Source organism: Triticum aestivum, chromosome 3A (assembly GCF_018294505.1).
Source record: "Triticum aestivum cultivar Chinese Spring chromosome 3A, IWGSC CS RefSeq v2.1, whole genome shotgun sequence".
NCBI classification, from domain to species: domain Eukaryota; kingdom Viridiplantae; phylum Streptophyta; class Magnoliopsida; order Poales; family Poaceae; genus Triticum; species Triticum aestivum.
In genome coordinates this window covers 224,581,290-224,653,378 of record NC_057800.1, presented here as the reverse complement: position 1 = coordinate 224,653,378, position 72,089 = coordinate 224,581,290, and the positions used below count along the sequence as shown (strand labels likewise).

The window sequence follows — 72,089 nt, the reverse complement described above, 5'->3', positions numbered from 1 at the left end:
ACAAGTCTGAGACCTTTGAAAAGTTTAAGGAATTTCAGAGTGAGGTTGAGAATCAACGTGACAGGAAAATCAAGTTCCTACGATCAGATCGTGAAGGAGAATACTTGAGTCACGAATTTGGCACACACTTAAGAAAATGTGGAATAGTTTCACAACTCACGCCACCTGGAACACCTCAGCGTAATGGTGTGTCCGAACGTCGTAATCGCACTCTATTAGATATGGTGTGATCTATGATGTCTCTTACCAATTTACCGCTATCTTTTTGGGGCTATGCTTTAGAGACTGCCGCATTCACTTTAAATAGGGCTCCGTCGAAATCCGTTGAGACGACACCGTATGAATTATGGTTTGGGAAGAAACCTAAGCTGTCGTTTCTAAAAGTTTGGGGATGCGATGCTTATGTCAAGAAACTTCAACCTGAAAAGCTCGAACCCAAGTCAGAAAAATGCGTCTTCATAGGATACCCTAAAGAAACTATTGGGTACACCTTCTACCTCAGATCCGAAGGCAAGATCTTTGTTGCCAAGAATGGATCCTTTCTAGAGAAGGAGTTTCTCTCGAAAGAAGTAAGTGGGAGGAAAGTAGAACTTGATGAAGTATTACCTCTTGAACCGGAAAATGGCGCAACTCAAGAAAATGTTCCTGAGGTGCCTGCACCGACTAGAGAGGAAGTTAATGATGATGATCATGAAACTTCAGATCAAGTTGCTACTGAACTTCGTAGGTCCACAAGGACACGTTCCGCACCAGAGTGGTACGGCAACCCTGTCTTGGAAATCATGTTGTTAGACAACGGTGAACCTTCGAACTATGAAGAAGCGATGGCGGGCCCGGATTCCGACAAATGGCTAGAAGCCATGAAATCCGAGATAGGATCCATGTATGAAAACGAAGTATGGACTTTGACTGACTTGCCTGTTGAGCAGCGAGCCATAGAAAATAAATGGATCTTTAAGAAGAAGACAGACGCGGATGGTAATGTGACCATCTATAAAGCTCGGCTTGTCGCTAAGGGTTATCGACAAGTTCAAGGGGTTGACTACGATGAGACTTTCTCACTGGTAGCGAAGCTAAAGTCCGTCCGAATCATGTTAGCAATTGCCGCATTCTATGATTATGAGATATGGCAAATGGACGTCAAAACGGCATTCCTTAATGGTTTCCTTAAGGAAGAATTGTATATGATGCACCCGGAAGGTTTTGTCGATCCTAAGAATGCTGACAAGGTGTGCAAGCTCCAACGCTCGATTTATGGGCTGGTGCAAGCATCTCGGAGTTGGAACATTCGCTTTGATGAGATGATCAAAGCGTTTGGGTTTACGCAGACTTATGGAGAAGCCTGTGTTTACAAGAAAGTGAGTGGGAGCTCTGTAGCATTTCTCATATTATATGTAGATGACATACTTTTGATGGGAAATGATATAGAACTCTTGGACAGCATTAAGGCCTACTTGAATAAGAGTTTTTCAATGAAGGACCTTGGAGAAGTTGCATATATATTAGGCATCAAGATCTATAGAGATAGATCAAGACGCCTCATAGGTCTTTCACAAAGCACATACCTTGATAAGATATTGAAGAAATTCAATATGGATCAGTCTAAGGAGGGGTTCTTGCCTGTGTTACAAGGTGTGAAATTGAGCTCAGCTCAATGTCCGACCACGGCAGAAGATATAGAAGAGATGAGTGTCATCCCCTATGCCTCAGCCATAGGTTCTATTATGTATGCCATGCTGTGTACCAGACCTGATGTAAACCTTGCCGTAAGTTTGGTAGGAAGGTACCAAAGTAATCCCGGCAAGGAACACTGGACAGCGGTCAAGAATATCCTGAAGTACCTGAAAAGGACTAAGGAAATGTTTCTCGTTTATGGAGGTGACGAAGAGCTCGTCGTAAAAGGTTACGTCGACGCTAGCTTCGACACAGATCTGGATGACTCCAAGTCACAAACCGGATACGTGTATATTTTGAATGGTGGGGCAGTAAGCTGGTGCAGTTGCAAGCAGAGCGTCGTGGCGGGATCTACATATGAAGCGGAGTACATGGCAGCCTCGGAGGCAGCGCATGAAGCAATTTGGGTGAAGGAGTTCATCACCGACCTAGGAGTCATACCCAATGCGTCGGGGCCAATCAAACTCTTCTGTGACAACACTGGAGCTATTGCACTTGCCAAGGAGCCCAGGTTTCACAAGAAGACCAGGCACATCAAGCGTCGCTTCAACTCCATTCGTGAAAATGTTCAAGATGGAGACATAGATATTTGTAAAGTACATACGGACCTGAATGTAGCAGATCCGTTGACTAAACCTCTCCCTAGAGCAAAACATGATCAACACCAGAATTCCATGGGTGTTCGATTCATCACAATGTAACTAGATTATTGACTCTAGTGCAAGTGGGAGACTGTTGGAAATATGCCCTAGAGGCAATAATAAAAGCATTATTATTATATTTCCTTGTTCATGATAATTGTCTTTATTCATGCTATAATTGTGTTATCCGGAAATCGTAATACATGTGTGAATAATAGACACCAACATGTCCCTAGTAAGCCTCTAGTTGACTAGCTCGTTGATCAACAGATAGTCATGGTTTCCTGACTATGGACATTGGATGTCATTGATAACGAGATCACATCATTAGGAGAATGATGTGATGGACAAGACCCAATCCTAAACATAGCATAAGATCGTATAGTTCGTTTGCTAGAGTTTTTCCAATGTCAAGTATCCTTTCCTTAGACCATGAGATCGTGTAACTCCCGGATACCGTAGGAGTGCTTTGGGTGTACCAAACGTCACAACGTAACTGGGTGACTATAAAGGTATACTACAGGTATCTCCGAAAGTGTCTGTTGGGTTGACACGGATCAAGACTGGGATTTGTCACTCTGTGTGACGGAGAGGTATCACTGGGCCCACTCGGTAATGCATCATCATTATGAGCTCAAAGTGACCAAGTGTCTGGTCACGGGATCATGCATTACAGTACGAGTAAAGTGACTTGCCGGTAACGAGATTGAACAAGGTATTGGGATACCGACGATCGAATATCGGGCAAGTAGTATACCGATTGATAAAGGGAATAGTATACGGGGTTGCTTGAATCCTCGACATCGTGGTTCATCCGATGAGATCATCGAGGAGCATGTGGGAGCCAACATGGGTATCCAGATCTCGCTGTTGGTTATTGACCGGAGAGCGATCTCGGTCATGTCTACATGTCTCCCGAACCCGTAGGGTCTACACACTTAAGGTTCGGTGACGCTAGGGTTGTAGGGATATGTATATGCAGTAACCCGAATGTTGTTCGGAGTCCCGGATGAGATCCCGGACGTCACGAGGAGTTCCGGAATGGTCCGGAGGTAAAGAATTATATATAGGAAGTGCTATTTCGGCCGTCGGGACAAGTTTCGGGGTCACCGGTATTGTACCGGGACCACCGGAAGGGTCCCGGGGGTCCACCGGGTGGGGACACCTATCCCGGAGGGCCCCATGGGCTGAAGTGGGAAGGGATCCAGCCCAAAGTGGGCTGGGGCGCCACTTCCCCTAGGGCCCATGCGCCTAGGGTGGGGAAACCCTAAAGGAGGGGCGCCCCCTTGCTTGGGGGGCAAGCCCCCCACCCCTTGGCCGCCGCCCCCCTAGGAGATTGCATCTCCTAGGGCCGGCGCCCCCCCTAGGCCCCCCTATATATAGTGGGGGGGATGGAGGACCTCTTAACTTTGCCTTTGGTGCCTCCCTCTCCCTCTCCAACACATCCTCCTCCTCCATAGAGCTTGGCGAAGCCCTGCCGGAGTACTGCAGCTCCATCACCACCACGCCGTCGTGCTGCTGCTGGAGCCATCTTCCTTAACCTCTCCTTGCCCCTTGCTAGATCAAGAAGAAGGAGACGTCACGCTGACCGTACGTGTGTTGAACGCGGAGGTGCCGTCCGTTCGGCGCTAGGATCTCCGGTGATTTGGATCACGTCGAGTACGACTCCCTCATCTCCGTTCTTTGAACACTTCCGCTCGCGATCTACAAAGGTATGTAGATGCATCCGATCACTCGTTGTTAGATGAACTCATAGATGGATCTTGGTGAAACCGTAGGAAATTTTTTGTTTTTTGCAACGTTCCCCAACAGTGTGCGGTGCCCCCTCCACCATAATCCACCTCGATCATATCGTAGCGGTGCTTAGGCGAAGCCCTGCGTCGGTAGCGTCACCACCACCATCACCACGCCGTCGTGATTACGAAACTCTCCCGTGAAGCTTTGCTGGATCGGAGCTCGCGGGACGTCATCGAGTTGAACGTGTGCAGAACTCGGAGGTGCCGTGCGTTCGGTACTTGGATCGGTCGGATCGTGAAGACATACGACTACATCAACCGCGTTGTGCTAACGCTTCCGCTTTCGGTCTACGAGGGTACGTGGACACACTCTCCCCTCTCGTTGCTATGCATCACCATGATCCTGTGTGTGCGTTGGAATTTTTTTGAAATTACTACGTTCCCCAACAACTTCTGGTCTATCATCGAGCATATTTCAGCTCATGATGACCAGTTTGAAGTAGGTGTAGAACGTGAGTGTCATGACTCATGAATAGCATAGTATTAGGCTAGTGGTAGAACATGAATCGCCTTCACTTGTCCAGTTACTCATCATTCGTGCAAGACATATATAGGTAAACAACCCATGATGCTAGGATTGAACCTCAACGAATTGCAAGGTTAACAAACATTTTTTTACAAACAATGAATATACTGAAAATCCAATAAATTCATTGAGGCACAACCATCGTTGATAAGTAAGGATGGCAACTTCTTCAGGAGGAACTCCTAAGAATAAGACTATAAGAGTGACTATGGCAAATGAAAAAGAATAACTTATGAAAGGATGGGTAATGAGATGATCATCTCTCCAATCAACAAACATATTATGTGCAATAGAAAAACAGAAATGAAGTTACCTTGCACAAACAATTATGTCCACCCGCAAAAAAACTAAGGATCAATAGTCAAGGAGATGAGCAATGACCCAAACAATTTATTGGCATGAACGAATAACATGCCTCTTTCATCACTCGAAGGGTTCTCTGTACACAATGTTCTCGACTTCTCGGTGCTTTGTCCAGTGTGGTATATATCAAGTTATTGGCATGGTCATCGCAGTTGATAGTAGAACCAAATGATAGAAGAGAAAAGTGTAATAGCTCTCAGGTGCCCCTACACCCTCATGAGCAGTAAATTCGTACAAAAATGAGGAAGCAATTTGTGGCGGAGGAGGAAAGGAGAAATATCGGATGCGAACCCTAAATCGCGTCCGCTTCGGTATATATAGCGAAAACGTGGGCAGTTTACGGTATTTGGACGGGCCGTTTTTTCCCACATCCTATATATCCGCCTGAATTAACGGGGCCATGAGCTTTTAAGGGTGTGTTTGGTAGCATGTATGAGCCTAGCATAGTTGTTCTCCCCTGATACATGCTGAGTATAGACATACTGAGTCCAGGCATTCGCTATTGTTTGACAGCGGTGTATGCATTGAGACATGCTGAGGTGAGACTTTGTTTGGCAGCCTGCATGTGTTTAGACATGCCGAACAATTTTGAATTCCAAATAATTTTTTAAATGGTGAACAAAATTGAAAAAATGTGAACAAAAATTTAAACATATTTTAGAATTTTGAACTTTTATTGAAACTTTGAACAAAATTTAAAAAATGAAATATTTTATAAAATTTAAATAAAATTTGAGATTCTGAGCAATTTTTGAAAATTTGAACATATTTTTAAAATTTGAATTTTTTCTGAAAATTTAAACAAAATTTGAGATTTTGAACATTTTTTGAAAATTTAAACAGATTTTTAGATTCGGAACATTTTTGAGAAATTTAAACAAAATGTCAAAATTTAAACAAAGTTTTGAAATTCTAAACATTTTTTATAATTTAAACAAAATTTGAAATTCTGATTTTTTTTTAAATTGAAACAAAATTTGAAATTCTGAACATTTTTGAAAATTTAAACAATTTTTGAAATTCTGAACATCTTCGAAAATTTAAACAAAATTTTAAATTCTGAACTTTTTCAAAAATTTATATAATTTTTGAAATTCTGAATATTTTTTGAAAATTCAAACAAAATTTGAAATTATGAACATTTTTTAAAAAGTAAACATACCTGGACCGCTGGACTGGACGTGGTCTGGTGAGTGAGGACGAGGGTCACGGCGAGCATGGCTGTCTCCATGCACCCTCTTTGGGTTGCATGAAGATGGGCATGACCGCGGCCCCTTTTTTACATCAGATAGGTATAGCCCAGGTGAAGCCATGCACCCTACCAAACAAGCAAAAGTGAGTCAAATTGAAAAAACTTTTATCATCATACATCTACATCTATATCTATATCTATACCAATATAAAAAAATTTAAATGGACAGATCCAATTAATCTCGGTCATCAAATCATGTCAATCGAACGACCTAGACTGCTTCAATGTGGAGCGTTCAACACATTTAGCGTGCAATTAGTTTCATACCAAATATAGTACTAATCACATAATAACACGTAAATAATATACTACTTAATATCCGCATGCATTTAATATACTTTCAAATTAACGTTCGCACATTGACTAGTCCTACCGAACCTTAAGAGATCTGCTAGAAGAGACGCTATCCGGGAGTAATTTAAACAGCATGCGGAATGTGATGCAATCTGAACAAGCAAATACCATACAAACCAAAATATTCCCTTTATACGCAAGTAACGCAACCACGGTGCAGGGCTACCAAACGCCTACCGAGTTTTTAGCTGAGCAGGCAGCTCCCACGCAAAGTCTTTTTTACCGGTGGCGGGATGTACCGCCACAGCATCCATCACACAGTGCCTTTAAGATCCGCGCAGTTTTGGTCCTACTCCATAAGTATAGCTATGTATTGTTCAACCTCATCTTTGTATCTCAGCACTTAACTCAAATCAATGGTCCCTTCCATCCCATCCACGCATGCATGCACATATTATCTCTCCTCCGCAGCATGCATGACACGGGCACAATTGCTCTCATCTCTCCCTCACTAAATTCATGTCCTTTTATTTCTCTTTACATAATTTCAATCATTCATATATTTTAAGCTACAATTTTTTTTAAACTTTTTATATATTTGAATTCCTAGCGACGAGACCTTTCGAACAAGACCATTTTCAATGCATTTAAACTAGTTTCAATTTTGCCGTTTCAAACAAATTTATGTTGTCAGAACTATGTTAAAAATCCGTGTATTGAAATAAGTGAAATTATTTCAGAATTCAGTGAAATCCAGTTTTTAAACGAGTGAAATTGTTAAAAATGATAGTTATTTTGAAATAAGTGAAATAACCTTTCTATAACAAGTGAAATTATTTTCTTGAAATGAGTGAAATCTTTTTTTCATACACATGATAGATATTCGAGTGTGAAATACGTGAAACTTGTTATTTCAAAGTTTTGAAACTATTTATTTGATACAAGTGAAATATGTGTTTTTAAATGGACAAACTCACTTTTCCAAAATATGTTTTTTCTGAGTGAAATCTGTATTTTGAAACGGCTAAAACTTGTTTTCTTAATTGTGTGAATTTTTTCCCTAAATTGAGTGAAATCGGTTATTTCAAATAAGTGAAATCAGTTTATTTAAGATACATGAACCAATTGTTTTTGTAATGAGTGAAACCTTTTTTTAACTCATGAAAAATAAATTTCTCAAAGGAGTGAAATGTGCCTTTTCAAATTAGTGAAATACATTTTTTCTGAATTAAGTGAAATAGGTTTTTCGAATTGAGTGAAACCAATTTTATGAAATAACTGAAATCATTGTTTGAATGATTGAAATTGTTTCTTGAAATGAGTGAATATAATTTTTGAAATGAGCAAAATCTATTTTATGAAGTGAGCGAATTTGTTTTTTCAATTGAGTGAAATCGGTTTATTTAAAGAACTGCAATGAGTTATTCAAAACGAGTGAAATCAAATGAGTGAAGTTAGTTTGTAAGTTCCGTATTCCAGTTTGTGAATTTCTTTGAAACCATATATAACACTTATATGAAATAGTGAAACCTTTTGATGTTTTATGAAACTGATTTCGCAGATAATTGAAATATATACAAAAAATATAGTTCAAATATATCCAAAATCGATCTTATTCTCAAGGTCTTCACACCACGAGTTCAAATATATAAAAAGTTTTAATAATGAACTTTTGGTTCAAAAGATATGAATAGTTAAAGATCTGAGAATGAAAATAAAATGCATGTTCAGTGTATGTGGAGATATAATATTTTAACATGCATGCAATGATGAAAAGCGGTGCTTCGCTTAACACGTCATCTCTCTCCTGACAAAAATTGGAAAGACATACAAAGGGCCCACATATATTCTTTTTGTATTGCATTAACTTGTTCTATACCTCAAATAGCTGCACGAATCCCTAAAATTACATGGATGGCTGATTCTCCACCGGTACATCCCGTCACCGGTAAAAAAACTTATTCGGCAGCTCCCAGCCGTGCGCCGTCTCAACTCTCAAGCGCCGCTCGCCAGCGAAACCCGATCCAAGACAACAATACCCACTCCCAACCTTCTGTGGCGATGGCAGCACTGGCGAGGAGGGCGGGAGGATCCCCTGCGGCGGCGCTGTGGGCCGCGGCCAGGGGATTCGCGTCGGTCGGCTCCGACATCGTCTCCGCGGCGCCCGGCGTGTCGCTGCAGAAGGCGCGGTCCTGGGACGAGGGGGTCGCCACCAAGTTCTCCACCACCCCTCTCAAGGACATCTTCCATGTACCACGCTCCCTATACTCCCGCCTCTGTTTCCTCCCACCGCGCCCTGTCGTCTGATCCCTTCCTGTTTCTTTGTGTCTGCTTGCTTGCAGGGGAAGAAAGTCGTCATCTTCGGGTTGCCGGTAAGCTCTCTCTAGCTCACTGCCCTCGCCTAGCTTCGGTTCCTGTATACTCGGCCGTTTCGAAACCCTAATGAGTCTCAGCGGGGATTTTTTTCACACTAGTTGGTACTAGTCCAGAATTAGCATCAGGCGGTTATGGATTGAGTTCTTGCATGCTCCATTCGCAGTAGGGGCCAGTTCTTTTGGCAAATTAAAATATAAGCCGCTTCCTCCCCAGCTTATCCCATAAACAGCATCTCTTATTAATTGGGGCTTTTAAACTAGTTACGGGATAACTAATTCAGAAGTCTCAACAAAATTTATGAGCGGCTTATTTTTTTAAGCTGGGAAGAGACAACTTATTTTTTAAGCCGCCCAAAAGAACTGGCCCTAGAAGTATGAGAAACTGTGAATAGGTAGGCAGGCCATTGGCTAGATCAGGAAAAATGAATGCTGAAACATTATTGTTGGACTGCGAATTAGTGTGCTTGCGCTTTGTGCTGAATGGCATTTTAGTGCCAATCGTTCAAATTCATTGATAACTCTGTATCCCTAAACGATGATTTCTGGCTGCATCCACTAGGATTGTATGCTTGCTCCATGATGGTTCCGTGTTCCGCCTTTTCCTTGATAACTATATTGTAGACTCACTCTCTCCTGGTATGATTAATTGCTCATATAGTTGACAGCTATCTTTGTGATATATTTCAGGGTGCATACACAGGAGTATGTTCGCAGTCCCACGTTCCTAGTTACAAGAACAACATTGATAAGTTGAAAGCAAAAGGGATCGACTCTGTTATCTGTGTAGCTGTAAATGATCCCTATGTGCTGAATGGATGGGCAGAAAAATTACAGGCAAAAGATGCAGTGAGTAACTACTCTCAATTTTGTTTATGGAATACAATTTTGATTTAGCACAGAATAACGGAATGGCATACAGGCATTGTAGTGTGCATAACTGCATATCGAAGTATTGTCAACTGAGTCATGAGATAGGACTATATTCCTTCAAGTTTGGCAGTCCTGTTTTGGTTTTCCTCCATAACGCATTCTTCATGTTACCATACGCCCTCCCTACTACCTGTCAGTCATAGTAAATGATCCATAACAGTCGTGCACAAAATCATTTGCGAGCCACTTTATGAGTGCAAATTCAACTCACATGTTTTTTTTTAGTCTAACTTTCATATGTTCTGCTGAATGATTTCAATCTGTATTTTATGGTAATGAGGGTCAGAAATGTGTTAGAATTGTATGGATACCAGCCTAGATAGTTATTGCACATAGATGTTCTGAGATTTCTAGCCCATGCGGTTGGATGCTATGTTAGACATTTTCAAGAATCAAGATCATGCGAACATTTATTTTAACCATCTGCCATGATTCTGGAATACTATTATCAGATTGAGTTTTATGGTGACCTTGACGGGAGCTTCCACAAAAGCTTGGATTTGGAAATAGATCTCTCTGCTGCTTTGCTTGGTCGACGCTCCCACAGGTAATTATACTTCTGCCGACTCTTCTAATATTCTTTAAAATCAATTAAGCCATGATGTAAATGATGTCAGCTACTTAGAACTCTTCTTTAGTTTATGTGGCGTGCAGTGCAACCTCTCTTACTGCTGAGCTTTAGGTTAGTGGTTCTGTAGTTTTGTAAGTTATGCCTTTGTTTACAGAATTGGATATATTGGTGCTTGATATCATGGGATTAAATTTAGAACTATACATGCTGCGAAAGGATTTTAAGCTATTTCTGGGAGATATTTTTCAGTATTTGGTAGCTTGTCTTAAGTCAGGTAGCATCGACTGTCATTTTTTTTCTTGTTTTTGTTAGTGTCGATGGCATTAGTGAATTAGTGAGCACCCATCTAGCGATGGGAGATGCTGGATTTTGAATGGTTTGATGATAGGATAGCCTCAGCATGACATTGAGAATTGTTAATTTACTCTTGTCCAGCACTGTTGAACTGTCATGACTAGAAAATCCAACAATTAAAATTTGCATGGCTGCCAATCCCAACAAATAACTACTCGCGAATTAGGACACCCTTAGGTGAATCACTTCCACACCTTTTTGGAGCATAACTTGCTATAGCTATATTATCTTTCCTACTTTTGTAGTGATGGGGTTGGAGTTGGTGATGAGTACATATGTGGGACCACACAAAGAAACAAATGCAATTCTATCCACATATGGGACTAGCAACCTTCCAAGAGACATAAATAAACAAATGTTACTTTTACTTTGTGTACCTGTCCCAAATAAAAAAAATACACTGCTACCCTAATATGAAAATAACACTTTTGCAGAAATGCAAATTATAAATATAAGTATGTGACTCCAACTCAAAATCATGGACTTTATTTTAGTTTCTCTTCCCAACCAATTCTTCCAGTTCTAATCTCATAGCGGAAGAGAGCGAACAAATTGCAATGTCAACTTGGCGATAGATGTTGCCCTCCTACCTAATCCACACTCTTGTGTATTCAACTTACTTCTCGTTATCTATTACCTCCGTTCATAAATAAGTGGCGTGGTTTTAATTCAATTTATGAACGGAGGGAGTATTTGTTTGGTTCTTGCAAACTAGAACATGCTTCAGCATGCCCACAAAAGAAAAGAAATGGAACATGCTTTAGCAGCATCCAGCTGTTTGACCTCTTTGTAGTGAGAATTTTGTTGAAGTGCTGATCCACCATGCGGTGAGATGTTATGTTTCTCTTCGTTGCTAAAGAGTGCTACATATCCATTCTTGAGCATCACATCACTGATCGGATCACTTCCTCTCATGAGTAGAATGGTGGTGGAAGTACTTACTGTTCATGATGATATAAACTGGTGTATTGGTAACTGATTGAAAGATGTTTTTTTGACCTGTACCATTTTAGGTGGTCGGCCTTTGTCGATGATGGGAAGATCAAGGCATTCAACGTTGAGAAAGCCCCTTCTGACTTCAAGGTTTCTGGTGCTGAGGTGATCTTGGATCAAATCTGAGCTGATCGGTAATCGGTGCTCTGTTTTGCTTTTGTGATGCAAATAAGTGACAGCTCGAGAATCTGTGTGAAGATGTTGCTGTCTGTCGTGCTAGTTCCAGGACAGTCATTTTGCTGCTGCAAATCTTTATTTCTTTTGTTCCAGAACAGTCATCGAATTAGTCACCGGTTCGTGTATGCGACAGTTTCTGTTATTTGGCGTTTGATGAAGAGCTGTGCTCGCGTGCAGGTAATCTGAGAACGAGCGGGTGTTTATTTTGTCCTCTTGTTGTCGCATTGGCTGAACCGGCCTTGGACCATATAACATACGTAGACCAAACACTAGTAATTTGCTGGTTAGTCTGTTCAAACGCAAGATGAGACATTTAGTGTAGCGGATTTGTATATTCATATGTTAGGCAGCTTCCATGAGCCTTCCATGTGAAGGCAAGATATTTTCTGGGTTGTTCGGTGCTGGGAGGCTCAGCTAAGAGTTGGTGCACATGGCAAAGTATTTTTCTAATACGAAGGAGTTTGACCTACTGAATGAAGGTTTAATCAAAACGAGAACATGATCTGAGAACGGCCCGTGTGTCAAGGGAAGTTGTTGAGGAAGCCAAGGAGGTCATTCCAATGCCGTCCTCAAATCGCTCGTAAACGTCGAGACACGTTGAGCGGTTCAACGCCGTCCTCAAATGTTAATGGAGCAATCCACACATCCGGATTTCATCAAACTGGAAGTAAAGCTGGCATTTGAGAGAGTCCAGACAGCCGCCCTGTAGAACACCGAACACCTGTCCCACACAAAACCCCATCTCGGAGCTCTTTTCCTCCACTCAGGCTGTGTTTGGTTGAGCTGCAGATTCTAAAAAAGCTGCTGTGAAAAAGCTGCTGTGGAAAAGCTGCTGTGAAAAAGCTGGAAGCTGAAAAGTTGGGGTACCTCCAGCTTTGAAATTTACACTAGGAAGAAGCTACAGATTCTCAAAAGCTGCTTTGAACATTTACCCATTTGGTTAGCTTTTGGCTTTTCAAAGCAGAAGTTGGTAAAAAAAGCTGAACCAAACACAGCCTCAGTCCCTTCCCCCCCTTGATCTACTTTGGCCGCCGCCCAGTTCTAGTCGGACCACCGCTGCTCCACCTAGGTGCCTTGTACTTTGCCATCTTTGCATCCCCTTACCCGTTCGTGTCCAGGTATTGTGCGCCCCCTTCCGACGCTGTTCATGGCGGACACCACACCTGACAAGTGTTCGGTCAAATGCTATTGAGATTTTTTTGACTTTCTCCTTGTTTAACATGGAGTAAGCATGATGTCGGGGTTACTCTGTGAGGGAGGACGCATTGTTGTGCGACGCGTGGTTGGCCACAAGCGCGGGGTTTGTAGGCATGAAGAAAACAGGTACCAAAATTTGACAACATGTGCATTTTTGGTTTCATGAGTACAAGCACCCCGCGACATTTGGATGTGATAAACGATCGCAGTGCGAAGTTGCTACTCCATCGGTTGCATACCATTTCAAACTCCATCATAAAGTTTTGAAGTGCGATTGTACAAGTGGAGACAAGGTAGCCACTAGAAGCGTCAATCATGGAGATCGTAAGTTTTGCTTCTTATTTCTCCAGGTGTTGGTCAATTTATTTATTCACTCAATGTTGCAACTTGATGATCACGTCATTGTATAGCCCGGACGTGCAACCACGATGTACTATAGAATGGAGAGCAAGCCCTTCACATTGATTCATTGTTAGATGAAGTTCGAGGCGCATCCCAATTGGGAGAACATGTGGCGATAAAGAAGGTTAAGCTCAAGGAGGGAAGGAAGCTGAAGCCTGCAAGAAAGCACTCCAGGAAGCGTAGAGCTGAAGAATCTTGCGAATGCAGATTCAGATTGATTCTTAAATTCTTGCCCATGCCATTGATCATGACATTTGTTGATTCTTACGATGTTATCTTTCTTTTGAGAATATTTTTTCAAATTTCTCATATTTTAAAGTCTCGTATTGCCCATAGCCTGTTATAATTTTGCCAAGTTCGTTCCCCACCAGTCCTCCATGAAATCTAATCATGCATACTTTTTGTGCTCCCTTCCTAGAGCCAGTTTGTCTATGGTGTGCGGTGGATACACATGTGCAAGGTTGTTTGGATTTTTTTGCTCTTTTTAATAGAAAATTAGATTCATCATTACCTTGCATTCTTTGATGTGAGAAAACTTTAAATCTCACTAAGGCCTATGCTTTTTTTCACCAAGGACTATGGTTCATCCCAACGACAAAACACTAGGATGATCTTGAGTTTCAGCGTATCCACGCTCTGAAACTTAGCCAAATATATATTTCCAACTTTTCTCTGGTGCTCCCTATGGTGCCGATCCACTGCAACCCTTCCCCGCCACGACAATGACTTCTTAGACTGGCTCTCATCTACTGTTCTTGGCGTGCTCACTTGTCTTCGACCCGGACTTGCCACCCTCCTCATCCTTACTTCATGGCGCATTTGTAAGCACCACAATGGCTACGTCTTCATCATAGTGGCTGATCCGAATCATCAAGGAGGAAGCTTGCTCTTGGGTTCGTTCGGGAGCTTTAGGACTAGCACATCTGACCCCCGAATGTAGGCGATTGTTTTTCGGGGCCGCGCACCCCTTTGTTCTTTTAGTGCTGGCAGTCACACATGCTTGTGTGATGCCTTATGTACTTATTGTACCCTAACTCTTTTAGCAATGAAATGATACTCAAAGCTTTTTTGTATTTGCGATAAAATATTTCCAAGTTTCAAAAATAAATCGAAAAAACCCACGCAAATAGGCATCGAGTTGAAACTTACTCATATAAATTTTACAAAACAATATGGTGTCTTGCGAACTGAATGAAAAATTGAGGAAACAAGAATACTACTCAAATGTAGTGGAAAAAAATCATATCTTATGAACCAAATAACATCTCTTTTATTATAGCATTTGAGATACATGTTATTTTATTTCCTATAACTTCCCTATTAATGTGATATTACTATCCAATAAACTAAAGGAAGCCCTATTTTATGTTGGCACCCTTTGGCTTTGCCCAGGGATGGATTTCGATGATTATGAGATGTGTCACAACTGCAAATTATTCAGTAAAGCTTAATGGGGGTGTTACATTTGAGTAGGTTAACCCCCAATGTCCGATCTGTATGGGAGGGGCTGAGGATATGCGACATCTAATGTTTACGTGCCAGTGAGCAAAAGAAGCGTGGTGTTCTTTGGGTCTTTGGGAGATCATTGACAAAGCACTTGTTGTTGACAAATCGGGATCGGTCACCCTTGAGGAACTGATCCGGGGTTGTGGAAAGTCACCAATCCTAGGTATGAAGCACTTGAAGGAGACGGTCGCAGTCAGGCTTTCTTTATCTCGTGGCAGTGGCGCCAGGCTGTCAAGTGCGAGTATGTTGCACCAGCTCCGAGTTCTACTTTTACGATTCATGCAATACCGTTAAAGTTCAACATCAGAACAAGATCTTCTAAACCACATGAAATGATAAGGAAGAAACCTCCAAGAGCTACAAGTTGAATATAGATTCCTCCTACTTTGAGAGCGATTTGGGTGGTTCGGGAGCAGTTGACCGAGATGATAAAGGAGAGGATGTAGTAGGGACAACGATGATGCTTACCCATCCATTAGACCTGAAAGTGTGTTATATCGACTAGAGGGGGGTGAATAGGCGATTTTTATGAAAGTCTTCAAAACATGGAAGTTTCGAAGACAAATGATAGAAATGAACCTATTTCCATGCAGCGGAAGATAGACTACACTAGACAGACAATAGTCAAGCATTCAATGAAGTGAAACCACACTGACTAATAGTAGCCAGGCAGTAAGGATCAGGTACACAGTGAAGACAAATAGATAAAGCAAATAGGTACTGACTTTACAAGAGCCAACTGTAAATAAAGAGATGAGAAGGATAGAACCAGTGTGCGTGACGAAGACAAAGGTTTGGTAGACCAGTTCCAACTGCTGTGATAGTTGTACGTCTGGTTAGGGCGGATAGGTATTTAAACCTGAGGACACTCAGTCTCGGACACTTAGTCCTGAGCACACAGCTCAGAACACTTAGTCCTCTCTGTATTCCCCTTGAGCTAAGGTCACACAGACCTTGCTCAATCACTCTGGTAAGTCTTCAAGGTAAACTTCCAAACCTTCATAGACTTCGTTCACCGGCGATCCACAATGACTCTTGGATGCTCAGAACGCGACGCCTAACCGGCTGGAGGATTCACAGTCCTCAAGTGTAATAAGTCTTCAGATCACACAGACAAGAAGACTTAAGTGATGCCTAACACTCTTTCACTACTGGAATCTGGCACTTTGCCATCTGCCATGGCAGATGGCAAAGGCATGGTCGGCGGATGGCAAAGGCTTTGCCATCTGCCAGCAGATGGTAAACAGTTTGTCTGAAACCCTGCCGGTAAAGGCTTCTTTGCCGTCTGCTGGCTGATGGCAAAGAGCCTGTGCCTTTGCCATCAGCTGGCAGATGGCAAAGGCATGGTCGGCGGATGGCAAAGGCTTTGCCATCTGCCAGCAGATGGTAAACAGTTTGTCTGAAACCCTGCCGGTAAAGGCTTCTTTGCCGTCTGCTGGCTGATGGCAAAGAGCCTGTGCCTTTGCCATCAGCTGGCAGATGGCAAAGCCTCTTAACGGGGTTAGCCCCGTTAGATGGCTAACGGCATACTTTGCTATCTGCCAGCAGATGGCAAAGTGACTATAATGCCCTATTTAATTTTGTTTTTTCTTATATCAATTCATTTTCATAGAAAATCAAACACAAATATATTTATATGACCAATATAGCATATTCAACACATATTACCAATAGTCATGAACACATATATATCCAACACATGTTACCAATAGTAGCAAGTTTCATCCGTACATATACATAGTTTCATCAATATTACACAGTTTCATCCATAGGTAGCAAGTTTCACAAGGTCAAAACAAAAACTAAATACAAGCACTCCATCAACCCAAGCTTACGTGATCTTAAGCAAATCTGTAAAATGGGAAAGAAGAAAGTTAGAAGAAGAAGTCTAGAAGAAGAAGATTATTATGATGCAACTAAAATGTGAAGATTATTATGATGCAACTTATATCTATAAAATAGGTCATTTTGGAGCTAAGTATGGTTCTTATGTCATTTTTGAGCTAGCTAAGCATACTAAGTCATTTTGGTGTAAAACATGCTAAGGTCATTCTAGAGCTAAGTAAGGTTATTATGTCATTTTGGAGCTAGCTAAGCATGTGAAGTCATTTAGGAGCTAAAATATGTCATTTCTTAAGCATATTATGTCATTTTAGAGTTTGACCAAGTTTATAGGAAAAAATATGAACATTTACAATAACAAATCTATATGATGTGAAAGTATATTCAATAATGAATCTAATTGTATTGATTTTTTATTGTATATGTTAACATATTTGTCTAGAAACTTTATCATAGTTTACATAGTTTGACTTTGACCAAAGCTAATATGCGGAGTATATAAAAACAGAGGGAGTATTATGTTGGTAATAAATTATATTTCTTTAGTAAGTCAGAGATTCAAAATTGGAAGTATCTACACGAAAGTGCTTATGTGAGCTCGAGCTGCAGTGAGCCCGGAATCTGCACCACTAGGTTATATCGTGATCCGTGCAACATGTAGGTCCTGGTAAAGTCGTACTATGCTATTGCAGTATTTTTTAACAGATTGTGGCCCACACATCACATAGCGTCCAGGTAACTCCGCCAGTTACCGTTTAAATGGATCAGAAGCCCATGGATGGAATGAGCCGTCTTCGGTTAGATTCTGAGCTAACGGAGCTTATGAGCCAATAAGTGTTAGCTACCGGTTGGACCTACCAATCTTCACCAGTACTGCATTTACTAGTTCGACTAACTCAGAAAGCAAAAGCACCATGCAGCTTTGTGTGGCTCCTGCACGGTTGGGCTACATGGATTTTGAAATTAGAAGCTACTAAAAATAGCCACCCCAATTAAACTCAGCAACACCATAATGCCAAAAAAAACTCACAAACCAAAAGTATGCAACACAATTTTATTAAGCTCGAAGGAAGACATCAGCAAAGCTGGGAACCACTCATACATCTCTGAATGTGCACTGACAACAATGATACAGTTTCCCTCAACTTCAATGAATTGGCAGAGCTCTTGCCTTAACCGTAAAAATATGGGCACCATATTGAGAGCTAAACTCCACAACACATTAGCCTCTGGAAGATATCAAGTACAAGCAAAAGTAACAAAAACATTCAAGTTCGCTGCAAGAAAATTGATAACATTAAATGGAAGTTCACCTAGATGGCTAGATCCATGTTAACTTTTGAATTGTTGATATCAAATGTAAAAGGTCCAAGAATATACACAACTGGGCACTGGCAAACCAAACATTGTCATTAGCAAAAAGACCGAAAAGATAAACATCCTATGGAGAAACATTGATGCAATCCTCCAAAAATTGGTTAACACCAAATTTCAATGGATGCATGCTTGACATGGAGACACCTTCGTTCGAATATGTTGGCAAACAAAAAACAAAATTGTATAGTGGGAAAAATTGATCAGGCTAAGGCAGAAGGATGCAGATGCTGCTCAGGGATAAGTGATTCGGAAAAAAATAATCCTCACTGAGGATCTTGCATACATAACTGGATTACCTATATTATTAAAGGCGATAGAAATATTTTTTCTATGACAACAAATTCAAATCTAACCTGAGAGGACAGAGCACACACCAGTGAAAACCAAGATTAAGAACACAAATAATAAAATAAAATAAAATAAAGCAAAGCACGAGTAGTTGGTTGATGGCCTGCTTGGCTTGGCCCATCTATTCACGCAAGAAATTATTAACATAGACAAATTAAATATGACCCAGAAAGTAATTGCTTTACTTAAGACTAAAAAAATGTTATAGTTTAGTAGATCTTAAGCACCCAGTTTTACGACGACCACTTCCTATACATTTTTGTGCTCCAAGTTCACAATGACATGGCCCAACTAAAGCTCCTGCTTGTTCTTGTTCTATTTCTTATCTGGCAAACCATCTCATATCTCCAAAATACTGACTAACATATACAAACATATGCAGAACAAATAATCACCACATCACACGGGCAGAAGAAAACACATACCTTAGTACTAGTCGATGAAGATGTTAGATCTTTGCACGAGTGCCCATGTACCTTGTAGAGTGGACATTGTCAGACTTGAAGTGCTTGCGCCGCGCTTGCATCAGCCCACATAGCAGGGGCCACTGCTTGCGCCGCGCTCGCGGGCACTGCTCTGCCACTGTCTCAAGCACCAGACACAAGCCCCGCCGCGAGCAGCCGACCAAGATGCAGAATCTTTGCATTAGTGCTGCGTTGAGGTGTGCAGTTCATCTAGTAAATTAAAGGCATAGTATAAATTGAGCAATATGCGGGAAAAAACATCAGTTCATGTACTTGCAATGAAGATTATGAATTTGAAACATCAGTTCAGCCACTTCACACTCACAAAATTCTAGTACTAAACATAAATTTAAAAATACGTCTACAATTCATTTCCCTAAATGAACTAAGCCTCAGTTCGAAGCTTCAAATGCATGAATTTTGGGGAAGCATGGACTGTTTCATGGATAAAGCACACAAGAATTGGCACGAGGGCGGTGACTGAACATTTTTGTAGTGGTAAAGTCATGCCTAAATATTTTTTACGTTTTCCTCTCTGAAATTTCCATCTCCTTCACCTTTCATCAACGTTGCAGGCGCGACAGAACGCAGAGGCCGGTGACCATGGCAGCGACACGATCGAGTGTTCTCAACTATTGGTTTTCCTTGTAAAAATTTCAATCAATAAAATTCAGATTTTTCTAACACCAATTTCAGACAGGCAAATAACTAACTACAGGAAGAGCTTCAAATTAACAGTACCGCGCAGCCGCACACGATCTCTCACATGCATTTTGTTCAGTTCACATTTAGTCTGCTCTTTCCATATCTGATGCCAAAATCTTTTTCCCAATAGTACAGATTGTAGAAATCATATGCCTCACCAAGAGTGTCAAAACTCGTGCCTATCTTCGCAATGACAATCTCGCTAGGCTCCTCTGCAAAACACCGAATTGCTCTCTCCAGTGGTGAAATCCTATCAGGGCTTGGGACTCTACCTAGTGCGGCAGCCCCAACACGCACTCTGCAATGCCATGAAAACATATCCACAGAATCAAATCCCCTTTTTATAGTTTGACAATTAAAATGGGTGTATGTGTCGCAGCAGATCACAACGAGTTCAAGACTATGGATTTGTCATTGCATATGTAGGCAGGTTCTAAGTAGTTTATGGACAAAATCATTAACTGAATGCATCTTTTTTTCCATGGGTCTCTGCCTAGCGCGACAAGGATATGTACATGCAGTCAACTATGGCCATACAGTCAAATCTGAGTCTAATCTTTTTTTCCACTAAATGTATCTCTACAATCTAGATTTAATCATAATTGCAACGCACTGACGAAGAGCATATGCAGGTTCTAAGTAGTTTGTAGAAAAAATCATTTACTGACAGGGGCTATGTACATACAGTGAACTATCACCATACAGTCAAATCTGATTCTAGTATTATTTTTTCCTGAATGTATGTCTATATTCTAGATTTAATCATATAGGCAAGGCACTGAGCCACTGACTAAGAGCATACCTTTGCGTCCACCCAGGTGTTTTCGGATCCACCTGCTCAATCGACTGCTCTGAAGCTTGGCCCTTGTCTGCACTTCCTGCTTCTCGACCAACACCCTCTGTGCAGACTTGCCCGTCTGCACTTGATGCTGTCCTGGCCGGCAACTCGCACACCGGCGGCGTCGTCACCGGTTAATGAAGAGGCTCCATCCCGGTGAACGTCCTCTAGCAGAGTTCTACTTCTTGCACATTTAGCCAGCAGGAAAAAAAATCAGATCTTTGTACAAACCCTAGCACTAAATGGCCACTAATGGGCATCAAGGACAGAGCAGATCCGTACCTATTAATCAGTTGCGTCAAAAGACTCCATGTCGCCCGAGCTCCAAGTCGCGCCTGTCGCCGGTCGCCGGATGTATGGCCGCCGCTTGGTTGAGCTCAACAATGGAGGATCCACAAACGGGAGGTAGGAGATAGCCTCGTAACCGCCCCACGCACTGCAGTTACTGCGCGCATTGCCGGCGTTTGCCGGAAAACATCCCGAGCTTCCCGCCAATTTGACTTGTTCCTTGTCGATCTTCCCGCCAAGGCCCGATGCGAGATCTAGGGCTCCCGACTTGGACATGGCGGCGGCGGCGTCGCCTGCAGCAGGGAGCGACGGGGCCGGCGACAGGGTGGCGGGTGAGGGCCGGCGACGGGGCGGGGAAGGGCCGGCGACGGGGTGGGGGAGCGACGGCGACGGTGCGGGGGAGCGACGGCGACGAGGCGGGGGAGTGACGCGGCCGGCGACAGGGCGGGGGAGCGACGGGGCTGGCGACAGGGTGGCGGCGGCCGAGCCTAGAGCGCCATCGACGGGGACAGTGCGGATGAGATGCGAAGTTTTTTTTACCTGGATGGGTGGGGAGAGAGGGAGGGGATAACCCCACAGTTTTTTTACCTGGAAAAAAATAACCCCATCTCTTTGCCATCTGCCAGCAGATGGCAAAGAATCTTTGCCGTCTGCTGGCAGATGGCAAAGAGGTGGGGCTGGTACGCCGTTACACTTTTGACGGCCATAGGATTTGCCAACCTCTTTGCCATCTGCTGGCAGATGGCAAAGATTATTTGCCATCCACTAGCAGATGACAAAGAATTGGTTGATGGCAATCATGTTCTTTGCCGTCTGTCAGTTCTTTGCCATCTGTTTTTTATAAGCAGATGGCAAAGACGTTCTTTGCCATCAGTTGGCAGATGGCAAAGAGCTGGCTTATGACAAATTCCCTGTTTCCAGTAGTGTTTGGCTCTGGGTGGTTAGGGCTTTATCCTCTCAAGGAATTCTCTCTCAAAGGCTTCAAGGTGGGTTGCTCTCAAACGACAAAAGCCGTACTTTAACTCTGAGCAGCCAACCATTTATGGTTGTAGGGGGTGGGCTATTTATAGCCACTAGGCAACCCGACCTGATTTGTCCGAAATGACCCTGGGTCACTAAGGAACTGACACGTGTTCCAACGGTCAGATTTCAAACACACACGGCAACTTTACTTGGGCTACAAACAAAGTTGACTTGTCCAACTCTGAACAAGATTCCCTCTCATAGTCTTCACTCGAAGACATAGGATTTTGGTTAAGCATCACTTTAGTCATTCTGACTGGTTTTCTTGGACCCCACTTAACAGTACGGTGGTTCCTATGACTCAACAAAGAAGAAAAAGAACTACGAAAGATCTAAGTCTTCGCGCTCCATAGTCTTCATGCAATGTCTTCTCTTGTCATAGTCTTCAAGGTGAATGTCTTCACTTACCACCTTTGACTTCAATGTCTTCATACATTTTTAGGGGTCATCTCTGGTAGGAAAACCGAATCAATGAGGGACTTCTACCTGTGTTATCCTGCAATTCTCACAAACACATTAGTCCCTCAACTAGGTTTGTCGTCAATACTCCAAAACCAACTAGGGGTGGCACTAGATGCACTTACAATCTCCCCTTTTTTGGTGATTGATAACAAACTAGTTGAAGTTTTCAACGGGGAATATAATATGTGAAATTGTAAAGGATAAGGAATTGTCTTCATAAATTGCAAGGGCTCCCCCTGAAGATGTGCATATAAGTAATTTGGTTTTGGAATGCAAATGCACATGGCAGGTTGTACTTGTGGAGATCCTCTTCAACTTATGATGACAATTCATCATGCATGAAAGGCATGTGAAGATAATGACATGCATAATGAAAAATGGACGTCTGCAAAATGATCTAAGTGCGGAATTTATCGTCGCACATGCCAGATTTATCATCGCATCACAAAATAGCAAATAAGTAGCAGACGACCGTCGAGTTTAAGTGTTACAACTCAAAGAACCAAATGTGTCAAAATGAGAGTTGTAAACACTAGGCAAAACATAAGGTAACCGCCCATATGGACCCGCTTGAAGACTATCAAACTCATATGCTTCTCCCCCTTTTGTCAGTGAGGACCAAAAAGGTTGGAAGACATAGAGCATCTACTTGTTTCCATGAAGAGTAGGTGAAGCAGCAGGGTCATCGCTGGTGTTCGGCGGTGCAGAAGAACTTGGGGTAGTGTCGAGGCGTGCATAAGTAGGGGGCGGTGAAGTGGCATCATCTTCGTCCTCGATCACTCTGGCATTCATAGTTGCTGCAGAGGAAGAGAACTCAGAGTCTTCAAGAGATGAAGTTCGTCGCAGCACAGCCCTTTGGGGAGGTGTGGAGTCAAACTTGAAACGTTCAGAGAAGCCATCCTCTTGAAGATCATCCTCAAAACACATAAGCGTCAGCCCTTTCCATGTACGCCGACAGGTTTCATGGGCAACAAAGGCATTCTTGGTGGCAAGATTGCGAATGCGGTTGACATCCACCAAGAGACTTTGCATTTGGCACTTCAGCCAGTCATGATGCCTATCATGTTTCTGATGAAGAGCAACCAGAAGCTCTCGGTCATTCAGAACACGAGATCGCTTCTTGGGTCGTTGGGCAATAGTGCTTTGATTTGCTTCAGTAAGAGCACGATGAGGTGCACGTGTAGTACCAGCCAGAGGATAAACATGAGTGACTGCTTCAACTCCTTCAATGTTCTGAGTGAAACTTTGATGTTCCGCATTCTAAAGACTAAGAGGTTCCTTGGCAGGCTCTGGATAAATGGCTTCAACGGACATATCCACATCAGGCAGAAAGATCCGATGATTGCGAGCAGATGGCTGATATGAGATAGCTGAGTGGAGTTTAATCAGCCGCATTATCCATGAAGCGTAGAACTTCAAGCCAAAAAGATCAGATCCTGATGCAGCAAGTTGGCGGATGAAGAAGTCTTGTGCATTGAAGCATTTGCCATCAAGAATATAGAAGACCAAAGTCTTCATTGCACCTTCCAGCTTTGCATGTGGAGAATGTCCTTTGATGGGCCAGAGAGTTCGCCTTATAATATGATAGATGGTCCTTGGCAGATACTCCAGGTCTTCAACAAAGAACTCCTTAGGATATGCAGCGTCTTGTGGCAAAGGCTTGATCATACTGAGTATCTGACTCATGTTCGGTTCAGGCTTCTGAAAGATGCTCTCCATAGCTTCACTGTGAAGCTGACAGCCAGGTTCATAGAGATCTCCAGGAGTGGGCAGACCAGTGAGCTCAATGATATCAAAGGCTTTGGCTTCGTGATGAACATTTCCTGTCATCCACTCAAGGACCTAAGTCTTCGGATCTCTGTTGTAACCACGTATGTGAAGTGTGGCATAAAATTGGAGCAGCAACTCTTCGTTCCAGTGCTCTTGGTCGGTGATGAAAGGCAACAATCCAACCTCTTTGAAGCAATCCAGAGCTTCTTCCAAACAGGGCAGACCAGCTATTGCTTCGGTGTCAAGACGCATATGTGGAAAGATGCGACCTTGATTATACAGAATGTAGGAGTAATAGCTTCGCTGCGGATAGCTCCAGAACCGATCAGAAGATATTCGTTCCCTTGAGTAGGGGTTCTTGGAGCTATTGAAGAAGGTGTTGTCTGCTTTGAAGCCGTTGACATTAAAGGATCCAGGTGCTATTCCAGGACCTGGAAACCTGGGCAACCTTGGCATTGGCTTCTGTACCTGAGGCCTATGCTCAATATGATAGTCAAACTGAGGACCAGCAGCAGGCGCAGGAATAGAAGCAGTAGCATCATTGGCTTCGCTGACTTCTGGTTCTTGGGTTGGTGTAGGCTCCACATTTGCTTCAGCCATGACAACGTCAGTGGCTTCATTGGTGTTGGTGGTGGCAGCCTCAAGATTTTCTACCTCCACTTGATGAGCTGGAGGGTCGGGCACAGACATGTTCTCCTCGAGAATAGCTTCTTCAGTAGTTGGGGGAGTAGGGACACGTTCTTCTTCTTGGGTGTCATCGGCTGATGCAGCCGGAATGTCTTCAGCGGTTTTAGCCTCAGACTCGGAGACTTGAGACCTTGGTCCTTTGCGAAGCCTGCGTAACACTAGCGACGCCTTTGGAGATGGAGTTGGCTGGGCCTCAAAGTTATCTTCTTCTTCTTGCCGGGGTGGTGTGACTTGTTGTTGTGGGTGATCATCCCATGATGCATCCCGAGCAATTAGCGTCAGAGGATGACCAATGCTGATGAGTTCGTTGTGCGTAAGCACAGGCGATGATACCTGTTGGTGCTCGATCAGAGGAAGAACTACATCATCGTCAACATTGTCATGGTGACCAATGTCTTCAGCAGCGGTGGGATCAGCTGCTGGAATGTCTTCAGCTTCATGAGCCTCTGTGAAAGCAGGCTCATGGACAGTCAGTTGGCACTCTTGATGTTCAGCGGCAGGGCGAACCATGGAGATAGGTTCAACAATTAAGGGCTTTGTGGGAGCAGCCCGTTCCTTCTTGGTTTTCCGCTTCTTCTTGGAGGGAGCAGCAACAGAGGCTTCAAGATGTTTCCTTTTTCTGGCTTCAGCCTCAGCAGACCTCGTCTTCTTCAGTTCTGAAGCGGTAGACCTGGCTTTTGGCTTCGAGCCAGTCATCCTGATTGGGAAGACAATGGGATGTGCTTCCTGCCTTGGTGCGTCGGGTTCGGCCATAGCGGACTTCTTCTTCTTCTGTTGCTGCTGCTTTGCAGCCATCCTGGGGTTGATGCCAGGACGCCCAAGGGCCTTGCGCTTCTCAGCCTCATTGTAGGCTTGCACATACTTGTCAGCCAGGCTCTTCATGCGCTCACAAGAACCTTGAGCTTCTTCACGCTTCTTGAGAAAGGCTTCTTTGAGCTCGTGTAGCATGATCTTGAAGTTCTTGACCTCTTGCACGCTGAGCTTGGCCATATGCTTCTTGAACTGAGCTTTCTCAAAGTCAAACTTCTGCTTCAGTTCAACGATGCGCTGGGCTATAACTAACTCTGAAGCAATGGCGCCATGGAAGGCAACACTGAGGCCAATGGGAAGTTGCAGATCTTCAAAGCTGAGGTTGGACGTGTCAAACCACTCATCGATGAAGTCGTGGATGATTGCCACGTCAAAGAGAGGCAAATTGTTGAAAATTTCTGCTTCTTCTTTGCTCTTGATCAGTTGCTCAAGAGCGTCATCTGCAAGATCTTTATCACTGGACAGATCAATGGCATCGTTGCGCGGAATAGTAGCAGCAGACAGTTCTTGGCTGGTATATGGCAAAGGCATCTAGACTCTCGGAGGCTTGGAGATGCTTGACAGATCTTCAGACTGCACACTGTCTTCAGGAGGTGCAGTAGCCAGTGGCTTCGCCCATGAGATTTTTGGTGCTGAGGCAGGCTTTGAAGCTTTAGGCAGCTTTGGCTTCTGTGGCTTTGGAGTAGGAGCTGGGGCTTCATCAGTGTCAGCCTCATCATCAGAATGATCCACTTTGGCACCTTGAACTGAGATGTGAGTGAGGAGGCCATCCGGGTTGTAGAAGGGCCCAACAAGATTGGGTTCAGCTTCGCGGGTGCCATCGGCACGGGGAGCAGAGGGACCGGGGTTGAAGTCTAGTCCCAATGACTTCTTATTCTGCTTCGCCGAATTCTGGGCAAACTGGAAGTTGCGCTTGAACAGATTGTCATCACGACACCATAGCAGTGACGATGGGTCAGCATCCGCAGGCTGTGGTCCACGGACCATGCAGGGATAGAAGCCTTGTTCAATGGCTTCATCTCTGGACCTGGGTTGAAGATTTCTGTATAGGATGTCTCCCCATGGTCGCTTGATGGCATTTTTCTCAGCATATTCCTTTGTCACAAACCTGTACTTGAACCACTGTTCTGCCCAATATCATCGAATCCATTGGATTCGTGTCTTGCGCTGATTGTAATACTCTTCTGGGTCTATCTTGTACAGTTCTGAGAGGTCATCGGGCAGATCTCTTGACGTTTCACCTCGACGCTTTCTGCCACCCTTCCTTGCTGATTTCTCTGCAGCCATGAACTTTAAACTGAATGGCTTCAATACGTTCAAAGGCTTCAAGGGCTTTCGCTTGCTGGACAAACAGGAACTAGGTTCGGGAGAATTTATATGATGTTGTAAGAATTCTGCAAATGAATGCAGACTATGAGAACCAAGGGATTCTCCCACGGACATGTACCTGTGACAACATTAAGGTGCGAGGGAAGGGGAAGAGGTCATATGCATTCTCAGAAGATTTTGAAGATAAATCAGTTTAGAAGACATTGACCTCATCGTGCGAAGACATTCACTCATAGATAAGGAGTTGGTTCTAGATTTGTACGAATCCACGGATCAGTACAAGTGAGGAATCTAACTACTTTGTGAAGCATAAGTGAACATACTAGGCATAATATGAGATGCAGTATGAAGTGTATCCAACATGTGTGAACAGAAACTGCTTGTGGTAAAAAGTGACGAATCTATATGATCAAAGGGGCCATAAAAAGGAAGTTTTATTTACCACACAAGGAACTGCTAGACGGAGTGGAAGAGGAGGCCGAGCAGTTCGATCGTCCGTGCCCTAACTTGGCGACGGAGGACACCTACGGCGACGGCGGAGAAGACGATGTCCGCGGCCGGCGTGAAGACGGCGTCGGAGAGGTCGCGGCAGCTAAGCACTTCGTCGTCGGCGTCGTCGAGGGCTAGCGGTGGCGCTAGGGTTCGTGCGAGAGTGGAAGAAGGGATAATAACTGTGGTGAGGCGTGTATTTATAGGGACAGGGACGACACAACGTTATTACACAGGTGCCCCTGGCGATTCACATCTGAAGAACACGTGGCCATCATGCAACATATCGGAGGTTGTTCCATGTTCCCACACACGCCTGGATTGTCGGGTGGTCGTTCCCACTTCTCCGGGTTTCAGGTGAAGGAATTAGCATTGAAAACGGACTTAATGTTTGTCTCTGTATCCTCTCCTAACAAGGACGCAGAGAAGACATTCGACAGTTTCAATAGAATGCATATGATTTGGAGAGATAGAGTTTAAGATAGAAAGCATAAAGAGGTTAGGGTCCGATCACATTCACTTAGTTCAAAAGATTCAACAAGAAGACATAGCTATAAGTGAATGCTGTAGAGGACAGAACACTAGTATATATATATATATATATATATATATATATATATATATATATGATCAACATAATGAAGATAATCATGAAGACATGTTGAGATTGAAGCCAAACCAAATTTGAAGACACAACAAATGTAACACCATGGGTAAAACACTTCAAACAGACGAATTTTGTGGTGGCGTTACCCACCGTATAGGAAGTATTAGACCCAGACACGGCGCACAATTATCGTGGCGCTCCGAAGTCAAATTCCACATTAATGTATTCACACTTAGAATATATGTCTTCATTGATTGAAGATATACTTTACTTCGTGTGTTGCGCATCTAAGTCATCAATATGCATAAGTGTTAGGATGTGTGCCTGATCACAGGACATTTGAGGATTCCAAGATATTTAGCTCACACCGTAACTTGCAAAATCTCTTCTCATCCAAGGGCTTGGTGAAGATATCTGCCAATTGCTCTTCAGTGTTGACGTGTATGATATCAATATCTTCCTTCACAACATGATCTCTGAGAAAGTGATGACAAATTTCAATGTGCTTTGTCTTCGAGTGCTGAACTGGATTGTTGGCAATCTTGATGGCGCTTTCGTTGTCGCAGTAGAGTGGCACTTGCTTCAGATGAATGCCATAGTCTTTGAGTGTTTGCTTCATCCACAGAAGCTGAGCGCAGCAAGATCCAGCAGCAATGTATTCAGATTCAGCAGTGGAGAGAGATACACAGTTCTGCTTCTTTGAAGACCAACATACAAGTGATCGTTCCAGAAAATGACATGTGCCTGATGTAGACTTGCGATCCACCTTGTCATCAGTATAATCAGCATCCGAGAATCCAACCAGATCAAACTCTGAGCCCTTTGGATACCATAATCCTAGAGTTGGGGTGTAAGCCAAATATCAAAGAATTCGCTTCACAGCTAAGTGATGCAATTCCTTTGGTGCCACTTGGAATCGAGCACACATGCAAACACTAAGCATAATATCTGGCCTAGATGCACATAGATAAAGTAAATAACCAATCATGGAGCGGTATACCTTTTGATCGAACTCTTTACCATTGTCGTCGGGACCCAGATGATGTTTGGCTGGCATTGGCGTCGTGAAGCCTTTGCAGTCTTGCATACCAAACTTCTTCAGGCAATCTTTGAGATACTTCTCTTGAGATATAAAGATGCTGTTGCGTTGCTGACGTATTTGAAGACCAAGGAAGAACTTCAGCTCACCCATCATGGACATCTGATATTGCTCTTGCATCATATATCCAAACTCTTCACTGTATTTCTGATTGGTGCAGCCGAAGATAATGTCATCCACATATATTTGGCACACAAACAGTTCACCATCATATGTCTTCGTGAAGAGAGTGGGATCGAGGGAACCAGATTTGAAGCCTTTGCTCTTCAGGAAGTCTTTGAGTGTGTCATACCAAGCCCGAGGGGCTTGTTTGAGGCCATACGGTGCCTTGTTGAGCTTGTATACCATGTCAGGATGTTTTGGATCTTCAAAGCCAGGCGGTTGTGCAACATATTCAATCTTGCCATTGAGAAAAGCGCTTTTCACATCCATTTGATATAGAAGTATGTTGTGATGATTTGCATAGGCCAGCAGTATGCGTATGGCTTCAAGTCTAGCCACAGGAGCAAATGTTTCATCGAAGTCAATCCCTTCAACCTGAGTGTATCCTTGAGCAATGAGACGAGATTTGTTTCTGACAACTTGACCATGCTCATCTTGCTTGTTGCGATATATCCATTTGGTGCCTATTATATTGTGCTTCCGAGGATCAGGACGCTTAACCAGTTCCCATACATTATTCAGCTCAAACTGTTGAAGCTCTTCTTGCATAGCTTGAATCCATTCAGGTTCCATGAAGGCCTCTTCAACTTTCTTGGGTTCTGTTATTGAGACGAATGCAAAGTGCCCACAGAAATTTGCTAGCTGTGTTGCCCTTGAACGAGTGAGTGGACCTGGTGCATTGATGCTAACGATTATTCTCTCAATCTGCACTTCATTTGCAACACGAGGATGTACAAGACAAAGATTTTGCTCTTGCTGTTCATTGTCATTGTTAGAGGGATTGTCTTCAGGCTGAGCATTGTCTTCAGGTTGATCAGGTGCGGAGATGATAAGTTCTTCTTCAGGTTGAGCTTCAGAAGGTATGATTTCTCCAGTTCCCATATGTTTGATTGATTCACTGGATGGAACTTCATCTAGCACTTTGGCAAGTGCTCTCTTTGTGAGCCGTTAGTTTCATTGAACCACACATACACTATTTCACCCACTTTGTAATGAAAGAGATTGAAGACTCTATAGGAGTGCGAATCCTTTCCATATCCAAGCATAAAACCCTCATGTGCTTTTGGTGCAAATTTTGAAGTGTGATGTGGATCCTTGATCCAGCACTTGGCGCCAAATACTCTGAAGTAACTGACATTTGGCTTCTTGCCAGTAAGGAGCTCATAGGATGTCTTGTTCAGAAGTTTGTGAAGATAAACACGGTTGATGATATGGCATGCAATGTCAATGGCTTCAGGCCAGAATTTTCTTGGAGTCTTGTATTCATCAAGCATCATCCGAGCCATCTCAATAAGTGTTCTGTTCTTGCATTCGACGACGCCATTCTGCTGTGGCGTGTACGGAGCTGAGAATTCATGTGTGATGCCCAAAGTATCAAGATATGTATCAAGGCTAGTGTTCTTGAATTCAGTGCCATTGTCACTTCTGATGTGCTTTATCTTGGCGCCATAGTTGTTCATTGCTCGATTGGCGAAGCGTCTGAAGACATCCTGCACTTCAGTCTTGTAAAGGATTATATGTACCCAAGTATATCTTAAATAATCATCAACAATGACAAAGCCATAGAGACAAGCAGTAGTAGTAAGAGTTGAGTAATGAGTGGGACCGAAAAGATCCATGTGTAGCAGTTAGAAGGGTTGAGTCGTTGTCATGATTGTCTTCGAGGGATGCTTGGTCGTCGTCATATTTCCTGCTTCACAGGCACCGCATAAGTGATCCTTATTGAACTTGACGCCCTCGATGCCTATGACATGCTTCTTCGTTACAAGGGTGTGGAGGTTCCTCATGCCAGCATGCCCTAGCCTTCGATGCCAGAGCCAGCATTCAGAAGCTTTTGCTAGAAGACATATTGCAAGTTGTGGTCCTGCTGAGAAATCTACAACATACAAACCATCTTTTCGATACCCTTCAAACACTAGAGACTTGTCAGATTCCATTAGTACAAGGCAACGATATTTTCCAAACATCACAATCATGTTTAAATCACAAAGCATTGAGACAGACATTAAGTTGAAACCAAGGGACTCAACAAGCATGACTTTATCCATGTGTTGATCCTTTGAGATTGCAACTCTACCTAGACCCAATACCTTGCTTTTACCAGTGTCAGCAAATGTGATGTGACTTTTGTCTGATGGACGTAAAGTTGAGTCCATGAGAAGGCTTCGCTTGCCAGTCATGTGATTTGTACACCCACTATCAATAATCCATTCTGAAGCAGCTGGTGTCGTACCCTACAGTGCAGTTAGGGGGATAGGCTTCACGAAGAGAATTGTGAAGCAAAAACATTTGATGAACCAGTGGATTATTAAAGCTTAGATCGAGATTAGGACTGATAGGGCAAGTTGCAAGCGATTCAGAAACAAAGTACATAGTAAGACCATTTGGGCATTTGATCTTGCGCCCTACAAGATGTTTAAGGTCCCCAGCAATAGTGTTAGACGATTTTGGTTTTTGGCTGGAGACCTTTCCCTGCAAAAGAGAGTTAAGCTTTCTTAGCCACCCACATCTTCAGGGGTGGCTTCGAAGCAATAAGTCTAAGTGCAGCATCTGAGAACTTTAGCTTTGGAGCCCTAGCAAAAAGTCTTGCAGGTGGACAATAGTATTCATAAGAATAAGCAGAATAGTTCTTGGTCTTATGAACATGGCGATTTGATGAACCGCGCTCATATTCATAGGCCTGAGTATGGCTTCCCTGCAAAACATTTGCGTTAGTGTGACTCAGGTGAGTCCTCTGTCTGTATGAAGCCTTTGGACCGTATGAGGCCTGTGGTCTAGGGTTTGTCTTCTTCACCTGTGGTGTCATGATGACATTCACAGGAAGATTCTCCAAACATCTTTTCGGCACCCAGATCTTCTTCATAGGCGGTCCATTCCTGCAGTTAGTACCAATATACCTGGCAAACACTTCACCATTCTGATTCTTAAATAGTTTATAGTTTGCATCAAAGGATTCATCAATAAAAACGGGGTTAACACAAGTGAAGCCAAATAGAGTGGATGGATCTGCTGAAGGTTCCTTTGCAGCAACCCATGTGGTTTTGGGGTACTGCTCAGGTTTTCAGTAAGAGCCATCAGCATTCATTTTCCTTACGAACCCAACACCCTCTTTCCTAGGGTTTTGGTTCAGGATCTGCCTTTTGAGGACGTCACATAGTGTCTGATGCCCTTTGAGACTTTTGTACATCCCTGTTTCAAGCAGTGTCTTCAACCTAGCATTCTCATCAGCAATAGCAGTGGTGTCCTCAGCAGAGGGGTTAGTTTCCACATCAACAGTTGAAGATATTGCAACAGTAGCAGCAGTCGAACATTCAGCAACAGGAGTAGCGTTATCACGCTCAATGCATTTAAGACATGGTGGTTCAAATCCTTCCTGAGCTGAACTGATCTGTTCAGCGCGAAGTGACTCATTTTCCTTTTGAAGATCTTCATGAGCCGCTCTCCATTTCTCGAGTTCTTCATGAGTTGTTGAGAGCATTTCATGACGACTTTCAAGCTCCTCATACTTAATATGAAGATTTTTTATGTTTTCAATTAAGGACTGAGATCGAGTCATTTTAGCGTACAACAGGTCATCGCTTTTGTCTAACAGTTTTTGAATATATTCCATAGCTTTCTGTTGTTTAGTGACAAGGAAAGCAAGTTTTGCATAGCTGGGTCCAAATTCATCATCACTGGATTTAGATAGATAGCATTCAATTACCTTAGCATCATTTGCCATAAGGCATGATGTAGAAGATGATGATTCTGGTTCGGAAGTCATCGCTTTGAGTGACTCCTTAAAGTCCTCGAGCCGAGGATCATGACGAGTTCGATGACCCTTATAGACCTCCGAGAGACGGTCCTAGATGAGCTTTGCATGATCGAGATGCATGCCATTCCTAAACTGATTTTGAGATAGACAAGAGCAGATGACGTCCTTCGCCGTGAGGTTGAGAAGAGTGTACTTGCGAATGTCATCAGCTTCCGCCATTTTGCACAGATCGGTCAGACCAATCTCAGTGACGGTCCACAGCTTCCTCCAATCGATGCGTAGTTTTTCACTGCAAGCGATTTGTGCAACTTAGTCTATTATTCAAGCCAACTGTCTATTAGTCAATGTGCAACTCCTTCCCCTTCCTATTTTGTGGACATGTATTTTCAATTAGCGGGGGTAACAAACAGAGTTGCACATACTCTGCTAGGTAGTTGGCCAGGGCAACATACGAAGTTGCACATCTCACAAGTAAGGACAGTTGAATGGTAAAAAATTGACATTCATGAGGGTTGTGAAAAGTTACATATAGACAGAGTGCGAAAGTTGCGAATCTCACTAGCAGGGGTGGTTTGGACCGTGTGCTAGCAGGGAAACTACACATCCATAGGGTATAGGAGAAAGTTGCAAATCACTGTTAGACAGTTGGCCGTGGCAGTATCCAAAGTTGCACAACCACTAATAGAAAGTTGGCGGATGCAGTAAATAGTGAAAGCACATCCATGGGTGAGCGGTAAGTTGCACGTCAATTACTAGGCAGTTGGCCCGAGCAAACGGACGAAATTGCTCATCTCACTAGAAGGGGTAGTTTGAGGGGGTGGAGGTGACATCAGTGAAAACTGCACATCCATGGGGTAGGCGGAATGTTGCACATCCACGGTCAGCTAGTTACACATCGACTACTAGGCAGTTGCACAAAACGAGGTACTAAATTGCACCCAAAAAAATAATTCATCGAAACATACCCATGCGGGATTTAGTTTCGAAGAGCACGTCGTAAGGGTTTCAAGGATGAAAGCGGATCTTAATTTCGATATTTGATTCAAAAGTTATGGCTTTTAAAATGAAAAAGAACTCTAAATTAATGTGTTCACACCTTGTTACTTTTCAATCCGTAATTAAAAACATATGGGTCCGAATAACTGCCAAACGTGTGGCGTCGATAGGAACCCGCCCGCACGCCTCGTGCGGCATAGACGGGGATCGGCCCGCACGACCATGTCCGAGCGCACAAAAGCACGGCCCGCACGTCCGGTGTGTGGCAACCCCGCCCGCACTGCCCCGTCCGGGCCAGAAGACCGGCTGCCCGCACGACCCAGCCGATCCACGCCTCCGATCCATCCCCTCTCTCGTACGCCGCCATCGTCCCCCACCTCTCGAACCCCGACATCCATCGCCGGCCATCCCTGGTTGCCATGGCAACCAGGGCAGATCCGTAGGGCGCTCCGACCCCAAACCACACCCTAACCCTTCCCATCCCCAGCCGCCCACTCTAATCCAGCCCTCCAGACACGATCAACTAAAACCAGGTGAAAATTCTCGATCTCGTCCTTCCCTCTCATCCTTAAGGCTGAAAATCTCCCGATCTTGTACTGGGTCCATACTATAGGGGTAGAACACTGCATGGTTCGGTGTATATTCACAATTGCCAGGCAGAATACACCGGATCTGCCATGTACTACGTTTGAGGTTAACTTAGGTGCCTAGTTTAGGCACTTAAGTAGTTGGGTATGAAATGGATGAGTAGGAATCCCTAAAAAAGGGCAGGAAGGACGATTTTTTGAATGAAGAGGGTGGGAAAAATAATTGCCACTTGTGTGTAACGACAGTTGCCGCTTGTGTATGATGACAATTGCCACCTATTTTGACCTGTTGCTTGCCATCCCTATCTTCCATGTGCAAGCAGCAGAAGAATACAAATTCTTGTGGATTATTGATGCCTTTTTGATCATCTAGTGATTGAGGAACATGTCGGAAAAGAATCTAGACGCGGAAAGGATGAATCGCGAAGGTGGCGCTGATGCTTGGGGTTCTCAAAGGCCAGAAACACCGCCTTGGGATGCAGCAGAGTATAGTCAACTCATCTCTGCAGGGCCGTTGCTGCCACTACTAGAACAGTATGCAAGCGTAGGTATGATGCATGGTAACAAAAAGAAGAGAGCAGTTGCCAACTTCGCAACGATGAAGATGACATTCTACTTATGTCCTACACTCCCATTTTTTTGTAGGTTCTTATGACCAAAACACTCTTAGGGGGGCCCCATGGCAAGTTCAGTCACAAGGCGCTAACACTGACATATTTACGGGCAACCAACCTCAACTAGCTAGCATGGCTAATCAAGGTAATGCAAAACCAAAAAAAAACACATACTGCTGTGGACGTGAAAATGGACATGCAAAAAAACTGGCAAGAGGACTCACGAGTTATCACGAGCGAAAATGCAGGGCCTTCATGCAGCACGTGGCATCAGCCAGCACCCATGTACCTGCCATCGACGTCATACACAGGTCAGTCCATAAAAAAAGTGAAGTTGCGGATGTTCAATTAGCAGAAGGGGCATAGTTGGCAGCTCCAAATTGCCATGACTGGACTTCTACAATTGCCATGAATTTAAAACTACATTTGCCATCACTGGACAACTGTTGTTGCCATCAGTGGACACTTGCAGTTGCCATGGAGAAACAACTGCAGTTGCCATGCCAGAGCAACTACAGTTGCCATGTCATCGCAACTGCAGTTGCCATGGAGGAACAACTGCGGTTGCCATGCCGATGCAACTATAGTTGCCATGCCAGTAAAACTGCAGTTGCCACATCAGGGGCGACTGCAGTTGCCGTGCTAGCACAAACTGCAAATTGCCATGAATTGACCAACCACTACTATGCTTACAGCGTATTACGCTGGTGGTGACACGGCAATCGTCCCGTGGCAAGCTTCACAAATTGCAGGTGGAGCACGACATTTTGGTGTCACAGAACACACAAGATGGCCAAATGCAGCACAACAAGGTAAGGAAAAAAATTGAACCACAAAAAACATCACTACATTTGTTGTTTGTAGTTTTTTGTAGGCAAAACAATAGTTGCCATGTTTGTTGAACAGTACCTGCCATGACTGGACACCTACAGCTGCCACACATGTCCACACGCAGTCTCACGGCTTGCTGTTTGAAAAAATGTCGTGCCAAATCAATCAAAGATGGTGTGATCCGTTGTGGTACACATCTTATTCAACCAAAAAATCTTACTCTCGTGCTTGTTTTTTCTATTACAGAACCTACAACTACAGTGAACAGCGGTGCGGGGACATCTACTGCGGGGAGCTCTGAGCGCACGGAAGACGCGTTCCACCAGCCAGCAGACTGTCATGCCGCAAACAATTTCGAGTCAGAGTCGGGAATGGCAATCATTCCAGCAATGCCGACGAGCACCCCTTTGAACACAAGCACTAGCAACACTCGAGTAGATGGAACTGCCGCCGATACTGAGGCGAATGATGAAACTGACGACGACGCACAAGAGGATGAAGATGGTGGGCAATCCGAGATCGTGGTATCTCAGCCACCATACATTGGGCAGAGATTTGGATCGTTCGCAGAAGCAAAGGAATACTACCAGGCATACGCAAAGTTCCATGGATTTGCGGTCAACACCGAGTACCATAGGAAAATTAAGAAAACTAATGAGTACAGCAGAGGTGAGATGAGGTGCCACAAGGCACGGAGGAACAAGAAGGGGAAAGGTGTTGCGCCTGTCGTCCCGGAACGAAAGAGAGGCATCATTCTCAAGACGGGGTGCCCTGTCCGGTGTAAGTTAAACGTAGATGGAGCAACATGGGTGGTCAATGAGTATTTTGACGAGCACAACCACAAACTCATAAAGAAGTTCGACCTGGTGAAATTTCTGACCGCCCATAGAGGGTTCACCCCCGTCGAAAGGAAATTCGTAAAGCTGCTACATGATTGTAATGTCGGTCCATCAAGAATGGTACAGATACTATCTCTCATCCACAGCAAAAAGGGGACTCTGAGTAGCATGCCGTACATACCAGCTGACGTCACAAACCTACAGGCCAAGTACCGTAGAGAGAGCAAGTTGGCAGACATAGAGGCCACAATAGCCTACTTCGATGCGAAAGCAAAGGAAGATCCAGATTTCTTCTACAGGATAAGGTTGGACGATGAGGACCGTGTCAGGAACATGTATTGGGTGGATGGTGCTGCAAGGAGAGCCTACAAACATTTCCGAGATTGCATTTCATTCGACGCGACGTACCTCACCAATATGTACAAGATGCCATGCGCTCCGTTCATAGGAATAAATAACCACAATCAGTCGTTGCAGTTCGGATGCGGCCTCGTCCGGAATGAAGACACAGATGGGTACGTTTGGCTGTTCAAGACCTTCTTGGAGTGCATGGATGGACTTGCTCCGATGAACATAATAACGGACCAAGATTTCAGCATGCGTGCATGCATAGAGGAGGTCTTTCCGTTGGCAGTGCACAGGCACTGCAGGTGGCACATTATAAAGAAGGCTGAGGAGACGCTAGGACCGTTCTTTGCCGACCGTCCAGAGCTGCACAAGGCATTCGAGCTGTGCGTGGACCACAGCTTGACGGTGGAGGAGTTTGAAAGGAGCTGGATGGCCATGACTGAAACACATCAAGTCCAGGACAACGAGACTCTTGTTAGCCTGTGAGAGAAGCGAATGTACTGGGTGCCGGCCTACTTCATGCAGTGCTTCTTCCCCTTTCTGGAGACTACGCAGTGCAGCGAGGGGTTCAATGCTGTTTTAAAGCGGTACGTCAGCCCTGGCAACTCATTGCTACAGTTTGCCAAGCAGTACACAGCTTTGCAACAAAAAATTCTGGGATCTGAGCTACAGCAAGAAGCGACCACAGCCCTAAAGCAGCCAAAATTGCTAACGTATTTACCGATGGAGAGGCAAATGAGCAAGATATACACCAACAAGATCTTTAACAAGTAAGTCAGTTGCATTACAGTCTTATTTGCATAAAAAGCACCAAGTCAGTAGGGGCCTTATAGAGTGCAATGCAGTTGCCATGACATGCAGCTGCCATGTTTAATGAAATATTGTTTGCCATGCTTACTCAGATGCAGTTGCCATGTTAAAATGAAAATTTTGTTTTGGCATACTTGCTCGGGTGCATTTCCCTTGTTGAATGAAGTGCAGTTGCCATGTTTTATGCGCTGTGCTTCCATTGGAGCATGTTGGCATGCAAATGCCAATGTCAAAAAATGCTAAAAAAATGTTATATTGGCGACACATATGCTGAAATGCAGTTGCCATGTTTAATGAAATGCATCCGCCCTTTTTTTGAAATGCAATTGACATGTTTACTCAGCTGTATATGCCATGTTTAATAAAAATGCAGTTGCCATGTTTTATGCAATGTGCTTCCATTGGGGAATGTTGGTGTGGAAATGACGATATCCAGTTGAAAATGTACTACAATTGCCATGTCTGTTGTATTGCAATTGCCATGTATGTTGTAATGCATTTGCCATGTGTAGTGTACTGCATTTGCCATGTTCAACGTAATATATTTGCCATGTTCAATGAACTATGTTTGCCATGTTCAAACAAAATGTATTTTCTATTTCCATGACAACATAAGGGTGTACAAGAAAAAGATCGCACGAAAGTTTAACAGAAAACACACAAAACTTGCAGATTCCAGGAAGAAATAAAGCGTGCCAGCATGTTCACGGCTTTCCGGGTGGACGAACATACGTTCAAGGTGTGTTCTATTTTGGGCATGTCAGATTCAGAACCTGAAGACGCAGACAAAGGAAGGAACTACTTCGTCAAAGCCTCGATAGGCGAAGGCGAGTACTACTGCCAATGCTGCAAATTCGAACGGGACAGCATTGTGTGCTGTCACATACTAAAAGTCATGGACATGAACGCTGTGACACGCATGCCCCGCCATTTCATAAGGAGGCGATGGACTTGGGACGCTGACGACGCGTTGGCGCCGCAGACAACACACGCAGTTCTGGCTGTGCATGACGAGAGACCTGAGTCAACCATGGAAGCCGTGAGGCACGTTGTGCTGACAAAGAGCTATGCTGAGCTAATTGATGAAGCGTGCAAGAGTGATGACACAGCGAGAGTCGCAGAAAAACACAGGAAGGCACTGAAAAGAGAGCTTGATGAGATCAAAAAAAGGAAAGCCGAGGAAGCCTTACACCGGTTCCCCCGCACATCAAGTGTGCCTTCATCCACGGGGCCATCGTCTGAAAACTCGGAGATAGGATCTGGAACAGCAAGCACACAAACCCAGGTCAGGAACCCACCCCGTTCCATCACAAAGGGTTGTCCGAGAGAGATAAGGTACAAGTTGGGACTGGAGATTCAAGCAAAACACAAGAAAACGAAGAAAGGGGCGGGCAATCAATGAGCAAAAATTGGGGCGCTGCGACATGGTCCATGTGGACATTTTGTTTTGTACCCCTATACGATGGGATTTTTTTAATTGGGAGAATGACTCTTGAGGGGGACAGAAGTAGAAGGAAAATTCATTGAATGGATAAATGCATTTGCCATGTTATGGGTACTTAATCTGCCATGTTATGTGTAGTTAATCTGCCATGCTATTTTATACCAAATATGCCATGCTATTTTATACTAGATAAGCCATGCTATTTTATACTAAATATGCCATGCTACTTTATACTAAATATGCCATGTTAGTTGTACTGGATCTGCCATGTTAGTTGTACTGGATTTTCCATGTAAGTTGTACTGGATCTGCCATGTTATTTATGATGTATCTGCCATGTTAGCTGTACTGAAAATTTCCGGATGCTTTTTGTAATGACTCTGCATGGCATATATCCCCATGACAAATACGATGCGGTTTAGAAGCACATAGTGTGTTGTGTGCAATGTATGGGAAAACAAGTTGGAAAAAAAAGCGTAAACGTGCATAAACCACAGCAAAGGTTATGGCTACATGATAAACCTACCCAATGCTAGCCGGTGCAATTAGCGATGAAAAAGAACAAGCAAAACAGCCAAAAATGAAAAAATGACGATGACTTTCACTAACCATGTCTGTTGAACTACATTTGCCATCTTTTTTTTTGAAAACATCGCAGACGCATTCGAAACAGCAAAAAACAATGCTAGAAACGACGAAACCACTGTCGTAATGATAAACATAAAAACAGATCTGATGTAACGCCTAAAATAGGTTCACGTCCACACATGTATTACAGAAAACACTAAAAATGTCGCTAACACGCCACCATTACATAGTAGGCTACACGAGGTTGCAGTCATAACGTAGCACACAAAACATAGTTTTCGACAAAGAACAGATAGATAGTACCTTACATTCCTCAACAACAGAATGTAAGGTGTGCGTCTGGTGTGTAACGCCACGTGATCACTTGTACTTCTTGATGACTTGCTTGACAGCTTCCTCCACGAACTCGCGTGCTCCGGACCGCTTGTTGAAATCTTCATTCGTCAGCCAGTTCCATGTGCAGATTTTTCGGAGCTCAACGACCGTTGCATCTGTGATAGCGGGGACAATTCTGCCTTCCCACTTTGCAAAGTATTCCAGCGCGTGAAAGCCACAGTCCGTCCTGCACGAGGAAAAAAAGTTCAAGTGAACACGCAAAAATGGACAGCTGCAGCAAAGATGGACTTCAGTTCAGATGTGTCGACAAAAAGAGGGGGTGGATTGATGTAAAAATGGCACATGAAGGAGCGGGTTAAAAGAAATACGTGTTCCCTTGCTTCACAGTCGCCACATACTCAGTCGGGAAATGCCTGATCTGGACCTTTGAATGTTTGTAGTGACGGTTCCAAGTCTCTTTGAGGTTCTTGATGAATAATTCGGCATGCGTAGTAAGGTCTGCATCAGCTTCCGAACGGATTGAATCAAGCACCTCGATACGTTGGTTCTTCAGGTCAAGACAGACCGCATAGTGGTGACCACACTTGTCGTGTCGGTCGTGTGGTGCAAGCTCCTGGAACATGGGGAACATGACCTGCATTTAAAAAAGTGAAGAAATGAGATACAAAGTTCACATGAAAGAACAACAGAGGGACAAAAAAATTAGAATCACGTAGAATGTTTGATTATGGGTGGGAGTAGTTGAAAAGAAAGTTGCCGTCCATTGTATGAACAAAATGATCCATGTATTTTACTATCAAGTTGCCACATAGTTTGCATGGGGATACAAAAAATCAAGAAGTCAGTGTGCACGGCAACTGTTGCCACATGAAAACTTCTGCCACACAAACACAAGTACAGGTTCTGGCAAAAAACCACGCCATGTGAAAAAACGGTGCAGACAGGAAAGGAGAACTCACATATTTCTTCAGTGTGAGCTTGAAGTCACCGTGTTGTGCAAAATTGTTCCTCAGGATTTTGTGGTGGAAGTCACCATCCCATATTTTGCAGGTCACACTGTAATGCATGATTATCTTGTCGGCGCATACATCGGTGTGATTGTTGATGTAGTCGATCCCGCATGCAACTACATTCATCGACATTTTTCCGTTTGGCCTCACGGACTCGGCAAGATCACCCAGGTCGACGTACGTCGCTCCGCACTGAATGACTTTCGTTCTGTCCAAACATGAGCTGTATGAAAACGATATAGCATGGAAGAATCATGCCTACTAAGTAAAAAAAATATATGAAAGAACTAAAACGTAAGCGGACCATTTATAAAAAGTACGAAGTAGATAAATGGTAAAAAAGAGCAAGCAAGATGAGAGATTATGGGGGTATGGTAATTTACGCTTTCAGCTCCTTCATGTGCTTGCTGTTGGTCCTCGCATTTCCAAAACGCTTGACGATATCGTACAGCTGGGTCTGTTCCTTAGTGGCCCTGAATTCGGGCTCGTAGTCTTCCGCGGGGGGTGGGTGAACTACCCTTTGCTGCCTCACAGGACCAGGGGTGACACTCCTAATGGTATCCTCAGATACCGTATCTGCAGGCACATTGGAACTTGATTACCCTTGCCCTCGTGAGGAACTCCTCTGCAATGCTGTCTCCTCGATCATGCGGTAAACTTCATCAAGTGACGGTGAAATCTCCTCAGGGGTGGCTGCAATGAATATTAAAAAAAAGTGGGTTAGGATACATATAAAATCCAAAAACAGATGGATTGTGAGGAAGTAAAGGTCCATGATGTGATATGTAGGTAGAAAAAGTGGGGCAGTTGCCATGGGTGGTCCAACTACAGTCGCTATGACATAGCAAATACAATTGCCATGTAGTTGCACTGTAGTTGCCACCTAGTTGTACTGTAGGTACCATGTCACAGCAACTGCAGTTGCCAATGTTGCGTGTCGGCTCCACTTGCCATGTGAATGCCGTATGAAAAAATGCAGCATGGTAGAAAAAATGCAGGTGGCATGATGTGGCAAATCCAGTTGCCATGTGTACTGAACTGTATTTGCCATGTGACAACAACTACAGTTGCCATGTTGAAATAACTTCAGTTGCCACGTGCTTGCCCAAATGTCAAACGCAGCATGGCAGCAAGAAAAAAACGTAGGTGACATGGTGCATCAAATCCAGTTGCCATGTCGTCACATGGCAGTTGCCATCACAAGTGAGGACCCCCAAAGAATGCGATTGGGACAAAAGTCAAACTACAAACATGTATACAAGAAAATCGTAAGTGCGTGATGAGTGTACCTTGCACAATTGGCTCTGCGAACTTGACAGCCTTCCTGCCCTCGACCATTGGCTGCGCCATCATTGTGGGCATGCCTCCTGGGAAAGCAAAGGCAACTGGTATAGGATCGTGCACCACCGGTTGATCTTGACTGACGCCGAGGCTGAAGCTCGGTGGGGTAAAGGCCATTGGGTGCCTCTCATTCCTACTGGCCGGACCACGAACGACTTTCGGGGCAGAATCCAAGGGTGAAAGATCGACAAACATATCTGAATCGGCCGCTACAAAATGATCGGCCTTATTTGCAGGGCGGGGCGTGTTGTCAGCGGTCTCAGCCGCAGCTTTCATGAAAATCTTCTTGTTTGGACTGTAGGGGACACCGACATTGAATGGGAGCCTGGAAGTGCGCAGATTTATGCTGGGGATTTCCGCTGCGGGTGAAGGCGCAGTCTGCTCCGGGCGTTCCTCTGCGTCACTCGTGCCCGGCTTGACACCTGCATCAGTTGTGCTCCGGTCTTGCGGTTTCTCCATCACATTGATTTTTGCAGGTGGCGGGAACAGTGTGGACGCAGGAACATAACCAGATTCGTCTCTCCTGCTCCTAGCTACATCCGGAGCATTGGGTATGTCTGTTGATTGCTTGCGGGGGCTACGACGCCTATGTGGAAGACCAGCACGCGGAACGGTCGCCTTAGCAGTATCTCCACTGACAGGAGCTGGAGCTGTTGTGCCAGGATTCTCATCTGCAAATGGCATATCCTTGTGAAGTGCCGCCTCAGCCGCTTCTGTCATGGACACAGGTGAGACACCAGGCACGCGCTTGGAATCAGTGTCAGATGAGCGGGAATCTTCCTTGCCTAGGTTGGTCTCAGGAGCATCCACTTCGACGCTTGCTAATGGGGTGGCATGGCTCACAGCAGCATCCTTCATTGCCAGAAGAGTTGGCAATATTTCAGCTGTCCTGGCGGATACCGACTCGTCACTCCCCGATGTACGGATGCCTGTTGTTCTAGCCTGCACATCTACAGCCGGCGGAGATGGTCGGCCACTTGCATCAGAGTTAGTGGGAGCAGTTGACGGTGCAGCAGCAGTATTGTCGCCTGGCGCCTCATGTACATCTGAGTTGCCACCTGTTGACAACTTTGAATGCAGGCGTTCGAGTGGGTCTCTACTGATATGCTTGGCCCCGTGCGTAGTAGTCTTCTTCACCCTGCAAAGGAAAAAAAGCACGTGAAAAATGGTATGAAAAAAATGGACAAAAAAATATGTTTGCAATGATAGAAGCATTAAAAAACTAAAAACAAGTGGAAAAAGCTGGTAGTTGCCATGTAAGGGGGTCATGAGTTGCCATGTGCCATAGTTAGCAGTTGCCATACAGCAGCAGTTATCAAAGTTAGGCAAATTGAAAGGAATGATAGAAATGTCTGATCTGTGAGGAATGCAATTTCAAAATTAGGTGGGGGATGAACTCTCAGAAGAAAATGGTAAAAAAAAGATGACAGTTGCCATTAGGTACAGAAATAGTTGCCATTTGGCCTAGATGCCAGTTGCCATGTAAAGATAATAGGAGTTGCCATACATTTAAAAAATGAAGGAAGAAATCATTTGGAAAAAACAGCAGTTGCCTCGTGGGGGATGATAACAGAAGAACATGTGACAAAAGCAGACCAGTTGCATTGAAAAATCAAGAAAAAAACCGCTATCTCAAAATGAAAAGCACATGGAGAAACCTACTTCTTGACTGCCTTCCTCAGGTCAGGCAACACGACAGGATCCCCGGTGTTGGTCGTCGTCGTACGAGCAGAAGACCTGGTGGAAGGGATGTCACCGGCAATGGGGGCACCTTTGTTCAAGCGAGCAGAAACACGGGTTGGCGTTGGCGCCTGTTTCTTCGTAGCTGCTCGTCCACCAGCGGTCGGCTCACTGCACGCAACAGATGGAAGGAAAAAAGAAGGTGGCAATTGTCAGACAACAAACTAATTGCCGCGCTTGACAAAAAACAAGTGCAAAAGAAATGGATAAGATTTTTCCAAAGAAAAGATACACAGCAGAAAACTAAAATTGAGAGTCGAACCTCTTCCTGGCAGCTACGGGATCGATCCTAGACCTCTTGCCAGCAGAACCCTGCCCAACATCCTCTGGAGCCCTCCCCCTCCTTGATGGCAAAACCCCCTCGCCTCTCGCAGCCGTATGTTCTGTCACTTTCTCCGGTGGGTGGGCACCTGTTGCATCCTTGCCCTTGTTGCCGCATGTGCGAACTTCAGCGTGTTCATCGTCATCGGTGTCATCGTCGTCGTCCTTGCTGAGGCCAGCGTCTCCATCCACATCATCCTGTGTGTCACCGGGCTCTTGGGAGCTGTTGTAGTCATACCGGCCACGGCAACCGGTTGGCCGATGTGTACGTTCTGGGACAAATGAAGTGAACTGCCTCGCAACCGCGTCGCTGTCAGAGGCACTGAGGGACGTCCACCCCTCAACCAACTTCCCGAGCAGGCCGGTCATTCCGGATGCAAACTGCCCAATTAGATGCTCCACTGGTGCCCTCGCCTGTGCACGAAAACAAGAAGCATCAACAAAAACAACGCCCGTACTGCATTCGCTTCCGCGACATCAACATGTAATCCACGGCAAACCGTAGATGTGGACATTTTGATTACCTCAGAAGGGCAAGACGGAGCTGAGTGCACGTCCATCCACTTTTCAAATCTTTGAGGCCCCCCAAACACGCTGTAGTCTATAGCATGCTTGGCCATCAGCTATGAAAAACAAAAAAAGAAATTGTAAGCATGCCTTATAAACCACGGACGGTTGCGTCGTGTCAAATTTGTAAGCATGCCGTGTGAAAAAGACATAAACAAAAACTAACCTGTAGTTTTCCATATGTGCCATCAGTTGCCCTGTCTGCGGCAAGCACAGCCTTGACAGCGCTGATGGTCCACGCAGAAACAGCAAACTTGTGAGTAGGCGGCGGGCCTCCTATCCCGGTGAAATCCATGGTGGACAGATCAAGAGAGTCGACATACATGAGCTGATTTAAAACAATTTTGCAAAGAAAAGAAAATATCAGTTGCCATCGTGGTTAAATTGTAGTTCAGAAAAAAAAGAGCAGGATAATGTATGATCCAACGATAATATGTATGTGTTAGTTGCCATCAAAGTGTGATGGCAGTTGCCATGCTAATATGAAGGTAGTTGCCACATTGTCAGTATGACAGTTGCCACGTTGTCATTATGGCAGTTGCCACATTGTCACTATGGCAGTTGCCATCTTGTTATGACCAGATTGTCATGCATGAAATAAAAAGTACGTTATAAACAAAGAGTTCACACAGAGATCTGGTGAAAATAAAATACCATTAAGTGCAGACGACAACCCTTCTGGTACATCTTGTTTTTGAAAGCATCGTGGAGAAAGTCGGCAATAAACTTACACCAGTTCATACTCTTCACGTTTTTCAGATTCGCCTGCACCACACAAAATTTCAGGGCAAAAAAGGTTGCCGCGTCAGAAATCAAAACGGAAGAAACGCAACGAAAACACTGGCAGTAGCGAGCATGGATCATTCACCAGGATGGGGAAACATTTGTTGCTTGGGCGAAGAGAAGTGGTCGGCGCGAAAACAGCTGAGATGAGGTACATGAGTAGCTTCATCTTGAAAACTTCTCCGTGCGTCGTCATGTCCTGCAGAGAATCTGCCAGTACAGACGTGTTCGGCATTGCCTCCAACCCAGGAAACAAACGGGCGAACAGCTCTTCCTCGATCTCATTATTAACCTCGTACGGGACTTTGATATGTCCCCGAGGCACACCCAAAGTGCAGAACACGGATTCCTCATTCAATGGAAGTCTTCCCCGTCCCAGGATCACGAATTCTCTGGAGGCGGGATCGTATATCTCACCAAGCCAGTCGCATATCGGGTTGACAAGGTTCGTACACCGGACATCCATCAGAACCTGCATACCCATCTCAGCAGCAGCTCCCTTTTGATCGTCAGTGAATTTGTCAATCAACACGGTCAGACGTTCCTGGGAGGCTCTGTTGCGAATACGTTTCTTCTTCCGCAAAAAACAAACACAAAAGTGTTGAGCTGTTGCCATGTTTTTGCAATGTTATGAAAATTTAGTTCATGATGGACGACTATAAAAAAGATCTAGCTGCCAACAAATAACATAAATCAGGAGGAGGGGGGCGGGTGTGCGGACAGTTACCTCATCGCCCTCTTTTCTCCGTCCAGTTGCCTGGTTACGTTGAGGTGGATCCATGAAATCATCATCATCACTTTGATGATCGCCACGAGCCATTATGCTGATGTAGGAACAAACCAAATTGTTAATGGCGAAAGTGTAAAATGCAATGGGTAAGCAGTTGCCACCTAACAGAAAAATATTAACTATTTGAATGCAAATGTGGTTGCCATACTATGCAGCCAGTTTGCCACACTGTCATATCTGTATTGTGGCAACAGACATTATGTTCACATACTGTATTGCAACATGATTATACAAAATCCAAAGTGACAAACACGCCAACTCGATGTGCACATTAGTTCCGTCCAGTGCTACCGATTGTGGCAACTATCAAAGTTTGGAAACTGTCGCAAATAATTCAGAAAAAAAAACAAGTCTCACAAATGAAAAAGAATGTTTGATGTTACTATTATGTAAATTCAGTAAAAAATCAGTTTGCCTCGTTCAAGAGCGTGTATGTGGCAACTATCTCATTCATTCAGTAAATTTTAGTTGCCCCCCTTGTGTGTGAGCTTGAACACATTTGTGGCAACTATGACAGTCAGTTTCAGAAAATATGTTGCCGCAGAAGAGAACAGATTTGTGGTAACTGCCACATTTGTTCATGTAGTTTAGTTGCCACACACCTGTTCACGTTCGGTCATACTGCCATAGTCGCCACATTCAGAAAGCATATTTTTTCTGGTTACTTATCGTACAAGTTCAGCAGAATTAAAATTTGCCACATGGGAAGAGCATGCGTGTGGCAACTGCCACAAGAGTTCAATGAAATTAGTTGCCACCTCGTTTTGGGGCGGCAACTATGACAGTCATTTTCGGAAATCTGTTGCCACATGGGAGAACACGTTTGTGGCAACTACCACGTTTCTTCAGGTAGTTTAGTTGCCGCACATTTGTTTCACGTTCAATCATATTGCCAATTTCGCCACAGTCTGCAGTTTTAACCCCAAAACTAGACTAGATCTAGGTTTCAATGGCAACTGCTTCAACCTCAAAATCACCCTTACAATTCTCGCGCGAAATGGCTGCAACCCCAAATTTCGAACCAATCCGCACCAAAACAACCCGGCGGACAACTCTCAAAATCCAAATGCAAGACTAATGCGTTGCCAACGAGCAGGCATAGCCTCACCGACGATGCCGCCGCAGCGGCGGCGACGAAACTGCCCACTCCCACGAAGCAACGGCAGGCACACAACTATGGCGCACCGCCGCAGCGGCGGGAACGCCGGCGCACCGCCGAATCGCCGGAATTTCTAGGAATGGATCTAGAAATCGAACAGGGAGGAAAGAGGGGAACAAAATCAGGGAGGGGATGCGATAAATGAAGCGAGCATTGCCTTCGACCCGCACGCGTTCCGGCGACGCCGCTCCGCTCCGACGAGCACCACCAACGCCCGCGAACACCGTCGACTGTCCCGCCTCCGCCGTCGCCTTCTCCCCTCGCCTTCTCCTCCGGTGGACTGTAATGCGAGTGGGTTGTGCCAGTAAATGCGACGCGGGGGAGAATGAATGGAACCGTGAGGGAGAGGGTGGAGGGGTGTGCGACGTGTTTGACGTCAACTGCGGTCGGACCGTGGCGTGCGGGCGCATGGCACTTCCACCGCACGCCTCTCAGTGGCAACCGCTGACCGCGGGATGGCAACTATCGTGCGGGCGAACCCACTCGCACACCGCACACTAGAATCGTCCAACGTGGCGCCGAAAACCAGCCCTTTTGCTCCAAGATTCGTGCAAAACGAAACCAACGGCGATGCTTGCGTGTGGACGGAGTGGTGAACGCCCACACGTGTGGGCGTTAACATTTCTGAAACATATTGCATACCCTTTCTACCTTTTTACAATAGAAAAGATTTTTTTTCTTTTTTGTTTGACTGCGGAGCGCTAGCGAGCGCCCCGACGCGTCCCCAAAACAATGCAGGATTTGTTTTGGGACATAGACCCCCTAGCATTATACTATCATTAACCTGAAATAAAATGATCCAGTGGGCGTTCTCCCGTAAAAAAAACTTTTCAGCAGGTAAGGTCCCGTCATTGTAGCCGCTGGCCTACGACTCTCTACGCAAGGGGACCCCATCTGTCAGTGACTCCTTATGCCTAGCGCAGAAGTTAAATAGCACAAGAGAGTACCGCCAGGAAGGAAGCCTGCAAGTTCCATATCGTCGCTGGTTACCAACTGGCATCATCATCAGCTCGGAGAAATCAGATTTGGCGCTCGGGTGCTCTGCTGTTTCGCGGACATGGCCAAGAAAGGGATCCAGTATGTCGTGGTCAGCGCTCTCTTCTCTTCTTCATTTTCTCTTCTTGGCCCGGATGAGGATTGACGTTCACGTTGGCCTGCGCTGTCTCGTCGCAGGTGGATGCCTTCACGGCCGAGCCGTTCAAGGGCCACCCGGCCGCGGTGTGTTTCCTCGAGGACGACGCCGCCGCCCCCACGGGGGACGGGCGGTGGATGCAGTCCGTCGCCGTCGAGTTCAACCAGTCCCAGACCGCCTTCGTCTCCCGCGACTCCTCCTCCCTCGCAGCCGGCGCCGCCATCCCGCGGTTCCACCTCCGCTGGTTCACCACCGTCACCGAGGTCGCCGCCTAGCTTCCCATCTGAACACCCGTTGATTTCGCACCATTTCAATTTCATTTCTTCAGTTGATTCATATCTGCGCCGTCGTTTCCAATTCTCAGGTCGCGCTCTGCGGGCACGCGACGCTGGCAACAGCCCACTTCCTCTTCACGGCCGTCCTCGGTGAGCGCCATGGAGTGGTCGAGTTTGCGACCAAGTCCGGCATCCTGACCGCCAAGAAGGTTCCTGCACCCGAGACGGAGGAGCAGGGGAAGCTGTTCATTGAGCTGAACTTCCCCATGAGTGATTACGTGGGTTGCGACCCCGCCGACGAGCTGCCGTCCATCCCGGAGACGCTCAACGGCGCGTCCGTCGTCAGTGTTCACAAATCGTTGACCACCACCGACTTCATTGTACTGTCTTTCACCTTACCCCCTTTGCCATTTCTATTCTACCACCTGCATAAATATACGTATTTCCTAACTTGAATGTAAAATGGAGGTAACGAACCCGTGTTGGTGCTAGTATAACCAAAAGATGTGGCACGGCTTTCAGGTCGAACTTTCATCAGGGAAAGAGGTCGCCGATCTCCTTCCTAACATCGAAGAAATTGGAAAATGTGCAGGCAGAGGCGTGATTGTGACAGGGCCGGCACCTCCTGGGTCGGGTTACGACTTCTTCTCACGTTTCTTCTGCCCAAAATTTGGGATTGATGAGGTGACACAACAACCTCTGCCAAGTTGAATACATATAAATAGTGAAGCTCGTTGAACTTCCTCATTGATAGATACCCCAAAACTGTCTTCAATACCATTGCAGGATCCTGTATGTGGCAGTGCACATTGTGTTTTGGCACCCTATTGGGGTGAAAAGCTGGGGAAACAAAAATTGATAGCGTTTCAGGTAATGTTGTTGAATATGTTTTCGACAGGTGAATTATGGTTCAGTGATCCGTTTATGCTGCAATGGCGCTCAATCAATCAAACTACCACGTTGGTTTTCATTTGTACTGTGCATTTCATCATCAGGCATCTCCAAGGAGTGGAACACTATATCTGGAGCTGGATGTTGCAAATAAGAGAGTGCTGATTCAGGGAGAAGCTGTTACCATCATGAGTGGGACACTCTTCGCGTAGCTAGCATACTGACATCTACTCAAGGCACAACCATTTGTGGACTTGAACTATGAACTATGGCGAGATGGTTATATTTGCTGCAATGTGCTGGTCTAACACTGAGTCGACCAGTTTATGGGAATAAAAAGGTTTTAGCATTGTAACAAGGTCAGGCAGAACAAGCTGAAGCTGCATTGTAGCATCCGGCTATTTCACCTCTCCCGTAGTGATAATTTTATTGAAGTGTTGACCCACCATGCATCAAGATGTTATGTCTACTAGGACAATGCCCGTGCGTTGCTATGGGCAACATTTAACAATTTTATCGACAAATCAGTGAAGAATTACTTGATATCATAATTGAGTGTCCGTGCATTATGACAAAATATATATAACCGTAATGATCAAAGACATAAGAAAGACGAAAATCAGGCATAACCAAATATTTCCTCAACAACGGCCAAAACAAGTGCTCGTAGCTTAGAAATTGCAGAAACTGACAACACGATTTTGAACTTAGTTCCTGAACACATACATGATTTAACTTTTGATTCTAAGTATGCCAAGTATAATTATGTAAAATTTGTTACCTCATGAGATCAACATATTCGGAGACATCAGACAACTCCGGGTGATATGAAATTTAGACAACCCTAAATGACGTACAACTATGCAATGTTGACATTGTTCAACCAGTTCTAGATCAATCTTAATTGAAGCCTGCCTATTTTTTTTTCTGCAAATAGACAATTATCAACAGAAACCAGAACACACTACACAGAAATAGACTTTACAACATCACCTTTAACAGTAGAGAAATTGCAACAAACTTGATAACAATTTGTCAATTTCCTTGAGACGAGCGGTGGATGATGTGGTGTGAGGTCAGGATTTTTTTATAAGGAAATGATAGAAAAATGTTTGATTTAGTTATGCTAATTGTTTTTGCGAAATGGCAAGTTATGATTTGATTCTTTTTTAGCTGTATGATTTGATTCTTTTTTATCCGTATGATTTGATTCCTTTATTTGGAGACGAAGGAAACTCTGTGATTTTGATTCATCAAAGGCCGGAACGAATAAAAAGAGAAAAATGCTTAGTGCGGGAAAAGCCCGTGGGATAAGTTTTGGAAGAAAATAGGATAAAATCAACAGTAAAAACCGATGGGAGGAGACATGTGTGGTGGAAGGGAATTAACTCGCGTGGAGGCGACATAATCAACTCCCATTTAATAACAGAAAAACTGCAACGAACTTGATAACAAATAGTCAATTTCCTTAGAGGAGGAGGGGTGGATGATGTGGTGTGAGATCAGGAGGTTTTTTTGTTAAGGAAGGGATAAAAAAATAGTTTGATTTAGCTATGCTAACAGTTTTTGGGAAATGGAAAGTTACGATTTGATTCTTTCTTTAGTCGTATGATTTGATTCCTTTATGTGGAGACAAACGAAACTCGGTGATTTTGATTCATCAAAGGCCAAAATGAAGAAAATAAGAAAAACACTTAGTGCGGGGAAAAGCCCTCGTATGAGTTTTGGAAAGAAATCGGATAAAACCAACAGTGAAAACCGATGAGAGACGCCTGTGGTGGAATGAGATTAACTGGAGTGGAGGGGACGAAACAATCTCACCTTTAATAGTAGACATTAGTAGTAGAGATCTTGGTTGCTAATAAGGCTACTAAAGCCATTCTTCACCATCACATCACTGTTCTAACTGGGCCAAGCACAATAACAAAGAACAGCCCCCCGCATTGCTTCTGTGTGGGCGACTCAGGGGGTAGCCTGAACCCTATCCGTCACAGCACAATCCTTCCTTTCTCCTCTTCGCCTTCGGCAGAGGATGCTGCAGATGAAGCCGTGTGACCGACGGCAGCGGCGAGGACATTGCTCGCGGTGCGGGTGGCTCTCAGGCATGACTGTGAGCTTCTCGTGGATAGCAATGGCGACGCAATGACTGATGATCGGATATGGCTTGGAAGGCTATGGCAGGCTGCTTCGTCATCGGCGTGGTGTTGGACGCTTGAGCATGACGTTTTTCTAGAAAAAAGGCGCTTGCACCTTAAGCTGAGACCCTTACAAATCCAATAAATCTGCCGAATGGCAACAAAACGCAACAGAAAAGCAAGTAGCTCTAAAACAGAAAAAAAGAGGAATACATGCCCGAACGCTTGAGCGTGACGTTGTGGGCATGGGTGACGGTTCTTCTTCATGGCGGCGCGGGTCTGATGGGTGTCATGCTGGCCTATGCGGTAGGTGATGGCGGCCTTGAGGTCAGATTTCCTCGGCTTCCCTTATCCGGAAGTGCGATGTGCCTACACTCCCGATTCGCAACGGCGAAGTGCGTACGGGCTGCGCTGGCCGGATTTGGGCCGGGCGCATGGCTGTTCTGCTGGTGTTCGGTGGGTGTACTACTAGTATACTCTACTGCACGTCCTAGAATGGATCGATTGCTATTGGAGGCTAGCTTTACACCGCGGTGTCTCGGCTAGCAAAACTTTAGAACCTCACACCCGAAAACATCGGATCAGCCCCACGTCGCTCTTGGTCACTCGAGTGACGCCTCCAGGCTTATGCCACCAATGCCCTCTAATCCATGCATCCTCCCTCGCCGTTACTTGTGTGTCATTGGGCAAAGCCCTCAGGGCAACTCCAGTGCACGACCCATCCGGTCGCCGCCGTTTGAGGGTAAACAAACAGAAAATGCAGTTCAACGCGTGGGACTAAACGGATAAAAATTCTTTTTCGGTCCGCTTTCAATCTATTTCGGATTCAAATTTCGGTCGCACTTGCGTTGAAACGAACACGCGCGGACAGACGCAACGCGTGCCCATGTCCTCTTCTGGCCCGCATATCGGAGACACATGCGCCCCATTTTCTATCCCCCACCCCCTCCAACCGCACCCCGCCCACTCCCCTCCCGTCCCTAGCCGCCATCGCCGCCATTTTTTCTCGGCCGCGTCGCTGTCCAGCACGGCCGCACGCCCACACCTACCCTTGTCGAAGCCCCCGTTTTCTCGACACCCCTAGCTGTCCAACCCAGGCAACCTGATTTCAGCATATCCGGTCGCCGAATTTGGAGTGGATCCGGCCGAATTGGAGCATACCCGGCTGCCGGAGGCCGCGTCGTGTCATAGACTGGTCAGGTATCGGACCACACAGCTCCGGCAACGCCCCCAGGCCGCATGCATGTATTGACTCCGCCTCTAGCCGCTCGGATCTACCTCGTCGCCGGTTCGCCGACAAATACACCAACGGCCATCGTGCGGGCTTGGTGTTGGCCCAAAGGCTCGTCGACGCACCGTTGCCACTCATAAAGTGCGACGACTGTCCACGGAAGGTCGTGCGCCCGAGGACTCTTCTGCATGCGTTGTACTTGCCGAATGGAATTAACTTTTCGGAGAGCCGGCTGATGGAAATATGCTCTAGAGGCAATAATAAAATTGTTATTATTATATTTCCTTATTCATGATAAAGGTTTATTATTCATACTAGAATTGTATTAACAGGAAACTTAATTACATGTGTGAATGTATAAACAAATACTGTGCCCCTAGTGAGCATCTACTAGACTAGCTCCTTGACCAAAGATGGTTAAGGTTTCCTAACCATAGATATGAGTTGTTATTTGATAATGGGATCACATCATTAGGAGAATGATGTGATGGATGAGAGCCAACCGTTAGCATAACATATGATCGTTCAGTTTATTGCTACTGCTTTCTTAATGTCAAACACATGTTTTTTCGACCATGAGATCATGTAACTCCCGGATACCGGAGGAATACCTTGTGTGCTATCATACGTCACAACGTAACTGGGTGATCATAAAGATGCTCTAAATGTATCTCCAAAGGTGTCTGTTGAGTTGGCATGAATCAAGATTGAGATTTGTCACTCCGTATACCAGAGAGGTATCTCTGGGCCCTCTCAGTAATACACATCACAAGATGCTTGAAGCAAAGTGACTAAGGAGTTAGTTGCAAGATAATGTATTACAGAATGAGTAAAGAGACTTGCCGGTAACAAGATTGAACTAGGTATAGAGATACCGATGATCGAATCTCGAGCAAGTAACATACCGACAAATAAAGCGAATTACGTATGTTGTCATAAAGGTTCAACCGATAAAAGATCTTCATGGAATATGTAGGAATCAATATGGACATCCAGGTCCTGCTATTGGTTATTGACCAAAAAGGTGTCTTGGTCATGACTACATAATTCCCGAGCCCACAGGGTCGCACGCTTAACGTTCGTTGACGCTAGACTAGTATTGGGATATTTGATGAGTGGTAACCAAATGTTGTTAGGAGTTCTAGATGAGATCCCGGACGTCACGAGGAGTCTTGGAATGGTCGAGAGGTAAATATTTATATATGAGAAGTCACATTTTGGGTTTCGAAAAAAGGTGCAGTTTTTTCGGTATTGTACCAGGAAGCTTCCAGAAGGTTCCGGAGAATTTCGGAGGGGTCTGGAAGTCCACAAGTGGGTCCACCATGACCCAAGGGATAGCATGGGCTACGGTGAGGTGCCATGGCCTTATTGGGCTAGGCGCACCAAGTCCTCAAAAGCCCATGTGGCTAGTGAAGGCAAAAAAGGAAGGAGTCCTAGTAGGAATAAGATTGGACTTGGAGTCCAAGTCCTCTCCCCCTTAGCTGCGCCCTAGGACTTGGAGGGGCTGTTTCCCATGCCCCTCCACCTATATATAGAGGGGAGGGGGCGCCCCAAGAGGACACACCAAGCCCTTGGCGCACCTCTCTCTCCTGTTACTCCGTAGCTAGTTCCATCACTTCGTCCTGACGACGCTTAGCGAAGTGCTGTCGGTGCTCCACCACCACCATCACCACCACGCCGTAGTGTTGGTTGTGATCCCATCTACTTCTCCTCTCCTACTTGCTAGATCAAGAAGGAGGAGACAACATCGAACCACACATGTGCTGAACCCGGAGGTGCCGTTCGTTCGGCACTAGATCGCGATCGGATCGCGAAGTGTACACCTATATCAACCGTGTGATAAAGACTTCCACTTAGCAATCTACAAGGGTATGTAGATGCTCTCCCCCTCTCATAGCTATGCATCTCCATGGATAGATCTTGCGTGTGCGTATTTTTTTGTTTTCCATGCAACGTTCTCCAACACCAGCTTGCATTGATTATTCTATGTAAAGGTTTCATAGATCATCAGGACCTCATCGTCGGCCGAGGACTCTTCTGCATGTCGGGGCGTGCCAATCAGGAGGGTTAGGCCTCCTTTAGCAATTTCCCTCACCACCCAGTAGTCGCGAAGGTTGTGAGTGGGGCAAGAATTTAGCAAAACAGAGTGTATCGGGCATGGCTTATCTAGGAAGCAATCGAGGGTGGTTCCAGAGCGACCAACGATTTTCTTATTTTTCCGAGGTCGGTCAACTGATGTGTACCATGCGGGGGGCTCGTGCCGAGGTGCGAGCCTATCATGCTTCAATTTGTTGTCACAAATCGAATCTGTATTTTTTCCGTGCTAATCAGATGTCTTCAATGTTGCAGAATTTTGACACCAAATCGGATAGCTCTGGAAGTGTTTGAACATAGCGGCAGGTTAGTGCGTTCGAAGCGCATGTATCCTTGCATCCATGCTGAAAGGCTGCTATTATATCTGAGTCCTGGTAGTCCGGTATGTCGTTTTTGACAGACGAAAACATGTCCCAGAATTGCCTAATCGATTCTTCAAGCACTTGCTGCATGTAAGCGAGATCCCAGACATCGGGAGGGCCCGAATTATCGGGACGATACTCGATGTGGGAGGTGGGTGGGAGAGGAATTCGAATCTCTATGGACCGTGGGCTAGACACCCTGTCGTTTTTAGCCCGTGATGGGCGCATAGCCACTGGATCGGCCGCGCTGATTTGAAGATCAGACTTGTCCTTTGTTTCTGGCCGGCCGCTGTAAGAATCACTTTCCAGGAAGTACCTCGGCCCTTTTCCCTTTAAAGGGAGTTCGGTCGGGGCAGAAGAAAGGTCATGGGTCGCTTTGTGCTCATGAAGGAGAAGGTGCGTCTCCGCGATGGGGGTTTCGAGCACGGGAACCGTGCCTTGGAGATTGGAGTCATTGATCGACGAACCCATCCCTCCTTTGTTGCTCTTGAAGGAAATATTCCCTAGAGGCAATAATAAAGCTGTTAATTTATAGTTCCTTATTCTGATAAAGGTTTATTATTCATGCTAGAATTGTATTGATCGGAAACTTAAATACATGTGTGAATACATCAACAAATACCATGTCCCTAGTAAGCCTGTACTAAACTAGCTCATTGATCGAAGATGGTTAAGGTTTCCTAACCATAGGAATGTGTTCTCATTTGATAACGGGATCGCATCATTAGGAGAATGATGTGATGGAGAAGACCCATCCGTTAGCTTAGCATATTGATTGTTCAGTTTATTGCTATTACTTTCTTAATGTCAAATACATATTCCTTCGACTATGAGATTATGCAACTCCCGGATACCGGAGGAATGCCTTGTGTGCTATCAAATGTCGCAACATAACTGGGTGATCATAAAGATGCTCTACAGGTATCTCCGAAGGTGTTTGTTGAGTTGGCATAGATCGAGATTCTGATTTTTCACTCCGAGTACCGAAGAGGTATCTCTGGGCCCTCTCGGCAATACACATCATAAGAAGCCTTGCAAGAAAAGTGACTAAGGAGTTAGTTGTAAGATGATGTATTACGGGACGAGTAAAGAGACTTGCCGGTAACTAGATTGAACTAGGTATGAAGATACCGACGATCGAATCTTGGGCAAGTAACATACCGATGGACAAAGGGAATTACGTATGTTGTCATAAGGTTCGACCGATGAAGATCTTTGTAGAATATGTAGGAACCAATTTGGGCATCTAGGTTCCGCTATTGGTTATTGACTGGAGAGGTGTCTCGGTCATGTATACATAGTTCTTGAACCCGTAGGATTTGCACACTTAATGTTCGTTGACGATATAGAGTTATATGAGTTATATGATTTGGTGAGCGAATGTTCTTCGGAGTCCCGGATGAGACCACAGACATGACGAGGAGCTCCGGAATGGTCCGAAGGTAAAGATTGATATATAGGACGATAATATTTAGACACCGGAAGAGTTTCGAGATGTAATGGGTAGAAATCGGGTCACTCGAAGGGGTTCCGGGCACCCCGGGAGGTTAATGGGCCAAAAAGGGGAAGCACACCAGCCCACAAGGGGTGGCTTGTCCCTCCTAGGCTGCAGCCCTTGGGGAGACAAGGAAAGGGGTGGAGGGAGTCAGCCTCCCCCTTTCCTTTCCCTCTCCGGCAAATATGGTAAGGGGGGGCGCCACTTGGGAAAGACCCCAAGTCAGATTTGACCCTACTTGGGGCGCCCCTTGGCCTCTTCCCTCTCCCCCACTATATATATATGTGGGAGGGGTGTCGGTGTCAAAACCGGCTGTTCTCGGGTAGGGTGTCCCGAACTGTGCGTTTGAGGATCGAAGGTAACAGGAGACAAGGGACACGATGTTTACCCAGGTTCGGGCCCTCTTAATGGAGGTAATACCCTACTTCTTGCTTGATTGACTTTGATGAGTATATGGGTTACAAGAGTTGATCTACCTCGAGATCATACTGGCTAAACCCTAGATGTCTAGCCTATATGATTATGATTGCCTCTATGTACTAAGCCCTCCGGTTTATATAGACACCGGAGGGGACTAGGGATGTACAGAGTCGGTTTACAGAGAAATGAAACTACACGTCTGGCCGCCAAGCTTGCTATCCATGCAACGGAGAGTCCAATCCGGACACGAGGGAAAACCTTCTATCATGTATCTTCACGGCCCATGTCACATAGCCCGGATGCCCGAGGACCCCCTTATCCAGCACTCTCTCAGTAGCCCCTGAACTCGCCTTCAATGACGACGCAGTATCCGGCTTTATGTCTTCGGCTTTGCAAGGCGGGTTCTCCATTACACTTTGATTTGACAATAATCCGGCTCCACATTAAATATCATATTATATTGATTCTTTGCTGCTGTCACCCCGACTTCCACGTGTCGGATGAATGTGAACAGCCTAGGTGTTTTTTTTACAAATAACCCCTTGACTGTGCAGGGAAGGCATCTATTTAAGGAGATTGGATCTCAGATGCCATTCCACACTGATACATCCATTTTGCATCATGCTTTTATATCGATATTTATTGAATTATGGGCTGTTATTACACATTATGTCACAATACTTATGCCTATTCTCTCCTATTTTACAAGTTTACATGAAGAGGGAGAATGCCGACAGCTGGGATTCTGGGCTGGAAAAGGAGCAAATATTAGAGACCTATTCTGCAGAGCTCCAAAAGTTCTGAAACTTCACGGGAGCATGTTTCAGAATATATAAAAAATATTGGGTGAAAGAAGTACCTGAGGGGGCCCACACTCTGGCCACGAGGGTGGGGGTGCGCCCTACCCCCTGGGCGCGCCCCCTGCCTCGTGGGCTCCCTGGCGGCCCTCCGATGCCCATCTTCTGCTATATGAGGTCTTTCGTCCGAGAAAAAATAATAAGCAAGCTCACGGGACGAAACTCCGCCGCCACGAGGCGGAACCAATCTAGGGCTCCGGCAGAGCTGTTCTGCCGGGGAAACTTCCCTCCGGGGCTTATGGAGGATACCATGTTGGAGATAGAACTACACACAAGGTATTGCAATCCGGTTTCTATTGGCCTACTCTTTTCAAGGATGCCCGTAAGTTTGTCTTGTGATGAATGTCAAAGAATTGGTAATATTAGTAGACGTCAAGAAATGCCTATGAATTATTCACTTGCTATTGAACCATTTGATGTTTGGGGCTTTGATTATATGGGACCTTTTCCTTCCTCTAATGGGTATACACATATTTTAGTTACTGTTGATTATGTTACTAAGTGGGTAGAAGCTATTCCAACCAGTAGTGCTGATCATAACACCTCTATTAAGATGCTTAAAGAAATTATTTTCCCAGGTTTGGAGTCCCTAGGTACTTAATGACTGATGGTGGTTCACATTTATTTCATGGTGCCTTTCGTAAAATGCTTGCTAAGTATGATGTTAATCATAGAATTGCATCTCCTTATCACCCGCAATCTAGTGGTCAAGTAGATTTGAGTAACAGAGAGCTCAAATTAATTTTGCAAAAGACTGTTAATAGATCTAGAAAGAATTGGTCCAAGAAACTTGATGATGCATTATGGGCTTATAGAACTGCATATAAAAATCCTATGGGTATATCTCCATATAAAATGGTTTATGGTAAAGCATGTCACTTACCTCTTGAATTAGAACATAAGGCATATTGGGCTATTAAAGAGCTCAACTATGACTTCAAATTTGCTGGTGAGAAGAGGCTTTTTGACATTAGCTCACTTGGTGAATGGAGAACCCAGGCTTATGAAAATTCCAAGTTGTTTAAAGAAAAAGTTAAAAGATGGCATGACAAAAGGATACAGAAGCATGAGTTTAATGTAGGTGATTGTGTATTGTTATACAACTCTCGTTTAAGATTTTTTGCAGGCAAACTTCTCTCTAAATGGGAAGGTCCTTACATTATCGAGGAGGTCTATCATTCCAGTGCCATAAAAATCAACAACTTTGAAGGCGCAAATCCGAAGGTGGTGAATGATACGTCTCCGTCGTATCTACTTTTCCAAACACTTTTGCCCTTGTTTTGGACTCTAACTTGCATGATTTGAATGGAACTAACCCGGACTGACGCTGTTTTCAGCAGAATTCCCATGGTGTTATTTTTCTGCAGAAATAAAAGTTTTCGGAATGACCTGAAAATCAACGAAGATTATTTTTGGAATATATAAAAAATACTGGAAGAAAGATCCACGTCAGGGGGCCCACACCGTGGCCACGAGGGTGGGGGCACGCCCTACCCCCCTGGGCGCCCCCTGCCTCGTGGGCTCCCTGGTGGCCCTCCGATTCCCATCTTCTGCTATATGAGGTCTTTCGTCCGAGAAAAAATAATAAGCAAGCTCACGGGACGAAACTCCGCCGCCACGAGGCGGAACCTTGGCGGAACCAATCTATGGCTCCGGTAGAGCTGTTCTGCCGGGGAAACTTCCCTCCAGGAGGGGGAAATCATCACCATCGTCATCACCAACGATCCTCTCATCGGGAGGGGGTCAATATCCATCAACATCTTCACCAGCACCATCTCATCTCAAACCCTAGTTCATCTCTTGTATCCAATCTGTGTATCCAAACCTCAGATTGGTACCTGTGGGTTGCTAGTAGTGTTGATTACTCCTTGTAGTTGATGCTAGTTAGTTTACTTGGTGGAAGATCATATGTTCAGATCCATTATGCATATTAATACCCCTCTGATTATGAACATGAATATGCTTTGTGAGTAGTTACGTTTGTTCCTGAGGACATGGCAGAAGTCTTGCTCTAAGTAGTCATGTGAATTCGGTATTCGTTCGATATTTTGATGAGATGTATGTTGTCATCCCTCTAGTGGTGTCATGTGAACGTCGACTACATGACACTTCACCATTGTTTGGGCCTAGAGGGAGGCATTGGGAAGTAATAAGTAGATGATGGGTTGCTGGAGTGACAGAAGGTTAAACCCTAGTTTATGCGTTGCTTCATAAGGGGCTGATTTGGATCCGTATGTTTCATGCTATGGTTAGGTTTACCTTAATACTTCTGTTGTAGTTGTGGATGCTTGCAATAGGGGTTAATCATAGGTGGGATGCTTGTCCAAGTAAGGACAGTACCCAAGCACCGGTCCACCCACATATCAAATTATCAAAGTACCGAACGCGAATCATATGAACGTGATGAAAACTAGCTTGACGATAATTCCCATGTGTCCTCGGGAGCGCTTTCCTTCATATAAAAGTTTGTCCAGGCTTGTCCTTTGCTACAAAAAGGATTGGGCCATCTTTCTGCACCTTATTTACTTTTATTACTTGCTACTCATTACAAATTACCTTATCACAAAACTATCTGTTACCGATAATTTCAGTGCTTGCAGAGAATACCTTACTGAAAACTGCTTATCATTTCCTTCTGCTCCTTGTTGGGTTCGACACTCTTACTTATCGAAAAGGCTACGATAGATCCCCTACACTTGTGGGTCATCACACACCACGCGAAAATCCTTAGAACTCGCCATAGGAAACTTCCCAAACATGGCCGACGCTCCTGGCTCTTCTTCACGCCCCCACGGCCTCCAAAAAGGCGACCGAGAAAGCTACTCAATATCCCGCGCCCATCTGAATAAACTTCAGACGCAGGGATATCTTCCTCCCGCAGATCTAGTCTCCGTTCGGGCTGGATTAACCTCCCATAATGGCGATGCCCTGGCGGAGAATTTCCCCAATCCTTCAAAAGAGGAGCGGGTGTGCTTCGTTTCCTTCCTTTTGAGGGGCGTAGGATTTCCTATCCACCCCTTCCTTAGAGGTCTCCTGGAGTATTACGGCCTCCAATTGCACAATTTAACGCCAGGCTCCATCCTGCATATCGCGGGCTTCGTTGCTCTTTGCGAGCTGTTCCTAGGCTGTGAGGCTCATTTTGAGCTATGGCGGAATTTTTCTGCCTCGTCCCCCGCTCCAAAAAGGGATCTATATTCGAGGTGGGTGGCGTCGAGGTATGGCGCATAGCCGGGACAGGATATCTGTCCGGCACTCCGAAGAAGGCATCTGAAGAGTGGCCCTCGAAATGGTTTTATATTGAAGACGTCGTTCTGCCGGACCCAACCCGGCGCGGTCTTCCCGAATTCTCCAGCGCTCCCTTAAAGAAGCGCGCCAGCTGGCATCCCCGAAGCTTCGAGGAAAAAGATAGTGCAGAGGTCGAAAGGCTATCAAGCAAAATCAGAGTACTTGCCAACTCTGGGCTGTCTATAATCGAGGTAATGGCAAATTCGATAACGCGATGCGTTCAGCCGCTTCAATCTAGGGGTTTTCCCATGTGGCATTACAACAGGGAAGACGATGTATCTCGTTGTCTATGCAAGGGTCTGGATAATTTTGTCGCACTGGCCACCATCTTAGCTGACCTTTTCAAAGGAGAGAAGGAAGACTTCACTCGCTTGAAATGTCGGGAAGGTTTTTCTATGTATAACCCCATCGACTGGGTGAGTTTTCTGATTATTAGCCTTACTCAACCTTTTTCCAAAGTTATGCTAGTCAAACTTAATCCATCTACTTTTAATAGGAATGGAGAAAGGTCGTCGAAGGGACCTAGAGCCCCGCTTCGCAGCCAGAGGACCATGTTCGAGACGTGGATCCCAGATATGAAGAAGATCCAGATATATTCATAGAACTTAAGGAGGGAGTCTTTTATCAGACAAGCTACGATGGCACGGAAGTGGCAATTATAGCCGACTACCCCGGCCTTCTCCCCTCCTCCCATGTAAGTACCCAGGAGACGTCTCCTTCAAAAGGGTTTCCTCATTGCACCTCACCCACTGCACTATCTCATGCTCCGAAGGGGCGGCGCTCGTCTTGCTGAACTGTATCAAAGGCGTCCTGTAAGAAGGCGACGCCCACACATGGCAAGTCTTTGAAAAGAAGGGCAAACAGTGATACTACCGAGCACCTTCCTTCACCAAAGAGGTATACTTTTTAACACGCACTCGGTGGACAGACCGAATTGTGACGTTTTCCGCTGGGCCATTTTGTAGGAAGAGCATACGCCAGACTATATTCGGGGACCTCGCCGGCCATGCATCGACCAATCCGGCCCCGGACCCTGCCATAAGGACTAGGGTTGATGCGGGTGAAATGCCGGATTTTCATCTCCAAGAGGATTCAGATAATGTGTCTGTCACCAATTCCGAAGTGGAGAGCGCGATGAATCATCAGCGGTGGAAAGAGGCCATGCGCGACCCAAGTTTTACCGAAGAGGCGTTCAACGCCCTTAGCTCTGCGGATGCATATATCCGAGCTGCTCGGGATGGACTTGCCGGAGCCACTCACCAGCTTTCAAAGGATATGCGGGTAAGAACTTTTGTGTAGATTCAATAATCCTATGCCAGTAGCCCCCAAGACTTGAAGCAGTTGGCCCAACTGATTTAAGGGTCGTTGATATTATCAGGTACTCACGCCTAAAAATAACATGATGTCCAAGGATCTTGAAGAATGTCAGGCCAAGCTAACTGTTGCCACCACCGAACTGGAAAATTTGAAGAAATCCAGGAAGGCTTTGGATGGTAGGCACAACAGTGTCTGGAAAATACGATTCTGTGCTAACAATGATTTTTGAATATTCATTGTTTTGTTTACGGCAGCAGGATCGGTTGATCAGTTGGAGGAGAGGCTAAAGGCTTCTCAGGCGGACAAACAACATGCCAAAGGGCAAGAAGCCGCCGGTCAATGTGTATTAACACGGGCCATTAATGAGAAGAACAAACTACAGGATGCCAACATCAAGCAAACCGAGGAGCTAAAGGACGTAAGAGCCCAACTGTCAGATGCCTTGAAGGAGAATCAAAAGCTGAAAGGTGGCATATTTAGTATGTCCCTGAACCTAACTTTCATAAGATCTCCTGATGGAATTTTTTTACGAGATTTGTTCCTGTAGGTTTATTAACTGGGTGGCCCGATGGAGAAGTGTCCGGATTTCAAGGCGACTTGCTGCAAGAGCTATCCAAAGTGCACGAGCGAGCTCGGAAAGCAATGAGGAAAATGGCTAAGGCTTTATGGCCATCCGATTCTCCTCCAGGAATGATGGGGAAGCTCGCGGAGTTATTCAAGGGAGCTCGTCTTCATTTTGAGCTGTGGAAGGCATCAACATGTCGAGAAGGTGCACGAGAGCCTGGGCCATGGTGAAAACGCGGTATACCGGACTTGATCCGAATCATATGGCCCGGGTCGGACCTCGGGGACCAGATGGACAAGAAATTCCGGTTAGCTTGGTGTACGATCAAGTAAAGATAGCCGCCAAATTCTCACAAGAGGACTGTAAACTAGATAGCCTGATAGATGACATAGATAAAGAGTAGGCGTGTGATTTCATGTAACAATACCATTTATCATCAAGCTTATCTCTGACCGAATTGTAAAAGATTGTCATGGCAGACCTTCCGCTTCAACCTCCGAAACCCAAGGGTTGGAGTGTTTCTGAATACTATACCTGTGGGAAACACCAAGTATGTCCGGAAACCAGGCAATCCAGTCATAGTGCGTTAACAGACAAACCGTATTCGGGGAGCTATGTTATATTACTTTTTAACGTAAGAAACATCTTCCAGAGAGAATAGTTCCGTTAAGGGTTCCTCTCCCTAGGTCAGCATGCCTTATGTATACATGCCTAAGCCATGGTGCGAAAGAATCATCGAAGTCTTTGTATTTTGATAGTTTATATTGCCACAAAGGTAGTTTGTCGTTTATCTGCCAACCAATTATTCCCTTAAGAACACTAGCTTTTGGCTTCACCCGTCTGAGGTACATGTCCAGATGACCCGGTTGTAACAATCGCAAATGTGCTCCCTTTATGCCCTAGCCGAACAAGCGGGAACGTAGGGCATAAGCACAGGAGCCAGGCAACCCAGCTTGGCAAAAACGTAAGTCATAGAGGTGCATATAAAGGCGAAGATAGGACGTATGTGAGAAAACAACATATATATGGTGAGCTTTATGCTCAAAACAATAAGCTTCTATTGAGAGAAGCCCCCAGTTATGATGGGGTGTGTACATTTAAGGATGCATACCCCTCAAGTGTGCGGCTTACCTGAACACACCCTGGAAATCATAAAGAAAAAACGAAAAAGAGGAAAAATGAAAAAGGAGAAAAAGGGACCAAACAAAGGTATGTGTCCGGACTCAGGCGTAGAATCTTCGGAGTCGAGCAGCTTTCCATGGGTTCGGCTCTAAGCGATTATCCAATGGATTGCGAAGGCGATAGGATCCTCCGGTGAGAAATTCATCTATAATGAAGGGACCCTCCCATTTGGGCTTGAGATTGTCCTTTTTCTTCTCTGGTAGGCGCAGAACGAGTTCACCGACATTATAAGTCTTTGCCCGCGCTTCTCTGCTTTGGTATCTTCGAGCCTGTTGTTGGTAGAATGCGGAACGAGCTTTTGCGACATTGCGCTCCTCCTCCAGGCCATCTAAGTCTTCTTGCCGATCGAGCTTGGCCTCTCTCTCCTCATACATGCGCACTCGAGGTGAGTCATGAAAAATATCATAGGGCAAGACAACCGCTGCGCCATACAGCATGAAGAACAGTGTGTATCCGGTCGTGCGATTGGGCATGGTTCGCAGCCCCCAGAGTACGGAGTCAAGCTCCTTGACCCAGTGTTTGTCTGACTCCTTTAGGGATCACACTAGTCTGGGTTTGATGCCGCTTATTATCAGGCCATTGGCCCGTTCAACTTGACCGTTTGTTTGGGGGTGATATACAGAGGCGTAATCGAGCTTAATGCCCAGATTAGCGCACCAAGTTTTCACCTCGTCGGCTGTAAAGTTAGAGCCGTTGTCAGTAATAATGTTGTGTGGGACACCATAATGGTGCACGACACCGGATATAAAGTCTATCACTGGTCCGTCTTCAGCCGTTTTAACTGGTTTGGCCTCTATCCACTTAGTGAATTTATCTACCATAACCAGCAATTATTTTTTTCTTATGGCTTCCCCCTTTAAGGGGTCCGACCATGTCTAGCCCCCATACCGCGAAAGGCCAAGTAATGTGGATTGCTCATAGGGCAGTGGGCGGCATATGACTTTGTTTGGCAAAAAGCTGGCATCCGATACATCATTGTACGAGGTCCTGTGCATCTGCTCGGGCCGTGGGCCAAAATAAACATGTACAAAAGGCCTTACTTACAAGGGCCCGAGCTGTGGTGTGATGGCCACCAAGACCAGCATGTATTTCGGCCAAGAGCTGCCGTCCATCCTCTTCGGAGATACATCTTTGAAGGACCCCGGTAGTACTTTTCTTGTAGAGTTTGCCTTCATGGACTTTGTAGGCTTTGGAGCATCAAACTATGTGACGGGCCTTGTTTTGGTCATCAGGGAGCTCCTGCCTATTGAGGTAGGCTAAGAAGGGTTCAGTCCATGGGGCGATCACCACCATGATTACGTGGGAGGAAGGCGTTGGTTCGGTTCCCGAGCCCCCAATGATATACGAATCGTGTTCGGCATCCGAGGGTGTGGTTGGCGCCGGACTGGAATTTCCGCTCTCGTCCTGCCATACCACAGATGGCTTGAAAAGCCTTTCCACGAAGGTGTTAGGCGGGACGGGGTCGCGTTTAGCGCCCATTCGAGCAAGGATGTTCGCTGCTTGATTACTGTCTCGGGCCACATGATGAAACTTGAGCCCCTCAAACCGAGCTGATATTTTGAGTACGGCGTTGCGATAGGCTGCCATCTTTGGATCTTTTGCATAGAATTCTCCGTTTATTTGGGATATTGTGAGGTTCGAGTCCCCACGCACCTCCAGGCGCTGTATGCCCATAGAAACAGGCATCTGGAGACCATGTAGGAGTGCCTCATATTCGGCCACGTTATTGGATTCTGTATACATGATTTGTAATACATAACGGAGTGTGTCCCTTGTGGGGGATGTTAGAATGATACCAGCCACCAGCCTGACCAACATTTTAGAGTCGTCGAAGTACATTACCCAGTTGGAGTATGTGCCATACTCTTTAGGGAGTTCGGCTTCTGTCCATTTGGCGACAAAGTTGGCAAACACCTGAGATTTAATAGCTCGACGTGGCTTGTATGTTACTTCAAATGGTAAGAGCTCGATAGCCCATTTTGCAATGTGCCCAGTGGCATCTCAATTGTTTCTGATGTCATTGAGTGGTACCTCGGAGGCCACCGTGATCGAGCACTCTTGAAAGTAGTGCTGCAGCTTCTGAGATGCCATGAAAACTGCATATGATATCTTTTGATAGTGCGGGTATCAGGATTTGCATGGCGTGAGGACCTCTGATACATAGTATATTGGTTTTTGGAGTGGGACCTTGTGTCCCTCTTCCTCTCGTTCAACGACGAGCACAACGCTCACCACCTGGTGAGTTGCAGATATATACAACATCATAGGTTCGCCGACGTTTGGTGCAGCAAGGATTGGGTTGTTTGCTAACAAAGTTTTTATTTCTTCCAACCCGGTTGTTGCCGCATCCGTCCACTCGAAGTGGTCGTTACATCGGAGTAGGCGATATAGCGGCAGCGCCTTCTCTCCCAATCTGGAAATAAAGCGGCTCAAGGCTGCCACACACCGAGCTAGTTTTTGGACCAATTTTAGGTCTGTTGGTGTTGCCAACTGTGACAGGGCTCAGATTTTGGCCGGATTAGCTTCGATTCCTTTATTGGAAACAATGGTTCTGAGCAGCTTTCCATTCGGAATGCCGAAAACACATTTTTCCGGATTGATCCGTATGTCATATGTTCGGAGGTTGTCAAATGTAAGGCGTAAGTCGTCCACCAATGATTCGACATGTTTAGTTTTGATGACTACACCATCTACATATGCCGCCACCGTCTTGCCAATTTGTTTTTCCAGGCATGTTTGAATCATGCGCTGGTAAGTGGCGCCGGTGTTTTTGAGTCCGAAAGGAATAGTGTTGAAGCAAAAAGGCCCGTACGGCGTAATGAATGCCGTTGCGGCCTGATCGGATTCCTTCATCTTAATTTGATGGTATCTGGAGTATGCATCAAGGAAACATAGTGAATCGTGTCCTGTAGTTTCATCAATGATTTGGTCAATGCGGGGCGGTGGGAAGGGGTCCTTAGGGCAAGCCTTGTTGAGGTCTTTGAAATCGACACAAAGGCGCCAAGATTTGTCCTTCTTTGGCACCATGACTAGGTTAGCTAGCCAATCCAGGTGTTTGATCTCTCTAAAGAAGTCGGCTTCGAGTAGTTTGGCTAGCTCCTCCCCCATAGCTTGTCGCCTGGGTTCGGAAAATTGCCGCAACGTTTGCTTAACTGGCTTGAACCCCTTTACTGTGTTGAGGATGTGTTCGGCCAATCTGCATAGGATTCCTGGCATATCCGAGGGATGCCAGGCAAAATGTCCCAATTCTCGCGCAGGAATGCTCTTAGAGCAGCGTCAACCGTTAGATCCAGCTGTGCTCCAATGGCTGCTGTTTTATTAGGATCCATCAGGTGAACTTGGAATTCGACTATTTCGTCTGCTGGCTTGAAAGAAGTGAACTTAGGCCTTTTATCGAGGATTACATCGTCTCTATCCACTATGGAACGCAGAGCGGTGAGCTCCTCGACCGCAAGGGCCTCGGATAATGCCTCGAGGGCCAGGGATGCGGTTTTGTTTTCGGCATAGAGTGTTATGTCCGGATCACTGGTGATTGTGATAACTCCATTGGACCCGGGAATTTTGAGCTTCATGCACTCGTAATGGGGTATGGCTTGAAAGCATGTGAATGCGTCTCGCCCCAACAGGGCATGATATCCACTGTTGAAAGGTGCCATGTGGAAGATTAACTCTTTGGACCTGTAGTTCTCCGGCGTGCCGAATACCACATCAATTTTAATTTTCCTTGAGCATCGTGCTTCTCAGCTGGGGATAATGCCTCGAAAGGTTGTGCTGCTCTACTCGATGCAACTCTTGTCTATTGGCATTTTTTTGAGCATATCCTTGTAGATGAGGTTCACTCCGTTGCCGCCGTCCATGAGTACTTTAGCGAGCCGAAAGCCATCGACGATTGGATTTAAGACCAAAGAGGCTGGTGCACGGACTGATCGAGCCCTTGGCTCGTCGTTGGCGGTGAAAGTTATCACCGTATCGTTCCAAGGGTTTACTGCGGCTACTTGGTTGACTTCACCGAGGTCGCGGAGTGTCCTTTTACGCCGATTATTTGAAGAGAAGGTCTCGAAGACTGTAAAGACGTTGAGGTCATCGTCCTCCGGAGGGTACTTCTCGGAGGTCGTATTGGTGAGGATAGCCTCACCGATCTTGGCTACCTACCGGAGCACCCAACATGCCCGAAGGCTATGTGTTGGTTCAGAATTCGGCGTCGTGTGTATCCGACAGGGCTTGTCGAGCCATTCATCAAGGACAGTTCTGTGTCCCATTGAGGGTTTAATTTTCTTGTTCATAGGGTGATGATCAGGTGCCCCGTGGGGGTGCATCCTTTTTGCCCGTCCGGTGGGTGGCTTCAAGGCAGACGGTTCCCACCGAGCTGTCTGGGCTTTCCAGGTGCTTTCCATGGCGCGATATTTCTGTACTATGTGTGCCAAATCTGCAAAGTGCAGTATGCGGCGTCGGTTGAGGGCATTGAGGACACACTCGTCTGTACAGTTGCGGAAAAATACTGAAACCGCGTCGTCGTCGCAACAATCTCTGATTTTATTTTTAACAAGGAGGAATCTGGCCCAAAAGTGATGGACCATTTCTTGAGGTTGCTGCCGCACATACATTAGGTCGCATATGTCCGGAGGACCGAAATTGCTTGGGGAATATTGCTTGTGGTGGGTGGGCTGGTTTAAATCCAAACCCCGACCCATTGTGGGATCCGGAGTTTTAAGAATTTCTGAGGTCACTAGCCCAGGATCCGGAGTATCCTGGGGGTTTTCAGGCTCAACGCCCGGTTCTATGTTCAGAGGGCCACATGATGAAACTTGAGCCCCTCAAACCGAGCTGATATTTTGAGTACGGCGTTGCGATAGGCTGCCATCTTTGGATCTTTTGCATAGAATTCTCCGTTTATTTGGGATATTGTGAGGTTCGAGTCCCCGCGCACCTCCAGGCGCTGTATGCCCATAGAAACAGGCATCTGGAGACCATGTAGGAGTGCCTCATATTCGGCCACGTTATTGGATTCTGTATACATGATTTGTAATACATAACGGAGTGTGTCCCTTGTGGGGGATGTTAGAATGATACCAGCCACCAGCCTGACCAACATTTTAGAGTCGTCGAAGTACATTACCCAGTTGGAGTATGTGCCATACTCTTTAGGGAGTTCGGCTTCTGTCCATTTGGCGACAAAGTTGGCAAACACCTGAGATTTAATAGCTCGACGTGGCTTGTATGTTACTTCAAATGGTAAGAGCTCGATAGCCCATTTTGCAATGTGCCCAGTGGCATCTCAATTGTTTCTGATGTCATTGAGTGGTACCTCGGAGGCCACCGTGATCGAGCACTCTTGAAAGTAGTGCTGCAGCTTCTGAGATGCCATGAAAACTGCATATGATATCTTTTGATAGTGCGGGTATCAGGATTTGCATGGCGTGAGGACCTCTGATACATAGTATATTGGTTTTTGGAGTGGGACCTTGTGTCCCTCTTCCTCTCGTTCAACGACGAGCACAACGCTCACCACCTGGTGAGTTGCAGATATATACAACATCATAGGTTCGCCGATGTTTGGTGCAGCAAGGATTGGGTTGTTTGCTAACAAAGTTTTTATTTCTTCCAACCCGGTTGTTGCCGCATCCGTCCACTCGAAGTGGTCATTACATCGGAGTAGGCGATATAGTGGCAGCGCCTTCTCTCCCAATCTGGAAATAAAGCGGCTCAAGGCTGCCACACACCGAGCTAGTTTTTGGACCAATTTTAGGTCTGTTGGTGTTGCCAACTGTGACAGGGCTGCCACACACCGAGTGGCAGTTCAGATTGGTGGTGGAAACGACGAGGTGGCCATGAAGCATTTGCCCCTCATGCTGGAAGGTTCTGCCAGGGCATGGTTGACTCAATTACCTCCTAGCAGCATTTACACTTGGGAAGATCTGTCCCGAGTGTTCATCAGAACATTTGAAGGAACTTGCAAGCGACCAGCTGGACTGACAGAGTTGCAAGTCTGCGTGCAGAAGACCAATGAGACTCTCAGAGAGTATATTCAGAGATGGATCACTTTGCACCATACTGTGGAGAATGTGTCTGATCACCAGGCAGTCCGCGCCTTCAAGGATGGCGTCAAGAACAGAGAATTAAGTTTGAAATTTGGTCGAACCGGTGACATGACATTGAGTCGGATGATGGAGATTGCTACCAAGTACGCCAACAGCGAAGAAGAAGACCGAGTCCGAAGCGGCAAGCACAAGCCGAGTCAGTCAGAAAAAGGAAACACCAGTCGGAAACAGAAGCGGAAGGCTGAACCGGCAGCTCCTGGAGAGGCTCTGGCCATGACTCAAGGAAAGTTTAAAGGGAAACCAAAAGGATCCTGGAACCCTAAAAAGGTGAAGGATAAAGAAGGGAACGACGTGATGGATATGCCGTGTCACATCCACACGAAGAAAGACGAAGAGGGGAATATCATCTACCCGAAGCACACCACTCGCCAATGTCGACTCCTGATCCAGCAGTTTCAGGGAAAACATTCTGAGGACAAGGAGAAGGAGTCGGACAAGGCCGAAGACAAGGAGGACAGTGAGGAAGGATATCCGCATATCAACTCCACTCTGATGATCTTTGCAGATGTGGAAAGCAAGAGTCGATTGAAAGTCATTAACC

The 72,089-nt window shown here is 45.3% G+C and overlaps 2 protein-coding genes across 2 annotated transcripts; both read left to right on the top strand.

Annotated features, from left to right (window-relative positions):
* The first annotated feature begins 8,487 nt into the window (after nt 1-8,487).
* Nucleotides 8,488-12,152, top strand: LOC123061055 (peroxiredoxin-2F, mitochondrial). Its single transcript, XM_044483959.1, has 5 exons — nt 8,488-8,796; nt 8,889-8,918; nt 9,609-9,767; nt 10,304-10,398; nt 11,790-12,152. The coding sequence occupies exons 1-5, from the start codon at nt 8,608-8,610 to the stop codon at nt 11,893-11,895; spliced, it is 579 nt and encodes a 192-aa protein (XP_044339894.1). The 5' UTR covers nt 8,488-8,607; the 3' UTR covers nt 11,896-12,152.
* A 36,988-nt stretch (nt 12,153-49,140) lies between these two features.
* On the top strand, nt 49,141-51,055 carry LOC123061054 (uncharacterized isomerase BH0283). Its single transcript, XM_044483958.1, has 6 exons — nt 49,141-49,296; nt 49,383-49,604; nt 49,706-49,996; nt 50,139-50,300; nt 50,403-50,486; nt 50,612-51,055. The coding sequence occupies exons 1-6, from the start codon at nt 49,267-49,269 to the stop codon at nt 50,717-50,719; spliced, it is 897 nt and encodes a 298-aa protein (XP_044339893.1). The 5' UTR covers nt 49,141-49,266; the 3' UTR covers nt 50,720-51,055.
* Nucleotides 51,056-72,089: the final 21,034 nt, after the last annotated feature.

Bases quoted from the DNA above. Each gene is read 5' to 3' on its own strand.
- LOC123061055 (XM_044483959.1), top strand. From the start codon at position 8,608: ATGGCAGCACTGGCGAGGAGGGCGGGAGGATCCCCTGCGGCGGCGCTG. The intron at 9,768-10,303 runs GTGAGTAACTAC...TACTATTATCAG, and splicing joins AATTACAGGCAAAAGATGCA to ATTGAGTTTTATGGTGACCT. The intron at 10,399-11,789 runs GTAATTATACTT...GTACCATTTTAG, and splicing joins CTTGGTCGACGCTCCCACAG to GTGGTCGGCCTTTGTCGATG.
- LOC123061054 (XM_044483958.1), top strand. From the start codon at position 49,267: ATGGCCAAGAAAGGGATCCAGTATGTCGTG. The intron at 50,301-50,402 runs GTGACACAACAA...ATACCATTGCAG, and splicing joins CAAAATTTGGGATTGATGAG to GATCCTGTATGTGGCAGTGC. The intron at 50,487-50,611 runs GTAATGTTGTTG...TTTCATCATCAG, and splicing joins AAAAATTGATAGCGTTTCAG to GCATCTCCAAGGAGTGGAAC.